This window comes from Leuciscus leuciscus (assembly GCF_965113295.1).
Source record: "Leuciscus leuciscus genome assembly, chromosome: 13".
NCBI classification, from domain to species: Eukaryota; Metazoa; Chordata; class Actinopteri; order Cypriniformes; family Leuciscidae; genus Leuciscus; species Leuciscus leuciscus.
In genome coordinates this window covers 36,475,298-36,547,386 of record NC_138737.1, presented here as the reverse complement: position 1 = coordinate 36,547,386, position 72,089 = coordinate 36,475,298, and the positions used below count along the sequence as shown (strand labels likewise).

The following is a 72,089-nucleotide window of genomic DNA, read 5'->3' as shown; positions in this document are numbered from 1 at the left end:
TTCTAATACTGATTTGCTGCTCAAGAAACATTTCTGATTATCACGGTTGAAAATGGTTGTGCTGCTTAATGAAGTGTGGAAATTGACCTTGCCTGCTATAAAAGTATAACATTTCTTAAATCATAGTGATTCCAAACTTTTGTCATGCAAATCTTAAATACCAGAATGTCATGTTTTAACATTGATCCAACAAAGTTTAAAGGTTTCATTTTCAAGAGTTCAAGTCGGAAGTAGATCATGCATTTGTATCAATGGTCATCATTGTGTATCATCCAGGCACACAGAGCAACACATAAGGTCAAAGAAAGAACATGACAACGAGAAACATCAGTATAGGGTGCAAAATGTTTATTTGGACATGGATATGGTTGTGGAGTTATTTCCCAGAGATTATTGCCAGAGATGACACAGTTGTAAAGCTTCATAAGGTAAGGTATCAGAAGAGCTTAGCAATAAATAAATTAAATGGTAATGGTTCATGTATTTAGGAATATTCTGCTCTTCTGTTGGAAATAAGTGTTGCTGTAATCATTCAGGTGTTCTGGAATTTTTGGTTTTACGGTAAAAGTGGAACGTTATTTTTATTTTATTTATTTTTTTATTGCAGTGACATTCAACAAATGATAACAAAAGACAGTTTAAAGCATTGCAATGTACAGAGGAAAAGCACAACGAAATGAACGAGTTGAAGTTTGCTGTGCTTTATATAGGCCTACACGAAGTGAATGCCAGCAATAATTTAGTCATTAACGAATGCACAAAACGTGCAAACTAATAAAAACATTATGAACTTTATGAAATGATACACAATTGTATTTTAAGTTCGCGCTGAAACTATATTTACCTTTTTTTAAATAATCCATTAAACCTGCTGAGGAGCGTGAACTAGAATGAGCAGTTCCACGCGCATGCTCTTATTCCGTAAAATAATGTTAAAGACCCACTCCGATGAAAATCATGTTTTTCTAGGTGTTAACATGTTCTTGTTGTATTTTTCTGATGTTAGAGGACATATCTTGAGAAAAATAAATTCAAAGTTGTATTTCTGAGTATTTCTGCATTCAAATGGCTGTGAATCAGTAGCAGACGCTAAAATGCCGGCTAAAATAGACTGGAGTTGTGACGTAGTAACTCCACTGGGCGGGGCCACAAGCTCATACTCCCCTCCGCCCCGCCCGCTCAGGTTCTGAGGAGTAGAGAAGACGATGGCGGATCAATACCTATGTGCGGTAGCGGGTTGCAATGCTAAGAGGAGAGATATTGGTATTAGCTTTCATGCTTTACCAAAACATGTTGCTGTGAGAGATGAATGGATTACGTTCCAGGGTTCCAGACTGCGACCATTTTTTGAGAATGTGCGAGTTAAAATTTTATGTGGTCGCATTTGTGCGAGTGCATGGTCATGTACTACTCAGTTAAATTCACGCATGAATTTTCCTGCATTGAACTTGTTTTAGCGCCCGCCAAAGTGAATTTTTGTCCCGCCAAAGTCTTATTTGATCGGTGAGTAATGTAGATGAACTGCTGCGCTTGTTTAAATGAAAGAACGAGCAGAGAGAGAGACCCGGACGCGCGCGCGCACTCTCTGTCTTCGGAGCCAGGCGAAAATGTAAACAAGACCTCACCGTCTCCAAACTAAGCGCTGTCTTGCTCTCTCTCTCCCTCGCACATATTAATCAAAATAAATCGACACGGCGGTAAATGGTCGGAAGACCAAAGTTTCATGTGGAGCATTCTGAGATTTTTTTTTTTTTTTTTCTGAATTGCCGCTGGGTGTGAATTGTGCTAAATAAGTTGCCTTATCTTCTCTGAAAAGCGTTCCGGACATTCAGCTGACATAAAACAACACTTTAATTAAACGAAAAAAACTATCCAGTGATGAAATGTTTTCTGTGTTGACAGAAAGAAAGAAAGACATAAAGAGGCTGTTGCTGCCTATGTATCTCGCTTCAGCCAACGGCTCCGCCCACAACGCAGAGGCGAATTGCTAATGAGCTACTGCCGCTCTGCTGAAGCGAAGTCCCAGAAAACGGCACAGGTTTTGTGATTTTGGCTAAAAACGGCATACTCATCATTTAAAGACCACTGAGAATGTTTAAAAATAGCTCAAAATATGATCGGAGTGGGACGATCTCCCCTGTTGTTCGGCTCAACAAGGCCGCTGTTCTGCCTAAATGTCTCAAACAGTCTTACATAATAGTCACCGACCCATTCATCTGGCCGTTGACGGCAGCAGCTTATCTTTTCAGTGTCCACACGTGCTGGAAAACACATCTCTTATTGCTCGTGCCAGGTCCAGGACAGCTCCTCTGTAATCGCCGTTTGCCCTGTCCGTCCAGTCCCTGTGCATGCGCCTGTGGTCTTCAATCTGTATTCAACCGGTCACCAGCTGCCACTTAGCGGCCCCTAGCTTCATGCCTAGCAGCCTCTTCAGCTCTTGTGTAGTGGGGCTGAATTCTTGGCAGAATTTGATCAGTTCTTCAGCAAATCTGTCCCCCGCGTCTTCAGGGTTTGGCAGAACTGTCATGCACTCTTTCAAGTCGGACCCGTTCCACGGTCTGTGCACGTAAATAGGGCCGTCAGTACCTGCTACTTCCACCATTGGCGCGGTGAAGCTCTCTGGCTCGCTTTTCACCTTTGATTTTGTGTTCATCGGTCTCTTTCGTTTGCCGACCCCCTTGTCTTCGTCCGGAGTGTCGTAAACGGCGTCATCCTCTTCTTCGTCCTCCGTGTCCTCTTCACCTTCCGTGTCTACTGGTCGTGCTCGCTTGATTGGCTTTGTCGGTTTGACGGGCTTTTTTGGGCTTTTTTGCAGTCTTTACTTGCTTCTTTGGTTCTGGCTCTGTTTCGGATTCCGTCTCTGTCTCTGGCTTTGGCTGTCTCGGCGGAGAGCGGTCAAGGTCGTGGTCAAGCTTCAGGGCTGCCAATTTCTGCTCAGGGACGTGTGTCAGTCCTGCATAAGCCGGCGGAGCATTCTGCGCGCTCGGCGCCGGGTTTACATGTGGGAAAACACAAACACAAACATTCCGTTCATTAGCTGGTGTAGGTGTCACATGTCTCTCACATGCATTCATATTTTCCTCACCACATTTCCTCACGCACACGCTGTCAGGTGCCGTGGGCACAGATTTTTCACACACATCACTCTGCTTTTCATTCATAGCCGTTTCTTGCTTTTTCTGCATTCTGCATTCTCTCTTTCTTGCTTCTTCCATCCAACATTCAACCGTTGCATCACAGTTTTTACACACATGTCTAGCGCACGCACAGCAGCCTATTGTTTTGTTGCTGCGCTTCTCAATTGACTCTTTAACCACTCTTAATCTTGTGGTGCTTAATGTTACTTCTTTCGGAAAATCATGATGTCTTATGAGCTTCCCTATGTCTTTCAAGCCCTTTTTCCCATGATTTTTCTTCATTGCACAGTATACCGACCGGTGTGCAGTATTTACTATTAGAAATCCCCATAATGGCTATTATTCCCCTTCCTTCACTATTGCCCGTGGATTTTACTTCAGCGCGCTTACTCTGACTTTCACCGGAAATCAGGAAAGGTTTGGAATTAATTTTTCTGCATACTCTCAATTGACTCCCTGGAAGTGTTCCAGTGATCAATTATTTCAGCTCCTATTATCTCACAATAACGAGTACTCGGCTTCGGTCTGGACAATCTCTTGACCTACCCTAGGTCTCAATTTCCGTTCCCTTTTTAAAAGCCTTCCTTTCCTCGTACCACAGCTCTAGTTTCAGTTCTCAAATACAGCCACTATGGTTCATCCACAAAATTTTCATTTCCAAAATCCCCAAATGAAAAAATAAATTTGCTATCTCTTACCCAAGATTTTCTTTTGGGTTCTTTTCCGAATTCCAGTGGAAGTCCTCCCGGGCCTGAAGCGGCTGGTTCTCCTTCTCTGAACACTTTCGAGGTGAGACTGAAGCCTATTGCATTCAGGGCGTTTTCCCTCCACCGTCCGCTGATCAGGTCCAGAAGGCCTTTCAAGGAATATCGATCCCACTTCTGACACCAACTGTTGTGGCAGTTTAATTCACTAAACAATCATCTTTGGCATAAGAGACAGTCTGGAATCAAATGATCATTAAAAAGTAATTTATTGTCTTGCAAGAGGCCCAATTGCCACACAGAGGTAGACAGTACAGTCTGTGAAACAAGTGCGACCAGGAGGGAGGGGCAGGCCAGTCTTTATACTCTGTTATTGTTATCTTCCAAGGTTCTTTAAACTCCAGAGATGGATAAGACACCACCAGTGATCCTATTATACTGAACTTTAGTTTAGCTTAACTTACAGCCTGCAAGTCCTAAATTGGACAGCCCTTTGACCTTAGGGGTCAGGGCTTCAGCCTTCAAAGCTCTCCCCCTCTTTCTCCTGCTTCGCAGGCGTTTCACATCAATCGTTATATCACATAGTCAGCAACACACATAGTAGTCAATCTAGTGTATGGTAATGAAAATCAAAGTAAGTAATGAAAATCAAAAATCTCCCATTACACAATTTTTCTGTGCTCTTGTTTCATGAACACCCACTGATAGTTAACGTTAGCTGAACTGTTATCATTTCAACCGTTGTCTTCCTATGCTGGCATGTTTTGTCTACTATTTGAGAACTATTACAGCCTTTTGCAGCTCGTGTGGCTCTAATGTCCAGTTTTTGGCTGAAGAAGTTGAACTTGGTAAGTACGCGTTAAGTCTGCCTTGGCACCTAAAGTGTAAGTCTAAACCTTGAGTTAGTGTTATTGGAGCACACTGTTTATTAACTGAATTCTGAGGCAGGTGTTTTTACCAATTAAAGTTGTTGCTCAATAATACCCTCTCTATTATGTATTGAAAGCTTTAGTGTGTCAAATTAAATTTAGTATTATTTATGTCCTTCTTTGTATAGAGATATAAAACATCTTAATGCTATATTTCATTCTTTGTTGGTGGTTAGAGTCACCAGTCCATGTTTGTGGAATTCGTACCCTAAAAAAAAAGGAAAAAAAAAAAGAAAAAGTGAACAGACTGTCCTTGTACAAACGGAAAAACTACTCGCCTTTGGACATTGTCGGGACAGCTATTATTGACTGAGTTGAATGGACCCTGCGTCAAAAAAACAATCTTACAGGGAGAAGGCAAGATGTAATGCTTATAATGGCAGAACTTGATCCATAAGGCATTGAACAACACTCAAGAAGAAGATTTGTGAGAAGGGTTTACCATTCTCTGGGGCCAAATCATGTCTGGCACATTGATGGCTATGACAAATTAAAACCCTGTAACCCTGTTGCTTTTAGTTGCCATCTCGTTTTGAATATTGTTTTGATTCTTCTCCCTTTACGTTTTCTTTCTGCCTTTTGATGACGTTTTGATAGAGTAAAGTGGACAGGTTAGATGTCACGTGAAACAACACCTAGGTAACTCGATGTATAGATACCCCAGGTAAGAAAGTGAATGCCACCCTCTGTATGTTTTGTATTAGTTAGTTAGAGTAATTACAGTAAGTTAGGGTGTTTGACGCTGAAGATTTGATGTATTTTCCTTTATTTATTTTATTAGTTAGATTAGAGGTTTAATTACAAGTTAGAATGAGTTTTGTTTTGTTCTTTTCATTTCTTTGGCTTCACTAATTGCGTCCCCTTTTTCTCTTGGGTTATTTATTTATCTGATATCTTTTTGATCTGTAAATGTTTTGCTTATTTTTCCTTGCTTATATTCACCATTATTATTATTACTATTTTCCATCTTTTTGGATAATTATTTCACTTATGTATAATAAATCATCTTTCTTTCACATCACTTCATTACATGTTGTCTCTTGCCACTCCAATCACACCAAATGTTATCATGACCTCAAAGTTACCTCTTCTGGCCTTAGATCATGAGAGTTCGTAACAGATGTTACTCACGCAAAGTGACTGTGGCGCTAGCAATAACAACCCAGACATTATAGCTGCTTATTACCTACAGTGTGCCACTCAATTTGGAGTCATACCAAAGCTTCTTCGCACAGACGGTGGCACTGAAAATGGAAATATGGCTGCAATCCACTGTTCTGGGATCAGTCACACAGATGATGACCTTGCAGGGGCTTCAGGCCATATGTACAGTGTGACTCCTCAACCACAAACCAACGAATTGAAAGCTGGTGGTCATACTTCAGGAAAACAAAGGTGTAATAGTCCACACAGTCATGATATTTAGGGGGTTTATTTAATATACCTTTTCTTGCAGAACTTTAAATTAGTTTGAATTTAATATTCAAATAAAACACGTTATAAGAAAATAGTCTATTAAATGTATACCCGGCTTCAAAGACAAGGCAAAGAACACTCACACCATTAGGGCAGTTAAAGGCACACTATGCAGTTTCCATTTTTGTGAAACATTGACCCCTAGAGTCGCTGTAGAGTACTTGTGTTTAACATTACTGTCGTAAATAGCACTCACGCAGAGCCGTCTCTGCACTCTTCCGACCGCGCTTTCTTCGTCGACTCTGCCATGATTCACGTCTGAGGGTGCTTTCACACCTGCCTCATTTAGTTCGGTTGAATCACACTAGAGTTCGTTTTCCCCATTGGTGCGGTTCATTTGGGCAGGTGTGAATGCGGCAATCGCACTCGGGTGCGCACCAACAGCGGACCAAACAAGCCTACCGAGACCTCCTCGAAGAGGTGGACTAAACCAGTTGCCGTACTCAGCTGCGCTGTGCATTATGGGATGAGGAGAAATGTTTGTTGACAGATTGCACTTTAAGCATGGCAGCTCGCGGACACACTTGGAGTTGTGAGGAGTTGCGGAGCCTGATAGAAATTTGGTCTGATGACCATATTAGGTCCCAACTGTCAAAAACCCACAAGAACAGCGAAATATTCGCTTTGTTTAGCAAGCAGCTCAGGGAAAGGGGATTTAACAGGTCTGTGGAGCAGTGTCGGGTTAAAGCAAAGAAACTTCGCCAGCAGTGCATACAAGTGCGGGAAGCACTTAATAAAACAGGCAGCTCAGGTAAGGAGAAAGACAAGTTCCCCTGGTACGATGACCTCGACAAAACACTTGGGACAAAACCTGACGTTGATCCGGTCGATGTTGTTGAGCCCTGTCGTGGAAATTTTAAACTGAATATTAAACTAACCATGTTTCTAACATCTAACCTTATTTGAACAGGATGTACTGTACGAAACCAAGGGAAAACTTGTGTCTTTGACTGTGTGCGTATGTATGTATGTAAAAATAACAGTTTGGGAAATGAAACTAGACAGTCTGTTAGAATCTTGTGATTAACTAATGAAGTCATCATTAAAACAAAGTTTGCTTGTGCCAGTGACAGAGGAAAAGGGTTGGGGCTTTTGAATCAATTGAACCAATATTGAAAGTGACATGTTAGTCTTATTTGTTTTCTCGATTCTATAAAAACTGTTGTATATGTGTTTTACGGTGGGATTCTCAATGGAATTTGTCTGAGATCCTCCGGCCTTGCTTCTTGGGAGAGATTCCCTGAGAACTGCTCGAAGACTCTCCTGGCCGTTATTAAAGCATTTAGAGGACATTTGCTGATGTCTGTCTGTTCATTTCTGCTGCGCATCAGGTCAGTTTAGGGAAGCAAGGAAGTTAGGGTAAGAGACTCGGCCAGTTGTCGACTGAAGACGCAAGAGCTGGAGTATAAAAGTTATTAAGTGTCGATTTGTAGACGCTCTGTGTCGATGAGTAGACGCAACAGTTTTATTCTAAATAGTTGGGTTTAGGGGGAAAAATCCACTACAGTCCCATGATAGTTCAACATACATAATACATAATACTGGTTACAGAGAGCACACAAATTTACTTTTCTTAAAATCAAAAACATTAAAATTCATTGACCTGGTTCATTTTCAAACACCACAAATCATGTACAAAGCAATACACAATAAACTTCCTGGAAATATTCAAAAAATTGTTTATTAACAGAGAGGGGGGTTTAATTTAAAACATCAGCGGCACGTACAACAATAAAAGGTTTTTGTGTTTCTGTTTGTGGAGTGAGGTTGTGGAACAGTTTGTGTGTGGAGCTTAAGCGATGTCCAAGCGTGACCCAGTTTAAGAAGCAGTACAAACACATGGTTTTCACAAGGTATAGGGAGGAGGAAGGGATTTAGCAATCGGGTGGGGTTTTTTTGTAAATAATTTATGTATTTGTTTTCTTATTTTATTTATTTTCTATTTTTTGTAGATAGGTATTATGTAAATATGTTTATTAGGGAAAACTGGTTGTTTATTGAATAGTGGAGAAGGGGTAAGTTTTAATAAGCTTATGCTTCATCCTACTCCTTTTCGGACATGTTGGTTTCATATTATTATTATTAATTGTTTGGTTTGTTTCTCTTTTATTTTCAGTCTACTTTTTTTTGTTACTTGTTTTATGTTTATGTTCGAAATAAAGCATTCAAAAAAAAAAAAAAAAAAAAAAAAATCAACATTGCCATCGTCAGATTCCAATGATGCTACTGATGCTAGCACAGTTGACCGGGCTATACCGCATCTGACACAGAGGTTGACTGTGAGTTTATTTAGTTTTTGCACTTGCTAATACCAACCACTTGTTTCAGAAGTTATGGCATAACTTTAGGCATAGATAGTATACTTTGCCTTGCCAATATGACAGCCAGTTAGGATACTTCACATTAACCAAAAGCAGCTAAATAAACCTGTTGCTTGTTTTCATGTTATATTCTCTTCGTTATACTCACTCACACACACACACACTGCATTGTGTATATAGCAACATGCATTGTGATATATTTTTTTCTGCATTAAAATGACATAAGTAACACAGAGAAATTGTGTATTTCAATAAACAGTGGGAGATTCAAGCAGCGTTTCCTGAGATGTCACAAACACCATTGCTGATGCAGGACTGTCTACTACAACATTTTATTTTCGAAATGGAGAAAAAGAATGTTTGTTCAGATGTGTCAACTTTACATTTGTTACCAATTAAACAGGAAATAAAACAGTATTTCAAACTAAAAAGTATTCCCATCCCATCCATTTTAAATCAGACAAAACTGGTTCAGTATGTGGTGGTTCCTATACTAGCTCATAAGAATAAGTGAAAATGAACTCATCAAGGGAGATAACACACCTTAACTATTTAACATAGTGAATACTAAATGCAGAGTATTTGCAGGTGTTGGCCATTCATATAGTAGTGAAGTAGCTACACAATGCATTTCTAATGTCGTGTTGCTGCTGTGCGTGTCCCTGCTCATCATGTACAGATCCTTCTTCCTCTGCAACGGTTTCTCCCTCCAGAAATTCCTCCTTCTGTATCTCACAGAAATGATGCAGCACACAGCAAGCAGACACAATGCGGCTTACAAAAATTATGTGGGTCTCATTTTCTTTAAGAAGGCAACGCCAGCGTCCTTTGAGGCACCCAAAGGCACGCTCAATGGTCATACGGGCTTGGCTCAATCTGTGGTAGAAGTTGAGCTGCTGTGGTGTTACTGCTCCTCCCTCTGGGTAAGCTTTCATGAGCCAAGTTAGTAGAAGGTAAGCCGAATCACCCAAAAGAAAAACAGGCACGTCGACCCCCTCAAACGTTTCAGTCCAATGAGGTAAAAGAGTGCCTGCGCTGCCACGCTCATACAATGATGAGAGGGAGAAAACACGGACATCGTACCTGGTCGTCCAACATTAATGTCCCAAAATCTCATTCTATGGTCCACCACACCTTGCAGAATGATGGAATAGTCTCCCTTCCGATTGTAATAACAAGATGAGTTGTCAGGTGGAGCTCTGATCTTGATATGGGTTTCCATCTATCGCACCTGCCACCTGAGGGAATCTCCATCTGTCATGAAAACCCTGTATTATCTGCCTGAACTCGGCTGCAGAGGCTTCATTACCACATTTATGGCAGTCACAACCTCTTGGGTGATAGTGCAACATGTTGATAACCCAACACCAAACAGTTGTGAGATGGATCTGTACTCCAGGTTTGTGGATAACCTCCTCTATAGGCACAGCCTGTCTGAATTGAGTGGTCTGTCATGTCAGCCAGGGCCGGAGAGTGTCAGTAGTTTGAAACTGCCTCTTCCCATTCTGAAGTTTTTCAGCCAATCATCGTCTGTCCAGGTGGCGTAGATGTGGGGCCACCAACTTTTGGCGCTTTTCCACTGCATGGTACGGCTCGGTTCGGCTCGGTACGGTTCGACTCGGCACGGAACGGTTTGGCTCGCTTCGCTTTTCCACTGCAAGGTACGGCTCGGTTCGGCTCGGTACGGTTCGACTCGGCACGGAACGGTTTGGCTCGCTTCGCTTTTCCACTGCAAGGTACGGCTCGGTTCGGCTCGGTACGGTTCGACTCGGCACGGAACGGTTTGGCTCGCTTCGCTTTTCCACTGCAAGGTACGGCTCGGTTCGGCTCGGTACGGTTCGACTCGGCACGGAACGGTTTGGCTCGCTTCGCTTTTCCACTGCGTGGTACGACTCGGTTCGCTTTAGCTCGGTTGCTTTTCCACTGCAGTTAGTACCGCTTCAAAGTGGGTGGGACTGATCGTTATAGTTGCCGTCTCTACTGCCATGACATCATCATATTAAATGCGAATTTTTCATTCCGGGTTTCCCCATCCGCTCCTCGGCAACCAACGAGAGGAACGTCTGCACCTCGTCCACTGACCACGATTCAGCCAATTTCTTTTTTTAAGTTTATACTATTTTTTTGAAGCAAATACTTTTAAAACAGGCGCTACAGCGTTGGCTGTTGTCTACTGGCTATTTAAATCTAGCGGGTTTAGTGTCTCATGTTGTAAATACAATGACGCTGGTAGTGATGATTCTGTCTGACCAATCAGTGATCTGCAGTGTTTCCACGTCACATTTTAGTATCGGTACGGTACGCTTGGAACCTCAACAGAGGTGGTACCATTTAAAGCGAGCCGAAGCGAGCCGTACCGTACCGTACCGTACCATGCAGTGGAAATGTGTCATAAGTGAGCCGTACTGAACTGAGCCGTACCGTACCATGCAGTGGAAAAGCGCCAAAGCGTGCCGTACCGAACCGAGCCGTCTGATGCAGTGGAAAAGCGCCATTTCATTACGTGGGTGTGTCCAAATGGCCCTGTGTTTAACAGAAAGATGAAATTGGTTATCTAGTCATTATGATAACTTTCAGAAAAATAACTCTTAATTTAAATTATTATTATCATATGTAAACTGCTTTCATTAATATTGTTAGATGAATTAGAGCTATGCTATTTTTGCTATTAGGATTTTACACCTTTAATAAGGTTTCTCACTTAATAAAATTACTTTATGCTATAACATATGCCTGTAATCTGGACAGATATTTTAAACTGTTTAAAAATCTTAAAACGAGCTTATATAAAAATTGAGTGCACCTCAAGGAAAGCTGCCTTTTTCTCATCTGTTTTATCTTCAACTGTTCCATTAATGCCAACTCTCCCAGTGAGGTGATCGTCCACCACCTGGACCTGGACCACCGTGAACAATAGAAACTGCAATCATCCGCCCAACAAGGAAGTATTCATCTTCTCTGGCAGCTGTAGTAAACTGTTATTGTCCAGTTAGTATAAAACAAGACAATTATGAACAGGGCAGATAAAAGGTAGATGTAAGTAAATCATTTACTTGTGTTGTTAAAGGTGAGAAATCTCCTATTTTCTGGACCATCAAAGATTCTCCGTGCCCATAAACAGTCCATTAGGAGGGTTAGAAACTCACGTTTGGGAACACCTGTGTCCACTGCATCTTCAGTTGTGCCTTTGTCATCTGTGAATTTAACAAGCATGTTGTGTAATGGGTCGTATGATGCTTGAATCCACGAATTGCTCCATCCCAAACATTGGCTCTATTTATGTTGAATCTGCTGCAAGACGTTTTTATGATCTTCAATGAGAGATCTGACACAATATCTGCAGCAGTTAATACATCTGTGCTGTAATAAATAAAGAGGTTTTGATTAAGTTAATGATGAAATTAAAAAAATTGTCCATAAATTTGGGAACATGATATTGAGACGGAGTCATTAATAAATGAATTAAGAACCTTTCTTCTTGAACATGTTGTCTGCTCTCATCTGACTCTTCCCAGTCACTTTAGATTATTATTGGTGCATAGAGACGTGTGTAACTGCTGTAAAAAGACAAAGATTAACAGGAATTTACATCTATGGACATACAAAAGTAATTAGGCTACTTGAAAAAGCAATCATGTGTGTGTTCTTGGATATTTGTTCAGTTTTTTCCTGCTTCCTAGATTTGTCAGAAATATAACAATTATTAAAATAACATTAGAACTGACCATTATAAAGACAGACTACATTTTTTTCATTTGTTGTAACAAAGTAACTTAGCAAGGTATGAACATTATGAACTTACTTGGTCCAAAAAAGGCAGAGAGAGATCAGGGGGTCTGAAAAACAACAACTATGTATTAATTTGAGCAACTCCACTCCTAACCTCCAAATAATGTCTTGTTAACTAATACCTGTTTGATGTGACGCGAGTTCGCCTCATTCACGCGTCCAGTTCGCGTCAAACCTTTGCTTTTTACGCGGGTCAATTTCGCTCTGGACGCGCGAATGGATTCAAAATGTTCAAACGTCCAACTAGACGAGGTAGACGCGAATTTGACGCGCTATTCGCGTTTGGTGTGAACGCACAGTAACAGGGAAACTTGCTACTGAACACTGACTGTTTCTGCTGCTCCCTGATGAAAGATACCTGTTGATGCCTGTTCAGAAAAAAAAAAAAAAAAAAGAAAAACAAACAAACACAAGTCACGTGTTAAAATGAGTTACATTTAAACGTTATATTTATGTAAGCTTTACTCTCATAATGTGGACTGTGAGACTTTACGTGCACTTCATTGTCTTCGCTAGAAGAATCCCTGGTACAGTCTTCAAACAACAATGAAAGTAATGAAAATTCACTTTGATTTAAACCCATTCATGTAAATAGTCTTTTATACATATGTCTTTGTAAGATTTTCATTAAATTAAATATGCTCACCACTGGCTAAAAAGTCTTGAAATGTGCTTATAAACAGTGTTATTCAATGATAAGCCTTCCCGAGTGCCTCTTTGTACAGCTGTAGTTTGAAAGGGCTTTTTGTTCCTGGAATGTTTTTCACCTCTGAAGCATCTGGGTCCTAGCCAAGCGGCAACCTCCCCGTCTCTCTCTTGAAACCAACACGGAAGTGAGTTAAACTGCAATTCATTGACTGTCCGCTTGGGCTGGCTGCAGAAGTGAGTCAAATCTGTATCTCCCCCATGTTAAAATGACCAACTTTACAGCAGAAAAAAACATGTTTACAGCCTGGATCTCTATGTGGCTTTGGTCTATACAGCTAATTTTGCCCTTCATAACAACTGTGAGGGGGGTGAATTTTTTTATAACTCATCCGTTTAGTTGATTAATATTTAAAGTTCTGCATAATTAAGGGTGTGGCCACTTGAGTGACAGGCGGATTGCCGCTGATGTCAATGCTAGCCGTTTGTCTGTTGTTACTAGCCGTCACTTCACCTGAGCAAATTTTAGCTGCTGAACTTGCCATCTCTGCAGTGTTTTGTGCTTTTTTTCGGGATTATTTCATACAATTTAATACACCCATTACTTCGCCCACGGCTTAGGATTCCGTCGTTGTCGTCGAGTATCGTTCGAGAGAACAACCAGCGCTGTATTTCAGTTGTTTTCCTCTGTGAACATGCACTAATGGATGTCTGACAATTTCGTTGCTTTTTGAGTTTTCAGATTTAAAAACGTCAATAAAGGCTCGTTCGTTCTGCTCTCACGGAACAGATAGATTATAATATGCTTAAGTACCGTCAGATGAAATCCTGCAGGTGTCGGCGCTTTCTCCGTCCATGCAATAAATGCACATCCATGAATGAGCGCGGATTTTCTAGCGCATTTACTTGAACTTCATAGGCAATATATCTATGGTTTAAACCATTTGAGAGGTGGCCAAAATCAGAATTTAAAATGGACTGAATAAGCTCTCTACGAACTTGAGCGATGCCGCGCTGACGGACCATAGACTATAAAAAGAGAGTGACTGACATGTAACGTTAAGCACATAAATCACTGTCACACACACACTCTCAGAGTAATATTAAGTTACTGCATAATACATTTTCAACTAGCAGAATAGTACAGAATCATAGCAAGGCTCCTCAGCTCCACTCACGCCCCGCCTCTTTGCCTATTTTCTGTTATCCGGGAGTGACGCAAGACCAAGATGGCGACGGCCGGCTCCGCCTACTTTAGGCTTCAAAAATGCTCTTCAGAAACCTATGGGTGACGTCACGGACACTACGTCCATATTTTTTTACAGTCTATGGTCCTAGCCTAGAAATCTGGACGCACCCTAGCGGCAGCAAAATTATTTTGCTGCCAGGGTGGGTCTAGCAACTCTCAATAGACCTTTTTGCTGCAAAAACCTAAATTGGGTCAGGCCAATCACGTCGTGTATAGAGTAGGCGGGGGCGGGCTTAACATATGACGACAGAGTTGTGACGGTTCCTGCCACTTGAATACAAAGAATGACGGCTTCTGCGGATGGAGAACAGCGGTCTTTCGAATCGGCTTTGGCCGCAACTCTGGAGGACTTGGAGTTAAGTTTTTCTTTGAGAAAAGAACAAAGAACGCCACTTAAGTCATTCTTAAAAAAAGGAAGATGTGTTCGTAGTTTTGTCGGCCAGATTTAAAAGTTGAATCTATCAACTAACGTTAGCTCCGCTGTTGGGAAAACGCTCTGGTTGGTTGAAGCGCTGTCCTATTGTGTGCAGAGGGAATTTGAAAGACAGCCGTTTATCCCACCCATCAGATTGACCGTGTCTATGGTGAGTTGCCAGACTAAACATCTTGATGTACGTCTGGCTTGCCAGGCTATCTGGGTCCAGCAATACATAGCAATACCAGAGCCCGTCTACGGAGAGCCTGGCCACTCCCTTTTAAGTCCTATTGTACCGAATTTTGGTTGTAGTTCCACCAGAGTTCCACTGGGAGCGATCGCCCATGAGTGCGAAATGAATGGGAGTCTATGGGGCAAGACGGCTAAATTTGTCTCTTTCACCCGATTGCCATTGAGAAATCTCAGATTTGATTGTAGGATTTGCAAGTTCAACATGGGTTATAGGTCGAAAGTTGAATGAACAAGTACTTGGTCTGTGTACTTTTTGATCATTTCATTTCCTGTTTGGAATGGAATAACGAGAAATGAAAACCAGCTCGTTTATTCGTTTTTTAGTTTAGCTTAAAAAACGAAAAATGAGATTTTGGCTCGATTTTTCATTTATGGTTTAAAAGTCGGTTTATGGGTTCGATTTGCACACGTGGGCGGCGCTGAAACGGCCCTTTCATCTGATTGGTCAAACCGCTCCGCCTTCAGTAAGCTATGAGCTTTTCTTTCTGTCAGGCAGAATAAGAGTCAGTACGAGTGCGGCACTGACAAATGCACTTTAATAAAATAATGTCTGAAACCACCACTCACTGTTAACTACACACAATATTTGAAGCAGAAATATGTTGCTGGTCACGTAATTCGTGCTGCTGCGACTTGCAAGCAACCCCATTAATGTGAACTACAGTATATGACAGATTATATTAGCATATTGCCCATTGATAAATACAGTGCAAATAGTTCCGTCTCTTTGGATAAAAGGGAAGTGGAAATAAAAATCAATAATAGGCTGAACTGTACCATGATAATATGTCCGTAACATTTACCACTCTAGTCTTTTATTTACATCAAAAGGCAGGTAGGCGTGTGTGACATATAGCCTATGGGCTATAAATAATTTTGAAAATTGAATAGAAATAAAGTTTATATTTTTGAATATAAGCATGTGTAGCCTACTCAGTTTACATTAAAAGAAAGAGACAGAAAAGAGAGAAGCCAGAATCAGTGAATGTAAATTAATACTGACAAAATTACCAGGTTTGGGATTAATTATTATTATAATGAGAAATTGACTCCGCCTAGAACTTTAATGCTTCACCAGCCTCAGCTCAGACCCTCAGACTGGTCTGCTTATATCTTTTCTAACTGGTCAGACTTACTTTCCCAAAAAAATCCATCGACTTGAGTTATCGGTGTAATGAAGGCCGTAATACTTAATGCTGTCCACTAGAGGGGGCGACAGGATAATACGTGTTTTCTACTCTCTTTCCCTGTTTGCATCAGTTTAAATGACAAATAAATGCATGAATTTCATTCATAATAGGCCATATCTGTGTATCCACTCTCTAGTTTATTTTAAGATATTGTTATTCACACTGGTTTTTGCATTTAATGTTTGTCCATCTGGAACTTTTATTTGTCATGAGCTCTGTAGCCTACTAGAAAAAATATATGATTCAACAACACAAACTCTGTTTTTACTCGGCAAATTTGTTTTTCTTTCAAGTAAGCTATAGCCTACAAGTTATCCTGCTTTTTGCCATGGCTTTGCCATACTGGCCAGAATAAACAACATTTTCCCCACACGAGAAGTTTAAAAACCCTGCATTTAGTTTTTGTGAAGACGAGCGCATATCTTACAAAGGTTCCAGTTCTGTTTAGATGGAAAAATGGCTGCAATCCACTGTTCTGGGATCAGTCACACAGATGATGACCTTGCAGGGGCTTCAGGCCATATGTACAGTGTGACTCCTCAACCACAAACCAACGAATTGAAAGCTGGTGGTCATACTTCAGGAAAACAAAGGTGTAATAGTCCACACAGTCATGATATTTAGGGGGTTTATTTAATATACCTTTTCTTGCAGAATTTTTATTTAGTTTGAATCTAATATTCAATTAAAACACGTTATAAGAAAATAGCCCATTAATTTTATACCCGGCTTCACAGACAAGGCTAGTCCTAGACTAAATTGCATGTTTGAGCTGTTTTAAATGAGAACGTATCTTAAAATATGTCAGTGCAATTGTTTTGTCACAAGATGCACACCAGTAATGTTTTTTTCTGGGACATGTTTATAAATATATATTCGGAGATCGACTACTTTTGACTGACAAAATTCCAGCCACCGGAAAACTGATAAAGTGAGTCGTACAAAACCTTTCTTTTTAGTAAACTGTGTACACAAACCATGCTGGAGTTCATGTGTAGAGCCTCTGGTGATACTTCAGCACAGTTTGGTGTTGTGTCGAGCCGCATTAGTGTTTTAAAAATAGCGATTTTGATGCCATCATAGAAGTGCCCCATTCACTCCCATTCAAAAGGCATTTTGACCTAAAACGAAAATACAGTCAATCTTAAAAGTGGCGTTTCCATCCTATTTATGCTTTTACACGAAAGTTTGACTCGGGTAGATTAACAAAAAGAGCCTAGGTTCAATTTTGGCGAGAGTTACCCTTTAATGAATGCAAAGAACACTCACAATCTACGCTCTTCCACACAGGTCGGTATATGACTATATTAAATATTTAACTTATTTACATTTTTGTAATGGAATTGTTAAAAGGACAGTTAACAACTTCAAACTCTCCCATCATTCACTCACCCTAATGTTGTTCCAAAGACATATGGCTTACTTACATATAACAACATTTTTTGATATTATACACAATGTTAGTCTCACTCTCCGTTTACTTTCATTCAGTGTTCTTCTGTAAAATTAAAGTGAAAGGAGATTGTGGATAACATTCTATTCCACAGAAGAAAGTCATTCAACTTTGGACTGACGAGGTTTAGTAGACAGTTTTATTTTGGGGCAAAGATAGAATTTATAATTAAATACAAATTAACCTTTATTGCTGTACCTTTAGTTATCACACCAAACTTTTTCCTCTTTTACTTAAAGGTTTAATGGGAGAGAATGCGGATTTCGTGTCTCAGAGGAAGACTTGAACCAGTTTTTCATTGAAGCTACTCTTAGTACATGTGGAGATGAACAGCTTCAGGCAAACTCTGAAGAACTACATGCTCAAAGCAATCTGACTACACCTCACACCTGGAGACTGGTGTGGAGAACTATATAACTTTATAAAACATGGCCCGCATTTAAACTCTGGTTAGTTCAGAATTATTTTTTTTCCAAATTAAAGAAAATGATAAAGGGATAGTTCACCCAAAAATGAAAACGGTCATCATTTACTCACCCTCATGTTCCAAACCTGTATGAGTTTCTTTCTTGTGTTGAACACAGATGATGATATTTTGAAGAATGTTGGTAACACATTTGCTTCGTTTTAAAAGTCAAGACAGTCATCTTTATTTATATAGCGCCTTATTTATGACCAATCTGTATATACTGTATAAATAACAATATGGGTCAAAGACGATATTGTCACAGTGTCTGGTTTGTGTTTCCCCGGGTGTCCACTAGAGGTCTCTCTCCCTTACTGTCACCATTCATTCTGGAACTGCATTTCCCACGATCCTTTGTCTGTTCTCATCACTCATCATTGCACGCAGCTGTTTCTCATTAGTTTCTGTGTATAAATAGCCTGTCTGTTTTAGTCCTTGTCATGGAGTCGTCATATATTGTCACTACACTTCTGGTCTGCGTACGACCTGTTTCTTGTTTTGTTTATTGTGTATTTTGGATTGCTATCATGGATTTTGAACCTTGCCTGGATGACCACGAGATGGATTACACTTCAATAAACAACTATTTTCATACTGCATTTGGATCTACCTACTTTCCTGTGTGTCCCCGTGACAGATATGTCACCATTTTGTGTCTGAATCTGAAGACTAAAATTTCATTATTTAATATTATGTATCTGTATTATTATTATTTATTAATATTCATAATCAGTTGTATTATCTTATGAAGTGTAAAATGCACGAGTTAGACTATAGATTGCATGGACACAAGTGTTTAAGGAACATATTTTAGACACAAGGAGGGTAGCTGGGAGGATTATGTATTCTGCTTAAAGGTACGAGTAAAATGCAATGTTCACTTAGCAGAGAGTTCCAGTGATGATGATACTTCAGATGTGTACACTTGGTTTGCTCTTTGCAAGAAAATGAATGTTTCGACTGATGCAAATGTAGCATTTGTATACCACTAATATACACTGAGAAATAGTTTCTTAATGTGGAAAGGGGATTGTATCATGTGTAAGCATTAGCATATACGTTCTATCTTTAAACAATGTTTTTTCCACCTTACAAGGAAGTCGAAAGTCGTTCAGTTGTGTATTTAAGCCATAGACTAAAAAAATATGGACGTAGTGTCCGTGACGTCACCCGTAGGTTTCTGAAGAGCATTTTTGAAGCCTAAAGTGGGCGGATTCGGCCGTCGCCATCTTGGCCTCGCGTCACTCCTTGATAACAGAAAATGGGCAAAGAGGCGGGGCGTGAGTAGCCTGGCTACCAGAGTTAGCTCAGGGAGGTAATGCTATATGCTACTGACAGTACCAAGTCTGCGACTGCACAGAGCCTCGCGCTAAAGTGACAGTTGATGATGTAAAGCCAATTAAAAGTTCCTGTTTTTGCCCTTCGAAATATTATAATAGTTAAAAGACATGGCTACAAGTGAGACTGTGTATCGTGATTCTGTACTATTCTGCTAGTTGAAAATGTATTATGCAGTAACTTAATATGAGAGAGTGTGTGTGACAGTGATTTATGTGCATAACAGTTACATGTCAGTACACTTTTTTATAGTCTATGGTCCGTCAGCGCGGCATCGCTCGTCAAGTTCGTAGAGAGCTTATTCAGTCCATTTTAAATTCTGATTTGGCCGCCTCTCAAATGAGTTAAACCATAGATATATTACCTATGAAGTTCAAGTACGTTAAATGCGCTAGAAATCTGCGCTCATTCAAGGATGTGCATTTATTACATGGACGGAGAAAGCAACGACACCTGCAGGATTTCATCTGACGGTACATAAGCATATTATAATCTATCTGTTCCGTGAGAGCAGAACAAACGAGCCTTTATATCTATAGACGTTTTTAAATCTGAAAACTCAAAAAATGTACGAAATTGTCAGACATCCATTAGTGCATGTTCACAGAGGAAAACAACTGAAATACAGCGCTGATTGTTCTCTCGAACGATACTCGACGACAACGACGGAATCCAAAGCCGTGGGCGAAGTAATGGGTGTATTAAATTGTATGAAATAATCCCTAGAAAAGCACAAACACTGCAGAGATGGCAAGTTCAGCAGCTAAAATTTGCTGAGGTGAAGTGACGCAGGCACGCAGCTAACAGCAGACAAACGGCTAGCATTGACATCAGCGGGAATCCACCTGTCACTCAAAAGTGGACACACCCTTAATTATTCAGAACTTTAAATATTAATCAACTAAACGGATGAGTTAAAAAAAAAATTCACCCCCCTCACAGTTGTCATGAAGGGCAAAATTAGCTGTATAGACCAAAGCCACATAGAGATCCAGGCTGTAAACATGTTTTTTTTCTGCTGTAAAGTTGGTAATTTTAACATGGGGGAGATACAGATTTGACTCACTTCTGCAGCCAGCCTCAAGCGGCCAGTCAATGAATTGCAGTTTAACTCACTTCCGTGTTGGTTTCAAGAGAGAGACGGGGAGGTTGCCGCTTGATTTAAGCTCAATCTTACTGTACTACGGCAGAGAAACACGGAAACGCATAGACCTGGCATGAATATAACATTTTCTCAGAGTTGCTCTCCTGACATATAGACCTTGAGGCTGGGTAATAAGCTGAAGATGGCACATATTCTGTGGAGTAGGGCTGCAACAAACGATTATTTTGATAATCGATTAATCGGACGATTATTTTTACGATTAATTGGTTTATGTACTTATATTTTAGTTTTGCCCATTTTTTCCCAAGTAAATTATTAACAAAGGGTCTTTATCATTCAACATAGACTTTTTAGAGATTTTAACCATTTTGCATTGTCATATCCTCATCAAAAACATACCTGGAGTTGGAGTTGTGTTTTATTATGTGTTAGTAATCCTTTGTCGAACTCTTCTGCAATCAAAACACTGACCCATACGTACTCTAGCAAATTTCACAAGGAGATTTCAAATAATGTTTTCACCATGGCAGTCCTTTGGGCTCCTAAAGTAGTTTAACATCCCGAACAAAGCTTAAGGAATCTTGCAGAACATATTTTCACGAAGAATAAGAATAAAACAGAATACAGTTGCAGTAAATTGCATTTTATAAATTTTTTCCTGTAAACACACAGCTTATACCTGGGAAACAGCTTTATAGCTTATGCTGTGAAATCAATCAGAAAGTTCAAAGTAGCTCAACTTTATGGTAATGAGCTATGACGTGGTTCAGCGGCAAGCAGCGGCAAACGCCAGCAACCAATCGGAATATAGACGTCCTTCGCGCTCGCTGATTCCGGAGAAACATACGATGTAAACTTTCGTTCCTACCAAAACATTAGTTCCGAGAAAAAATAATTAATTGCAGAGTTTAACCATCATAGAGTGAAAGTGTATCATTTGCATGTGTTTTTAAGTCCTGTCAGTTTAACAGGGCGCGCTTGACAGGGCATAAGAACGAGCAGAGAGAGAGAGCCCCGGCCGCGCGCGCGCACTCACCCACCCCAGCGCTGTCTTGCTCTCTCTCTCCCTCGCGCATATTAATCAAAATCGATGGTTTCGAAAAAAAAACCTCTCCAGTGATGAAATGTTTTCTTTGTTGACAAATCTTGTGCGATATCCTAAACTGCCGAATGCTGCTTCGTTCGTTTAGTTTTATCTTCCGTTTTTTTCTTTTTCTTTCCCGAGCTTACTCCACTGCTGCCTCCGCCATCTCGCTGAATGCTGCAGAGACGCTGTGCGGGAAGCACGTGACATAAAACAAGGCCAGCTATTGGCTATTCGCTACTTCTCCTGCTGTACTGGCTGAGTAAAACCTCCGGTGGCTCATTACTGCCACACTTTGGTCACCGCAGATTTAAAATATGCACGAAATGAGCCGCTTACGGCAAATAAAAGTTATTTAGCAACTAATCGATGACTAAATTAGTTGACAACTATTTTAATAATCGATTTTAATCGATTAAATCGATTAGTTGTTTCAGCTCTACTGTGGAGACATCAGAAGATGAAGGTAAATCTTGCTGCTCAAGTTTTCAGCAGCAGCGTTGCAGATGCCCTTGAATTCTGCAACAAGGAACTTCGCTTGCCTCAGTTTCATGGTTCAGAGGAAACCGTCGAATTTCTGAGAACAATCGACTTAGCTTTTGATGTTCTCAACAGCAGGAACCCTCTGGCAAAGGGTTACAAAGCTCCTTCCAAAGTTGTAATAAACTTCACATGCTGAGTCTGTTGGAGAGAGCTGAAAATGTCCTTCTGCAGCTCAGAGATAGCTCTGGGAGACATCTTCATGCAGGTCCTAGGAAAACGGGTCCCATTGGATTTGTTGCCAGCTCCAGAAGCATTTCCAACATTTTTAAAGAGCTGGTTGAAGCACAGGATGCACCTTGTAAGTATCTCCTCACTTACAAACTCAGTCAGGATCATCTTGAGCTGTTCTTTTCTGCAGTTAGGGCACGCGGAGGCTACAACAACAACAACAACCCTACTGCCCGACAGTTCAAAGCTGCGTACAAAACGCCTCCTAGTGAGACATCAAGTGAAAAATGGAACCGGGAACCGTCTCATTAAAGATGGAACCAACATGTTGGCAGTGACAGTCGGTCCAGCTTCTCGTCAATTTGATGTCACACCAGCACTCCCTCTGGATTCTGACCACGACTACAGCATCTCACCTTATGTCGATTCAATATCCGAGTTCAAGGACGCCGCTATCCATTACATTGCTGAATATGTGGTGAAAAAGATGAAGGAGAAATTCTTGTGCATGCCCTGTTCTGTTGCACTGAGTTCTGATTCCAGCATGCATGCTTTCATTGCCCTGAAGAACAGGGGAGGCTTACAGAATCCACCAACAAGCATTGTGGAGGTGTGTAAAGCCTCTGAAAGGTGCTTTCAAAGACTACTGAATACTAGTGGAGGAAAGCTTCCTCAAGAAAAAAGGAGTGACAGCTGCCATTATAATTCAGGTTCTGAGTGATTGTGCTGACAAGAATATTTTTTCAGAGTTGCACGACCACATGTTTGAGACCAGTGTTGAGGACAATCATGTTCACACCTTGGTTAAGATGGCAGCCTCCATGAACTGCAAGATACGCCTTCATCATTTGGCAAGGCGAGAAACTGAAAAAGTATCAGGGGCTCTTGTGAGAAGGAGGATGAACAAATTAATACTTTTCCATCCCCAATAGTATGGTGTTTTTAGTGCACATCTTCCTGTTCAAATAATGTTTACAGCACTTTCTGTGTGTATCGCTCACACTCAGAGCCGGCTCTCCCTATAAGCGAACTAAGCGGCTGCTTAGGGCCCCGCCGCCACTAGCGGGCCCCCTAACTACAGATGGTACTCGCCGGTGCCGCGGTTTAACAGTCAACCGACCGTGTAAAATCGTTGTCTTGGAAATTTGACCGCAAAAATTAAACGAGTCTATCCATCGGGTGCAGAAAAAAGGAAAAAGAAAAAAAAAGGAATCCTATTATAGTAGAGCTGCTACTCTAACGAAATCCACATTTTATGCAGTTTTTACTGTAGAATTATTTTGAATGAATTTTTGAACTTGACATTACACAATGCACAAAGAGCCGCCTATTGCATTTTCTGCACAATTCGCGGTGCTATTTCACGGCAGTCTCGGAGGGTGCGTTACACATTTTAAGCAGTTTTTACTGTAGAATTCTTTTTGTATGAACTACATGTAACGTGTAACAATGTTCAATTTTTTTTTTTTTACTGTAAGTCGTTCCCGCCGCAGTGAATCAGCAGGACATCCGGGGCTGCTCTTCCTCTAAGGGACCGGTAGAAGAAAGGAAGGAGTCCGTGCCATCGAAGTCCACCCCAGCCAAACCAGTGAACCTTGGCCCCTATGGTCTCTCTGGCCCTCTCTTCCCCACGACGAATGTAACTGCTGCCCATGATCCAAATCACTGGACCTGTTAATAGCATACAGCAATCACAATCAAAACATTGTTTTGTCAGTACACATATTTGAACACACACAAGTAACTTGTGTCGGCCATTGATTTCTTTCTATCCAAACAAAACAGAAAAAAATTATATGCAGATTAGGGGTGACCCCGAATAGTCGAAGATTCGATGCTTCGATTGGAGGAGCCTGATTCGACTACCGATCTCACGCTCGAATCTTCGCTGAGGTGTTATGAAACGAGGATCATGCCACTTTGGCTGTATGAGGGGCGCTCAATGTCTGATTTCACTAAGAACTACCGGTTTTCTGTCAATACGTTAATATTCAGCCTATTATGATAATGCTGTATATAAAAATGTTAAAAAAAAAATGTTTTTTAACGTGCGTAAATAAATCCAAACACCCCGTGACAGATTTAAGTTTCACTTTCAATCCGTGACCGACAGAGGAGCGTCTTGGCGGCAAGGATTTAAATCTTTAACAATGTCTGGGATAAGAAAATCTAAAGTGTGGATCATGTACACCATCAGAAAGGATATTCTCCAAGGCTGGATTTAGCATCAGGAAAACCAGTCTTTCACTCTGTCTGTGTCCGTTGGAGTCTTTTGTGCGCGCGGATAAAATACATTCTAAAACACTTAACGTGAAAAACGTTTAACGACTCAATCTCCTAAAATAGTCAAATAAAAAATATAGGAGGAACGCATTGCGTTCATATTCTGGGTTCATCTGCACATAAAGTGTGTAGGCTACTGTGTACATTAAGCCATGTTAAAGTGCCTTTTAAGCGTTTTAAAAGCTTTTTTCACGTTAAAGGTACAATATGCAAGAATTTTTGCCGCTAGAGGGCGCTACATTCCAAACAACAACAACGGCGTAGCTTGATGACGATGTGAAGGAGCGTGGAATGATGGGAACTGTCGTTTTAAACTCCACCGTGGATGTAAATCAGTCAGACGGGAATCGAAAAATCATGTTCATGGATGATGAGGCTAAGTTCTATTTTTATAAATGTTGCGTTTAATGACATGCTTTTTGTGGCGAGGGGGGCGTGGTTCAGCGCGGTCTGTGATGGGAGAGAGAAGAGACGAGCAAGTAGGTCAAGTGCAAATGCACCTGTGTCTTATTGCAGTGATCGGCGTGGAGAGACCGCTTATAAGCCGCGCTGGAACGAGAGAGAGAGACTGGAGAGAAAATTGGACGCAGAGGAAGAAAACCGGTGGATCCGAGCTCTCATTTTTTAACTGTTTTGTGCCGTCGCGGTTGCCACGGTGAATGCGCGTTGTGCGTGGCTTTTGTTTGTTTTGCTTTATTTTAATAAAGTACGAGTCCCAGTCACGACGACGCGTCTTCTTCCTTCCTGACTCTTAAACCTCATCACACTTTTATTTCATTAAAATGAATTAACCGCAAGAAAAGTAAGGTTTAATACTTCATAGATGTTACTGTATTTGTTGAATTCATTGTTGTGATAACGCTGCGCAGTTTTACATGTTCTAAACAATTGTTGTAAAAGTACATTCGAACATGCCCACATCATTTGCCAAAATACTGATTAATCTTTATGTATAACACATGCTATGTTTATTTACATGGCCATAAACACCAGACGTGATAAACAATGTCAATAAACTAAACACAAATCTAAAGCAATAATACTTTCCTTACATAAACATAACTATTACCGAATGCTACATTTGGAAAATATAAAATTAAGCATGCTTTGTCGACAGAACCAGCTGCAATCGGTAAAGAATAATTGTGTCCCATAACGACTGCAAGAAACAAGCTAAAGTTTGTAGCTTGATAGACGCTACAACTACAACTTCCGCATTTGTCCAGGACTCCACGCAGTACGAGCGGAAACCGAGGGTGACGCGGATATGACGCAATTGACTGGCGACTCCCAGCTCCCCCCTGCTCTAACGCCCCGTTTCCTTGGTTAAAATCGCAATTTTCTCACGATTTAAAAATAGTTGGAAACATTTGGGATATTGTAAGTAATCAACTTAACAAAATATATAACACTGGCCTTGAGATTTTGGGATATTTTAATGCAAAATTCTTACATATTGTACCTTTAAGCATTTTAGAATGTCCCGTGGAAAACCAACTTGTTAACGTTGGCCGGCAGAAGTGCGATCATGGTTTTCCTTAATTTTACTATTTTAGGAGATTGAGTCGTTAAACGTTTTTCACGTTAAGTGTTTTAGAATGTATTTTATCCGCGCGCACAAAAGACTCCAACAGACACAGAGTGAAAGACTGGATTTGTTCTCTCGATCAGGTATCGGGTACAAGTGATTTCAAAACTTTTCAGCCGGTTCTAATTAGATTTTTGGATGCTGTGAAAATTTTTAGCTAAAAAGACTGCGACTCCAGTTTAGCATTTATTGTTGTTTCTGCAGTTAAAGGAACACTCCGACTTTTTGAGACTTTAGCTTATTCACATTATCCCCCAGAGTTAGATAAGTCCATACATACCTTTTTCATTTCTGTGCGTTCTGTAAGTGTTATTTGACGCACCCACCGCTAGCCTAGCTTAGCACAAAGACTGGATGTAAATGGATAGTGTTAGCATAGTAATCCCAATAAGTGACAAAATAATTCAAACATTTTCCTATTTACATGTTGTGATCTGTATAGTCACAGCGTGTACAAAAAACAAGGCTATATGAGACAGAGACCATTTTTAATCGTATAAATACTGGGAACTATATTCTCACTCGGCGTAGGAGCACAGCTAGCGTTACTTGGGCGGAGTGGCTACTTGGGCGGAGTGATCAGCGCAGCACACGAGACGCCCTGTTCTGTTGATGGTTCCGTAAACAAAACAAACGTGACTAACTCGCTAGACGTGACTCATGATCATGGCTGACTTTGAGGAATTGTCAGACTCAGAGGAATTTTACTGTGTATCAAACCAAGATCCCGAACCATATAGGTTTGAGCCAGAATACACAGACGAGGAGTTACAAACTTTGGAAGCTGTAAGACAAGATGTCGAACAGATTGATGTCGAAGGGAGAATCAGAACGAACACGGACTGGTGGTGTAAATGTGGAACATGCCAACCTATGCCCACAGAAACCGAGTGTCTTTGTTGTAATGAATGGGACCGGGTATTGCCATCAATGTCAAGGGCTGATGACAATCAAAATATTTGCGTCACTTCCACGGAAGATTTCTCTGCCCTAATACACCCGGCAGTTGTCGTTTTTTTTTCCCAATGTGACAAGATCAACTGGAAGAAACGCCCCATGCCGAGTGAACCTAATGGTCAGCTGTCCACCAAGTAAGTGATTTTGTTATAATGATCATTCAAAGTTCAATGAAATTGTAGTATTGCCATTGCATACAGTGTGTCTCGTGTGGGCGTCTCGTGTGCTGCGCTGATCACTCCGCCCAAGTAGCCACTCCGCCCAAGTAACGCTAGATGTGCTCCTACGCCGAGTGAGAATATAGTTCCCAGTATTTATACGATTAAAAATGGTCTGTCTCATATAGCCTTGTTTTTTGTACACGCTGTGACTATACAGATCACAACATGTAAATAGGAAAATGTTTGAATTATTTTGTCACTTATTGGGATTACTATGCTAACACTATCCATTTACATCCAGTCTTTGTGCTAAGCTAGGCTAGCGGTGGGTGCGTCAAATAACACTTACAGAACGCACAGAAATGAAAAAGGTATGTATGGACTTATCTAACTCTGGGGGATAATGTGAATAAGCTAAAGTCTCAAAAAGTCGGAGTGTTCCTTTAAAAAGACAAAGTTGAAAATTCTGCCTACTATCGTTATTTTAATAATTTCTTTATTTTAATTGTATTTATTGATCTGTCAGGGTTATCTAATCTAACTATTTGTGGCTTGTGTTTTGAATATTATGTTCCCCTGCACTTTAGGCATTTTGCACACATTTGCTCCTCATATTGTGACTTGATTCTGATTTGATTCTGATTTATTTCGTTTTGTATTTTTATTTATTAGAAAGGTATATTCTGTTCATATTTAATTAATTGTTTATTTTTTCGGTGCATCGATGTTGTGCTGTACTTAGAGCCTGCTTGCACAGGTAATTTAGCCGATTAAATATTTTTTTTTGCATGTGAAATGCAAATCCTGTCTGCAGTGTGGCCTTTCTGGAGTTATGTTATTTCTTAGTTTTATTGATCCAAAATGTTTTTATACATTTTCTTCTATATCTTTGTGTGATTTTCTGTACATCGCGGCTTTGAAATGTTAAAGCCCCGCCCCCACACACATGATTCGACTATTAGTCGACTATAGGCAAGACTTGACAATTCTGATTCGACTATGAAAATCCATAGTCGGGGACACCCCTAATGCAGATATACAATAAAACACAAATTAATTGCTCTTATCTGTTCATTGAAATAATAATATGACAGTATAGGTATTACACAAGGGTAATTTATTATTTTATTCTCTCTTACGGTCATTGTGTTGCTTTCAATATTTGACTTTAATCTAAATTACACTATAGCTACATGGCTTACCTTTGTTGTTAGGCATGGTGTAGTGCCACTTCAGTCCAGCTATTAGTATTTGAACCTATGAGGAAAGAAAAATGAAAAGGGCAACCATTAGTTATAGATGTTATGGGTGACATTTGTTATTGTCCATCTATTATCTATGTTATTTAACAGGCCAAAGCAGACGCTTTTGTCCAAAGCGATTTTCTGAATAACTTTTTTATATGACTGATTCGTCCATTTCTCTTGTGATGTAGATAACAGTTAACGCCATTTTGTGGTTATATTCGGCGACCATTAACGTTATACAACATCATGTGCATCAATTAACCAGAGGTGGGTAGAGTATCCAAAAACTGTACTCAAGTAAAAGTACAAGTACTTATAGAAATATTTACTCAAAAGTAAAAGTAATAATATCTATCTATCTATCTATCTATCTCTATATCTATATATGAAGACTTCAGATGCAAAAGCCTCTGAGTGCCATCTGAAACTTTCTTCTAAAACAAGCATTTTTATCGAGCTTGTATATTTAAGTTCAGTAATTTCACTTTAATGACAATTACTAGGTACTTTTCATTGCCATTTAAGTGAAATAACTGAACATAAACATACAAGCTTGATAAAAATGCTCTTTTAGTAGAAAATTTCAGATGGTACTTAGAGGCTTTTGCATCTGACGTCGTCATATATATAAAATTATATATTTTTTTATTTAAATGACTATTATTATCATAAGTAGATAGGCTATCTTTGCAACAAAAAACAGAAGAGACAAGCATTATTTCTGCCATCTGTAGCCCGAAAATCATTGCCTGTCCTTTGGTTTGTATAATAGTAACTTATACAACTACATTTGGATTATTAGACATGTAGAAATAAAGTGAATCTGCAGAGTGTTGCATTCAAAGGCATGTAATTGACACAGAGAAGAAAGAGTTAAAACTCTCCACATGTGCTCGCGCTCATGACTGCTACTGAACATCTGAACACAAAAAAACATCGACGGATCTTATTCTGTCTGTTCTCCAAAATATAATCAAATGTATATTTCTGCAAGCATGTTTAAACTGGTTAACTGTGTCTACGGCAGGCAAAGGCATTCGTTTTCAAGTCGAGTTCGCACGCCACTGCGCAACAATACACACAAACTACCGCGGGACGGCGGGTGTTCATAAACTATGAACAATGGTAGCTTATTTAATGTATAAGTTAATGTATATGTCCAAAAAACGGGTAATGTCATACTTTCTAGTAATAATCTGTTTGGTTGTAAAATGTATGAAATCGAATATATCGTCCTGTGGAATCATTCATTCACAGACAGCATACGTTCAACTAATAAAGATCTTCATCGCTGGCAAAAATATGATGCATTTGAAGATATTTAGAAATAATAATTAGAATAATTATTAATATTGACAGTTGCTATTAAATGGTTTACCTCATCCTTTAGAAAAGGTGCAGTCGGCAGGCCATCTCTCTCTGAACTCCTCAACTACTGTAAATACATAATGAGCAAACATCTCATTTGATATGAAAAAACATAGTTGATTATAAAAATGATAAATACCAGACATGTTCACAAGTCCCTAAAGGCCAAGTCCAAGTCTTTGTACCTAAGCAATATTTAAACAATATTTATTTCAGGAAACCTAGTTATTGTAATTATCAGTGTTTTGAACTTTCAAAACGGATTTCTACTTCAAAAATTTATAATACAGCACATCAATTATTACTTAAATCATTTATTAATGAATGAATTTATAATAAATGTATTCACAATATATAAAATACATAACATTATGTCATTTGGAATGCAGGGAGAGTCACCACGAAAAAAAAAAAAAAAAAAACTAAACCTGGTGTGTATTTTGAGCTATTTGAGTTGCCGTAGTTTGCTGTAGTTCTAGGCAGTGATGGGTAATGTAGTCTTCCAGAGAGCGCCGGCGGTAACAAACCCTTTGTATAAACAAGCGATACAGTGAACAACACAAAGAACAATATTCCCGTCAGTGTGTCGTTAATACACACCAGTGACTCTTTAGAAACGCTGGATTGAATAGGCAGGACACCGCTAGTTAACAACAGCATTGACAAAAGCACCCAAAAGTGTGCGAAATCGGCAGCACTGGTGAATTAGATCAGGCCATCAGTTTGGGAAGAGCACAATATACATCATATATGACAAATAACATACAGTCGATTATAAAAATGATTAACACATACCAGTGATTCTTTAGAAACGCTGAATTGAAGGCAGGACTCCGCTACCGACTTCAAAATTCCGGCCAGTTAATACAGGGTGTCTACAGATATAAACAAGTTAAATTTAAGACTTTTTAAGACCTTTTTAATGCCACTTTGAATTAAATTTAAGACCAAATTTAAGTGATGGAAATACACATTATATTGCATGCGTATATGTAATATTTAACCTAAGTAATTGAAATAATTTAATATTAACTACTTGTTTATTGAACTAAAATCAATGTAACATTTGCAATCGTGAGAATATTCAGCAAAATAGCTCCCGTCATGTTATGTTACTTAACTATATCACATGTTATAAAAAAAATTAAAAAAAATCAACATTTAGAATTTTTACCTCAGTATGTTTCTTCTGTGAGCTTTTTTATGTGTGCCGTTATGCTCATTTGTTTTGATTTCTTACTATAAAATCTATCACAGAGACAAGCAGAGCGAGCCTCAACAGCGTTACCAGAAAAAGCCTACATTAGCATTATCAATAGCTGTTTAAGTAATAAAATCTGAATCATTCTCGCGATTCGATGCTTCACTGGTTATTTGACGGACATTAGGTCCGTCAGACTGGAGAAATTTTAGCGGTAATGTGACCAGAAATATTTAAGACCTATCGAATATGAATTTAAGACATTTTAATACTTTAAGGCCTTTTATTAGGAACATTTTATTTAAGACTTTTTAAGGACCCGCGGCCACCCTGAATAACCAAAATACAATAAAATATATCCAATAAAATATATATTTTAAAGTTAAATAACCAAAATACTATGTTTGATAATTATACTTATAATTTTGTTTCTATTACATGCAGTTCTAACTTGAGCTCTTAGCTCTCCGGTTAGAATATTGGCTTCTTACTGACCCTTTAAAGGGATACTCCACCGAAAAATGAAAATTCTGTCATCATATATTCACCCTCATGTTGTTTCAAACCTGTATGAATTTCTTTCTTTTGCTGAACAGAAAGGAAGATATCTAGAAGAATATCAGTACCCAGACAGTTTTAGATACCATTGACTTCCATAGTATATCTTTTTCTTACTATGGAAGTCAATGGTATCTAAAACTGTCTGGTTACTCACATTCTTCTAGATATCTTCCTTTCTGTTCAGCAAAAGAAAGAAATTCATACAGGTTTGAAACAACATGAGGGTGAGTATATGATGACAGAATTTTCATTTTTCGGTGGAGTATCCCTTTAAGAAACACAGAACTCACTCTTGCACTCACACTTACAATCTCTCTCTCTCTCTCACACACACACACACACACACACACACACACACACACACACACAGAGATATGTGGTTTATGAGGACTCTCCATAGGCGTAATGGTTTTTCTAATGTACAAACTGTATAATCTATCCCCCTACACTAACCCTACCCCTAAACCTACCAATCACAGATTTAGTATGTTTTTTAAGCCGTTTGGTTTAGAAGGACACATATGTCCTCATAAACCATGTTTACGTTGTAATACCCATGTCATTATACACATTTGTGTCCTCATAAACCATATACAACACACACACACACACACACAATAACAATATGCTCTGACAGGAGGAGGACAGAGTAAAGGTACACAGGACCTACAATTTCCACACTTTTATTAGCCCCGGGTCTAGCCGGACAGCCTGTGTGTGTGTGTGAGTGTGTGTGTGTGTGTGTGTGTGTGTGTGTGTGTGTGTGTGTGTGTGGTCATTGAAAATGTGTTCAGATATATATTCTTCACAGAAAATGAGCCAAGACCAATGAGTCTGAGTTTGAAAAAATAATGAATCGTGTAATTTTTCTCTTGATAAAAAATGAAACCGGGTCCTACAGACCCGAACACCATACAAGGGTTAAAACGACACTAACGAGACGCTTAACAACACAGCGTACAAAACAAACATTTTATATAGATATCATATTCTAATTAAATGAATACTTACAATCACAGAAATAATGTCCTTGGCGATGATCAATTTGCTGCCGCCGCAGCTGCTGCTCGTGTCCGAAAGCTGAATCATACGTGTAACAGCTGTTCTAAATAAGCTACATCTGATTGGTTAATAATAATCCTATTTCAGTATCTTGCCGCACTATTGGCTCGACTGATATAGTAGGCAACCGCGTTTGCCTGCATATTTACGGGTCGTGCAATATAATTTCGGGGGAACATGTGCAATAAATGGGAGTGGCAACACTTTTCATATCGTTGAGAATAAAACAACCGTCCCAACTTTACAAATCCAGGTTCTCCCTCCATGGGGATCATCCATTTCGAAAAGTAAAGCAGATACGGAACCTCGGCCCACGCGAGATGCAATGCGATTGGTTGCTGGACCAGCCAATGGAATTAATATGTGTAATATTAATATTTAAAATTGCCTAGTCATTAGATTTGTGAATTCTTTTTCTGAAAAACAAAATTATATCATTAATCTTTTAATTATTGTGGCGAAGTTTTATATCCATAAGACAAAAATTACTCAAAAGAAACCCTCCTATATTACCTTTTATAACACTGATCTCACAATATACTTAGAATATCTTTTAAACATGAGATCATAAAACAAAAAGCTTATAAAAACAATACAAATTTTAAAGCTTTTCAAATACATATAACTGCCCTGATATTATAAACTTTAATTTCTGTATTTATTATTTATTTTATTATTATCATGTACATTTATACTTTAGTTGTTGTTGTTATTCTTTGGTTTATACATTTTGAATTGTATTTACAGTGCCTTGTATTCATTTTGTTTTTTGTTGCATTGTAGGCTACTTGAAATGTTTGTAATTTAACTAAATAAATAAAAAGCACAATATGTTATGTATACCATACGTAATAAGATATATTTCTAAAATCAATACTTTCAATATTATAATATTATATATTATATGACGTTACTGTCACAAAAATAGCTTTAATGGTTCTGTTTTTTTGTTTTTTTTAAGCAAGTCTGGAGGCTAATGAAATGAAACAGATGAGAATCATTTTCCCATCTAAATACAGTTGATTTTATTGTAATGTGATGAATCAGAAAAATAAACAAATATAACATTCGCTTAGGCTGTTTTTTAAATGGACCATAACAAAGTGAAACCAACGTAACAATTTGAAGTGACCAGACCACTGACATTGATAATAAATATTATTAAAAAAATATATAAGATGGCACCACAAGACGACGTTCACTTGCAGAGCAAATTTAGCACGTTTATAGTTAACTCAACTGGGTAGCAATTGTGAACAATTTTAATAGAGAATTCAAAAATAATTTGGATTTCTTCACCACTACTACTAACCGGTTGGATGGTGTATTTGTGATACTGAAATCTGATTGGCCTTGATATATATGCGGAAAAGGGCCAATTTAATTATTAATTTATATGATGTCCGATTTATTCTCTCTTGTGCCTTTTTGCGCACATTTTCCACGGGTTTTAATAATAAAACTGGTCTGAAAGAATGAAAATCATATTAAAGAAAACGTCAACATTAAGGTTGCAATAATTTAATAAATCAGAGTCGATGTGCGCGTGCATTCTGACTGCATATATATTTACACTCGAACCGGTCGCTGTCTGGGCGTGCGTGCATGTTATGATTCAAATGTTAGTTGCTATGGCGACGCGTTTTATGAATTCTGCGATCTGCATGTATCTCTCTGCTCAACGATCGACCGCTGTCTGTTGGTTGAGAGACGAGGCGAATTAACAGACTGACTTTTGCGGAGAATTTTCTGGCCGAAACTTGCTACTTTTAAGCTTTTCTGGATTGCTGAGAAGAGACTTATATTCTTGAAGGACATCGGAGGATATATCCTTTTTGAAAAAGGATATATAATTTAATTATATTATATAATTCATATAATTTCTGATAATACTTTTGTTTGCTATTTTTTTTCAGGGGAGTAACGTTATTTCTGAGGAGATTTCTATTGTATTGTATTGTCTTGTATTTTGTTTGTACCGATTTTATTGCAGTTTGGAGGAGGTTGGCGATGGCTCGTAATTTCATGATGGGCGAAAGAGGAAGTGAGTGCTTTAATTTTTAATTTATTTGTTATGGTGTGTTGTAACGCTACAATGACTGACTGATCACATTTGATCCCATTTATTTGATTCATTGCATGTGAAATAAACTTGAATTGAATTTGAGTAACTTAACTGAAGTAAAAATCTGTAATTGACCGCACAGACATTGATTATTGATTATTATGATTAAACTAACGTTATGTGATATGTGAAATATTCCATCCTAAGAGCACTGGAGATTCAGGAGAGCTGCTTTCGGTCAGACGGCTGGTCAGGAGGTTTGGAGGCCCGATTCTGATGACCGTGATCAGGATCCGCTGCCCAGAGATGGACAAAGTAAGTTACACAATTTCCTTACTTGAGTGAAAGTAAGTTACAGATACTTCTGGTCAAATATTACTCAGTTACAAGTAAAAGTTGAAAAGACTGATTTTTACTTGAGTAAAAGTACAGAAGTACTTGTTTTTAAAAGTACTTAAGTATCAAAAGTAAAAAGTAAATGTCAATGCATTGTTTTATTATTGTTTGTAATACTTACAGTACCTTATGCCTCTGAATCTATGCCTGCCTACCTACCCACCCTCATATCAATATATCATTTATTTCTAGAACACAGGTCCTGTAGTGGGATTGAATGTGAGATTGAATAAGTGCTCTCAATAACGTCCACAATAGTTTCGGGCTGTTCCCTCAAATAGTGCCCTATTTAAAGATTTTTGGCTTTTAGGATGAATATGTCAGCCACTGTTATAAGCTAGTGTGCTCCAAAACAATGACAAAATGAGCATTTAAAAGACCAAACCCAACATTGAAAATGAAAGTCAGATTGATGTCAGAATCCAACTACTTTCTACTCAAGGACCTTGACAGAAATGTAACGTTAGTGGAGTAAAAAGTATGATACTTGTCTTTCAAATGTAGTGAAGTTAAAGTAAAATGTTTCCAGAAAAAATAGTACTCAAGTAAAGTACAGATACTCAAAAAGTGTACTTCAGTACAGTACTCAAATAAATGTACTTTGTTACTGTCCACCTCTGCCGCTGCCAGACCCGACCCAGAGCCAGGATCGTCCTGGATATTTACCATCTCTGTCTTCTGAGTTTTCTGTTTCTGTGTCCACAGGTCAGGCTCACGGGACGAGGGCGAAGCAGAACCCAGATGTTGGACGTCCGTCCACTTCATCTAACCACTCTCGCAGAGGTCAGAATAGGCTTTTAATAAAGATGTAATGGCTTAGTTTCTATTTCTATTTTCAATGGCTGATTTGTCAACTAAACCAACTAAAGTAACGATAACACTTTATTTTGATGGTCCCTTTTGAACATTCTGTCGACTATACGTAACTTTGCAACTACATGTCGACTAACTCTCATTAGAGCATCAGTAGACTCTCTCCTTAATATCTGCAAACTCTTTATTGTAATGCTCCACCAACAGACACTTGTACTGACAACAAGTAACTTTTCAACTACATGTCAACTTATTCTAACCCTACCAGTCTACTAATACTCTACTAATACAGGGTCCCCGCGGATCCTTAAAAAGTCTTAAAAGGTCTTAAATTCCATTTTTTTTTTTTTAAGGCCATAAAAAGTCTTAAAAAGTCTTATTTTTACTTATGAAAGGTCTTAAATTTTAAAAATGACACTTTGACTTAGACTTATCAAAATGCTTTCGAAATTAAAACTATCTAATTAGCGTAGGCCTACGTATTATTATTTTTATTTCTATCTTTGTCATCTTTGTGGATTTGCTTGTTCACGTGACAATTCGCGTCACTTAAGGCAGTATATTAGCCTATCTGTCTCCTGCACGCGAGAGGAGAGAAGAAAACGAGTAAATGTCAGTTCGATTGTAAGTTAATTCTTTATGTGCTTAGGAGTGTGCAATATTGTCTATGAACTATGATGATATTTTAATCATTGTTTTAACTATGTACGAGGCACTGCGAGTGCGAGCTGACATCGCGTTTGTCTCTCAGGCTTGCTTTCACTGCGTGATGTGTAAGTGCAGTTATAGATGTCCCCAAATTAGTTTTTGTCTTATATTTATATCATATTATGTTGTTATATTAGAATATCACATGATCAAGAGTGCCGTTTTCCTTTGCACAATTGCAAATGTGCTATTTATTTTATACAACAGTTAAATTAACAATAAAGTTAACATTGTGAGTTACTTTTTGGACACAATATTGTCAATTTTCACTTTATATCGCCGACGAGAATTTCATAATGAAGCCGTAGTCCAACAGACAGATTTGTTTTTTACTGAAATCCGCGTTTTGAACGAATCATTTTAACGATTCAATGAACAATCACTTGTTTTCCGAATGAATCAGCCATTTGAACCATAGACTTCATATAGATAGACGCCCTATCGACCGCTACTGCCTACTGGCGCGGGCGAGCCGTGGGGCCGCCATCTTAGACCGGTCACTCGCTCCACTCAGTGTAATCTGTATGGCAGGTGCAATGAGCTGTCAGCGCATTTAATTAATCATATCTCACTGAATACCGAACTGATTTTCACGCGGGTTTGTTTGCTGCAAAGGTCATTCATGTCTATTATACAGGACACATGGTTCGGCGTATTTTAATATTCATAGTAGGCTTAACAGTAATATAATATTCTGATATAAGATATAAAGTGACCAGACGTCCAAAATCAAAATATGTGATGTAGGATATAAGCTATTTTATAAATCACACACTATAAATATGATAAAGAAGCAGAAACAGATAGTTGCAGTAAAGTAAGATATTTTAATAAGTTGAAGAAACGTGTGTGTTTTACATTTACATTGCTTCCTGATATCACGTGCGCAAACACAAATAACCTATATTTATATATATATATAAAACAGTTATGTCCGGTCGAACAATGTATGAATTAACTTAAGATTGGATTGCGGTAAAAGTAAGTTTCGTGCCTCTTACAAGTGCTTTCGAACTTCTTGCTGATCTGAATGGTATGTGGAAAACACTTGAGTTGAGGGAGGGAGAAAACACGCAACTGAATGCCTTTTCAAGCGTCTCAATACTTGAAAAACCACAGGAAACTACTTTTAAACACGAAATTACTTGATTTACAGAGGGTCTATTCGCACGTTTATAAACGTTAACGTTACCTGAGGTAATTTTCCTGGACCTTTTTACAGAAGGTAAAAGTCGCCGTAATCTTTACTGACATTGTCCGAAATGATTACTGAGATGCACATTCGGACGGGACTAAAATAACTGAGAAGCTCTTGTAATTATTACTTTACCCCACCTCTCCATGTCAGGTGAACACCGGCTGGTGCAGTAAACATTGCCTAGCTAACGTTAGCTGGCTACGATATCAGTACAGTAATATCAAAGATCCTTGCTCCTTCTCAATTATCTGGTAATATTCTATTCACAAAATACAACCAATAGTACGGTAATGTTAAAAGTAATCCCCCGGGCCCTATTTGCGATGGTCCGTCGATTAGAACAGGAAAATACTCCACAGTGCTCTAGCATCTTCACTGCTGCCACACAACGAAACTAGGAACACGACCGGTTTAAGATGGCGGCCGCATTTCTCAGTGCCCAGCGGCCAATAGGGCATCTAGTCTCTATATAATATCTATGGTTTGAACAAATCGGTTGAATAAATGACTCCAACAACTCGCTTATTAAGACAGTGAATTGCCGCCACCTACTGGTGGTTTTAGTTTCATATTTAAAGTATTCTTTAATTAAAACATTAAAAAACTGTACAGTAAATCATTAAATAATTTTAAAATATCATCTAATTATTATCGACAAAACGTTGAAAATATCGAGACATATTTTTGTCAATATTGCGCACCCCTAATGTACGGTATTCATTTTGATTTCTTCAGGTCTTAAAAAGGTCTTAAAAAGCCTTAAATTTGACTTTAAAAATTGTGCAGGTACCCTGTAATACTCTAATGAGAGTTAGTAGACATGTAGGTGCAATTTTACTTGTAGACAACTGAATGTCTGTTGGGAGGAGCATTTGAATAGTAAAATGTAAGTTATATCATTATGTCATTGCTTAATTTGATGTCAGAGATGGGTCTAATAGTTGTTTTCATTAGTTTTTTCTTCATTTCAGAGAAAGCTCCAGAACGTCTTTGGCTCAGGATCTGGAAGGCTACGAAGGGTGTTTTCAGCTGCTGTTCCGGTAGTGCTGTGACTGAACCATCGTCACCTTCTCCAGATCACTCCGGCGTCAAGCCAAATAATGGTAAATCATTATTTCTCCAACATTATTTTAAACAGTATTATCTTGTTTTCCACTCAAAATAAGGCTTGTTTTTACAGAATATTAAAATTATTTCCCCCATTATAATATTATTTTCTCGACCAGCGCTGACATTTTTTAAATAAAACAATGGATCTAGCAACAGACACTCTACTGAATATAAGTAACTTTTCAACTACATGTCAACTTATTCTAACCCTAACGGTCTACTAATACTCTAATGAGAGTTAGTAGACATGTGCAGTGTTACTTATAGACCAATTATAGGTTTGTAAACATCCGGGATGCGTGCGCATATCGTGGTTGCAGAAAGACCCGTTTAACAGCTGATCCTTACACGGATACGGATAAGAATAATACTAATAGCTCGATTTAAAACATTTTATATTTAATTTTCGTAATGTTCTCCGCATATTTTTTTGATCACTTTTGGTCCCGACATGCGCAGTAGAACCTGCGTGACGCCGTGTGACGTAGGGTGATAATTCCCCTATAGACTCATAGAATGTCTTAAAGGGACCAAAATAAAGTGAAAACAATTTTTTCCAACATTCATCTGACATTTTCGGAACATTCCGAGAACATTCAAAAGTAACGTTCCCATAATGAAAAATTATAAAATAGAATGTTCCTTTAACCAAGATAAAACATTTTTGAAACGTAAAAAAAAACTGGACGTTTTGAACGTTCAGGGAACATTTAGAAATAATGTTTTCTTAATTGAATGGGAATGTTAGCAAAACGTTCTCAATAAGGCATGAGCTCGATGGCTGTCTGACACACACCAGAAACACACGCACAGAAAGCCGCTTCACAGACAGCATACGATCCAGAAAAGAATTCAATTTCACCACTTATTTCTCTTGAATTGTCAAAAACATGCAAAATTGTCAAAATGGCTGTCGTGCCGAGCATTACAGAGTCGGTTATGTCATAAATAAGACATTGCTATGCATAATAAATGTCAGTGTTTAATAAAATATAAATATATATATATATTTAGATATGGCCCATATGATCTTTACCATTACAAGAACTGAGCCACATGTGCCAGAGTTGGCCAAATGAAGCCTGGAAATGTATGTTTTCTTTTTAATTAAAGATCAGATAAAATAAGAAAAATAACTTTAGCGTTGAATCGGAATCACCTCGTAATCGTGATAATAGTGGAATAAAATTACTATTAATATTGTGAAATAATATGTTGGGACATTTATGCAGGCATTAAGCAGAAGTCAGGTGGATAGCGTGAACAATTCCCATTACTTTAGATCTGTAACTTTACAGATAAGATTTGAATAGTAAAATATAAGTTATATCATTATGTCATTGCTTAATTTGACGTCAGAGATGGGTTTAATAGTTGTTTTCATTTGTTTTTTCTTCATTTCAGAAAAAGCTCCAGAACGTATGAAGGAACCTGGTCGTTTCCATAAGCTCTGGAAGGGTGTTTTCAGCAGCTCTTCCAGTGATGCTGTGACTGTTGTGGAGCCTTTTATGCCTGAACCATCATCACCCACTCCAGATCACTCCGGCGTCAAGCCAAATCATGGTAAATCATTATTATCTCCAACATTATTTTCAACAGTATTATCTTGGTTTCCACTCAAAATAAGGCTTGTTTTTAGAGAATATTAATATTATTTCCCCCCATTATAATATTATTTTCTCGACCAGCACTGGATCTAGCAAGCTAATAATTGTCTTTTACATTTTTTTTCATTATTTTTAAACTTTATTAAAGGAGACATTTCAATTGATACAAAAAGCTTTTAAGAATATAGAATAGACTTCTCGTCTCGTTTTCGTCAGGTGATAACGGTTCGTTGACGACAATATTTCGTCATAATTTTCGTTGACGAAAGCAACACTATGTACTGTAAATGTGTCTTATGGTGTGACATAAAAAAAACGAAGAAAAATAATACTCCTAATACAAATAGCATGAGAGATATTTATTTTCATTGTTAGACACTTATTTTCATATAGTGTTTATGTAGTGTAGGAACGGATTATGTCATGGCTGTGCCCTGGGCATGGATGTGTTTGGGTTCCTGTCATAGTTTTAACAAATATGCCTTGTATAATTTGTAAAAACACTTTTTTAATTATAACATGATAACATTTTTATTGTAATTATAACAAAATATAAAATATCTTCCACTTAAAACAATAATACATGTTAAATAAAAAAAACTAATTATAACGAATAGGCCGTAACGTTTTCCAGCTCTGGGAGAGACTGCGACATCAAACATATACTATCATACTGTATAGTACAAGGTTTAAAACATTTAAATAGACACATCAAGTAGTGTGAATGTGTGTGATTCAGTATCTTATAGTTGAGATTAGGCTCTTGACAAGTGATTTCTGAGAGACGCACAGAGAGACGGCAGCGCGGCTGGTTGGTTTCATTCATAGCCTATAGTTCACACTCATTTGTGTTTCATATAGTGGTTTAAAAAGTTTAAATAGACTCTTCAAGTAGTGTGAATGTGTGTGATTCAGTAGCTTGTAGTTGAGATTAGGCTCTTGTCAAAAGAAAAGTAGAAAATGTGCAGTATGTAGTATTTTCAAGTATTTTATTTGATCGGCTGTTATTGATAAAGCTCTGATTTCTGAGACTCATAAGGCAGCGCGATTGATTTGTGATCATGCTGTGCTCATTTCAGTCATAGAGTTCACACTCGTTCACATCACACACTCATTATTGAGTAGTTTATTAGAGGTTTATACAGAGCTCTCAAGTTGTATCAAGAGTTTGGAGTGAGATCTGTTAGGGGACGAGCCACCCACATATTTGCAGCAGCGGCCCCTCGGCCCCACCAAATTCGCTTCAATTTTTGCTAGCAGTTCAATTTTACCTATTGTTTATAATTGACCAGCATAAATGGAAATTATAACAATTGGTAAATCTGATAATTGCAATATACTCCACTGTTCTTTAAGATATTTTGAGATAAAAACACATCTTCTTTTATGCCAGGTCCCTCCAAGATGAAGCAAACGCCGGACAGAAATCCTGTGGATCATGAGATGATGATGTGCCTGCCAGGCCAGGTCTGTGAAGATCTGTGTGTGCCAGGTCCATCCAAGATTAAGAAAACACAGCATGCAGATCCTGTGGATCCTGAGCTGCCGCCTGTGCCAGATGCCTCCAGTTGTGATCTGGATGACAGTGAGTCATTATTACCTTTGTTTCATGAAATTTCTGCCATCTGTTATTTTCTACTTTTCTACTAGGCTATAATTCTCATACTCTGACATCACGTAAAGTAACTTTGATTTGCAGAAGATCAGAAATCAAAAGACTGAAGTCTTTTAAGATTCTTTAAATGGATATTTTATTTTTATTTGATGTATTTCTGTGCTATAGTTTATTTTTAAATGTAGTTATATTTGCATATTTGTATATTTACAGTAGGCATAATTCATGGCCATTTCAGCCTGATGTTTCTGGTGTTAGTCTTCATTTTTCCTTCTCTACTCCTGTTGGCTCCTCAAATATGCATTTAAATGTTTTGTTTGTTTGTTTTGTTAAACACCATTTTAAAAACCCATATATTTATGTAGTGAAGTCTGATGGTTGAGAATTCTTTCTGTTTTTCTTTTTGTTACATTTTTACTGAACTGTACTGTAAATGTGTCTTATGGTGTGACATAACAAAAATTATGAAAAAAAAATCTCATAATAATATACAAATAGCATGAGAAAGATTTATCTTCATTGTTTGACACTTATTGTCCAAAATGTTTTCTTATACTGAAGTATTAGGAGTTCCTTCCACTGGAACTAAGCGGCCAAGCCCAACCCCTGTAAAACACATTTTTAAAATGTATATAAATATATATTTGTATGCTCCTCGAATGTGTATTTCACCAGTCATTCTCGTCATCCTCAGGTTCATTCCTCTCTGAGGTCCATGTTGAGAGGAGATGTAGAGATTCGTTGAGTCTGAGCAGCCGAGACTCGAACAGCGTCGATGGATTGGAGAGCCCAAACCAACAGGGTTTGTCCAGGTCCAACAACCTCAATCCGCACCCGACCCAGACACAGATCCAGGATCTTCCCGGATCATTAACATCTCTGTCTTCTGAGTTTTCTGTGTCCACGGGTCAGGCTCACGGGACGAGGGCGAAGCAGAACCCAGATTGTGGACGTCCGTCCACTTCATCTGAACACTCTCTCAGAGGTCAGAATAGGCTTTTAATAAAGAAGTAATGGCTTAGTTTCTATTTCTATTTTCAATGGCTGATTTGTCATTGAAAATAGAAAGTTGAACCAACTAAAGTAACGGTAATACTTTATTTTGATGGTCCCTTTTGAACATTCTGTCGACTATAAGTAACTTTGCAACTACATGTCAACTAACTCTCATTAGAGCATTAGTAGACTCTCTTATTGTGATGCTCCTCCAACAGACACTCTACTGACTACAAGTAACTTTACAACTACATGTCAACTTATTCTAACCCTAACCCTACCAGTCTACTAATACTCTACTAATACTCTAATGAGAGTTAGTAGGCTTGTAGGTGCAGTGTTACTTATAGTCAACCGAATATCTTAAAGGGACCAAAATAAAGTGAAACCAAAGTAACAATTTGATGTGACCACTGACTGATTATTAATATTATAAAAAATATATAAAACATAAACAGTTTTTGATGTCTGAAATGTTCCATCCTCAGGATTCTGGAGAGCTGTTTCCACAGATTCTTCTCTGGGCTTCACGTCATCCTCAGGTTTGTCCAGGTCCAACAACCTCGAAGGGTTTCTGTGTCCTCCGCTGCCGGGTCAAGTTCCTGTCGAGCCAACAGAGTCTTCAGATGGTATATTTCGTATAAATATATATTTCTAAAATGTATAAATATATAAATATATATATATATTTGTATGGTCCTCGAATGTGTTGGAATATTGGTCAAAATGGCTGTCGTGCCGAGCATTACAGAGTCGGTTATGTTATAAATAAGACATTGCTATGCATTTAATAAAAGTCAATGCTTAATATAATATAAATATATTTTAAGATATGGCCCATATGATCTTTGCCATTCCCAGAACTGAGACACATGTGCCAGAGTTGGTCAAATGAAGCCTGGGAATGTATGTTTTCTTTTTAATAAAAGATCAGATAAAATAAGAAAAATAACTTTATCGTTGACACGGAATCACCAGGCTCTGCCCTCGTAATCGAGATAATTGTGAAATAAAATGACTATAATTATTAATATTGTGAATTGAAATAAGATGTTGGGACATTTATGCAGGCATTAAGCAGAAGTCAGGGGGATAGTGGGAAAAATCGCATTACTTTAGATTTGTAACATTACAGATAAGAATTTAACAGTAAAATGTAAGTTATGTCATTATATCATTGCTTAATTTGACATGTGTGTGTCTAATAGTTGTTTTCAATTGTTTTTTCTTTTCAATTCTTTTCAAATCATTATTTCTTATTCTTCTATTATTTTAAACAGTATTATCTTGTTTTCCACTCAAAGTAAGGCTTGTTTTTAGAGAATATTACAATTATTTCCCCCATTATAATATTATTTTCTCGACCAGCACTGATATTTAAAAAAAACAAAACAAACAATGGATCTAGCAAGCTAATAATTGTCTCATATTTTTCTGTTTGTTTTTCAGAGTCCTTTGAGTCTCTCTATAACGTGGGAGAGATGATTGGATCCGGAGGATTTGGCATGGTGTACCTGGGAACACGCAGATTTGATGGCAAAAAGGTCAATCTTACTTAATTGTACAAACATTTTGCTCTTGCAAAACACATTTAAAACAATGTACAGATGGTTTAATACTTAGTGCAAGGTCAGGTGCTTGAATACTGTTAATGTTATTGAAACTGGGTTTTTGTTTTGCAGGTTGCCATCAAGCGGATACGCAAGATAGACAACGATCGTTATCTTAATATTGTAAGTTGGCCAAAATCTGAATGTGTATTGAGTTGTTTAAGTGCAGATTACTGTAGTTAATACACCTGAAAGTTCACTTTCTACATGAACTAGTTCAAAGTTCAGTTCACAATTTTAAAATGAACTAGTTCATAGTTCATACGCAAAATTTTACTCTGAGTTCACAGTTCCAAAAATGAACTAGTTCGTAGTTCTTTTTTTCCATGTTGCTGCGAGATATAATTTTTCAAAATGATTGCCACAGCCCATATAGAACCACAGACAATTATTTTATCAGTTTTAACACAGAAGCTATGCGTCAGATTTTTCCCATCCTCACCGACCTTGTCATAAAACTTGTTTAAATGATCATACGACGCCTCCTTGCTGCTTTTCGTTTTGATTTGTAACGTAAGTGATGAGTCGTTCATGAACGATCCATTCATTGCGTTTGTCACGTGACAAATGAACGAAAGACTCGGAAGGTAAAGTAATTATTTATGTTCCCTGTAAACGATTTTTTACTGCATTATAATGATTTCTTAATTCAGAATATGATCAAGATTGCGTAGGTGGATGTGTTCTGGGAATTTGCCAGTTAATAGTATAACATTTAAAGCCCATTAAATGAATGAAATGACTCGAAAAAAGATTTGTTCATTTTGATGAACGAGATCGAACAAGAGAGTCAGTAGACACTGGTGGCTGGTGTTGCCAGATTGGGTGTTTTTTCCACTACATATTAAAGGGTTAGTTCACCCAAAAATAAAAATTCTGTCAGTAATCACTCACCCTCATGTTGTTCCAACCCCGTAAGACTTTCGTTCATCTTCGTAACACAAATTAAGATATTTGTGATTAAATCTGAGAGCTGGCTCACTCATCCATAGGCTTCAATGGGATCGAAACTTGCCAGCCCAGAAAAGTTAAAAGCATTAGGTGTAAATGTGATCAACAAATAAGCCTAGAGGCACCAAAATAACTTTTGAACACATCTAAAAAGATCAAAGAAAAGTACATTTCAAAATGATAGGTTTTCTTCAGATTTTTACCCAGCTAACCTTCCATCTGCTACTTCTCTCTAGCCTGGGAATCCCAAACCTCTCGTTACAGAAGTGGCGCTGCTGATGATGATGAGGCAAGAACCCATAAGCCCCTTCGTCATACAGCTATACGAGTGGTTTGAAGATCCTAGAGGTTTCACTCTGGTTATGGAGTATCCCAAACCCTACGAGAACTTGCTGGACCTCATCACTCGTTTTCATCATTTGTCTGAAGCAACAGCATGGGACATCATGAGACAGGCTGTGCTGGCAGTGCAACACTGCATCCATCGTGGCGTTTTCCATAATGACATTCATGCGCAGAATTTCCTGTTGAAGAAAGCCCCGCTACAGGTCAAGCTGATAGACTTTGGCTGCGGTCAGCTGTTTAGTAGCGATGGCTACGACAGCAAAATATACATTGGTGAGCATTCTGGGAGTGTGGAAACCTGAATGTAGTGACTTACTAATTATTTGATGCTTTAAAAAAAAAAGCTCAACAATGTGCAAATGTCTTTCTTCCAGGAGTTCAGGATTACTGCCCACCTGAAGTCTTGACAGAGCCTCGATTCCACGCCGTCCCAGCAAATGTCTGGTCTCTAGGAGTGTTGCTGTACAAGATGGTGAACGGATGTTCTCCTTTTCACAATAGAACGGAAATCACACGAGCCAAAGTTACATTTAAGAACCCCAAATTATCCAAAGGTGAGTGAATAATATTGATAACATTGATAAACACACACATAAAGCAAAGGCTTTGTACAGAAACAGTTAAAGGTGAAGTATGTAAGATGTTTTATATATAGCTCAACGTATAGCGAGAGTTTGGCGCGAGAGCCGTGGGAAAATAAATGCCGCTTTAGTGACAGAAGTGAAAGCCAAAATTCACTGCATTTATTCCTTCAAAGATTAAACAGCTCATGAACACGTCAAAGTGAACAGAGCATTGTGATGCGGAAAGGCACATTTTCATAAAGACAAGCGCAACACAGCTGAAATTATCCCTAATATGTTGGACCTGAAACATGCCTTCACATGAACCAGTAAGAGCTGCGTTTGTGATGTTTGAGTCGGGGAAGACGCGATGCACGGAAGAAGGGGCCTTTGCAAGAAAATATGTAATATTTATATATATATAATATATATATATGTAATATATATATTTTTGAAAATATGCTTTATTTTGTCATTTATTCCACTCGCTGCCACTAGTGTCGCAGAAACGACATACTTCACTTTTAAACTAACGATAAGGAACATTTTACAGTATATTAATCATGTTTTAGATGCTGTTTTCAAAAATGCCAGGTCACATGGTCATGACTAACCAGCTCTCTCCTTATTGTACAGAATGCAGGGATCTGATTAGCCAGTGTCTAGCGCGGGATCCGACTAAACGCCCGACGTTAGAGCAGATGTTACAACATGAATGGATTAGTAATGGTCTACAGTAGATTGGAGAAGTTCAGGAGATTCACTCCATCAGTTTCAGGTGTGAGGAAGTGTAACAGGCAGAGAAGGATTATTATATGTTGTCTTAAATTCTGGATTATTTGTAGTGAGATTTTCAAATGTGTGTTCATTGTAATGTTCTTGTTATAGTCAAGTCACCTTCATTTATATAGCGCTTGATACTATACAGATTGTTTTAAAGCGGCTTCACTGTAGTAAACAGGAGAATAACAGAATCAGTGAACCAAGCAGAATTCAATTCTGTTCTAGCTCTAAGAAATCATTCATGAGTTGACTTGTTCATATCATCTTTGTATTGGATAGGAAATCACAACTCACAGGCGGCTGCTCTGCGCGGGTGTGTCCGACTACCACGTACCCGGCCGTCAGCGGACTAGTTCACCGGTTAGCAACCTACAATGCTCTGACAAGAGGTTTGTGTTTAAAAACTCTGGCCAACCAGCTTCTCATCAGCCATTGTCTTTCTCCATCCAAACTATTATTTTTCACCGGTGGGTAACTGATGTTAAAGCAAATGACTCTGATGAAAATTAAAATAAGTCTAAATACGTTTTAAGTGCATCAAGACTTTTAATAACTATTCTCCTGTTTATTGGAAATGTTGAGCTAAATCCCGGGCCTGACTCAAATACTTTTTTGACAACTTTAGGCATATTGCATTTGTGGGGACTATATGCATAATTTGCAAACTATACCAGATTTCTTACCGCTGTACCGCAACCACAGCGTATGTTTTTACCGATAACTCGCAAATATTTTCCCCATTCTAGATTTCCAACCCCGATTATCTTTACTCCCCCATTTTTTCCGATCTTACCCTCTGAAGTATCTTCTTCTAGTCCTTTAGTCAAAACAGTTATAGTACAAAGAAGAAGACCTCATCCAAGAAAAAGTCCAACTAATTTAAGTCAACTCGGTAGCACCAGAGGCTTTAAGATTTGCCATTTAAACACCCGAAGCCTTGTTCCCAAACTAGACGAATTTAAAATCTTGCTTGCGCAGTCGAAAGCACATGTAATGGCAATCTCTGAATCATGGTTAACTCCTAATATTCCAGATTCTTTTATGAATTGTATCGTAAAGATCGCATTAGCAAGACCGGCGGCGGAGTGGCCTTCTATGTGAGTCGGAAATATGCACACTTAATATCAAAGTTTGAAACCGAAACTGAAACATTAAAACTGATCGTACATTTTACACCTCAACATGCAATTACCATTATTGTCACCTACAAACCCCCTAATGTCAGTGAAAGTTCTTATCTATCTCAGCTTTCTGACATAATTAAATCTGTTACATCAAAGGAGCTTGTCATTCTGGGCGATATCAACCTTGACTGGAATGATAGCTCATCAAAATCTTTAAAAGCTATTGTAGTGAAACTCGGATGAAACTCGGACAGCTCCATTTTCACATTTAGCTCCTAAACTCTGGAATGGCCTTCCTGATATTGTTCGAGGCTCAGACTCGCTGTCCCAGTTTAAAACTAGATTAAAGACACATCTCTTTAGCCAAGCATTCACATAATACTTACCTTTTATTCTACAGTTGAAGAGACGACGCGACACCTGGGAAGAGACGACGAGACGACGCCTGGGAAGAGACGACGCGACACCTGGGAAGAGACGACGAGACGACGCCTGGGAAGAGACGACTCGACGCCTGGGAAGAGACGACTCGACGCCTGGGAAGAGACGACTCGACACCTGGGAAGAGACGACTCGACGCCTGGGAAGAGACGACGAGACGACGCCTGGGAAGAGACGACGAGACGACGCCTGGGAAGAGAAGACGCGACGCCTGGGAAGAGACGACACGACGCCGGCGATATGTTGTGCCCTAAATTAATACATGATTAAACAACTGTAGTTTTGTATTTTTGTATCAGACTTTCTATCTTTCCTACTAACTGGAAAACAGCACAAATTACTCCAACTTTAAATCTGATGATCACACCCTTGTTTCTGTCATGAATTTGAGGATGAACCCAAGCGCAGACATGATGCTTGACACACAGTTTATTTATGGACAAAAAACAGGGAAAACAAAACCCACAAGGGGGCAAAACATGGACAGGACAAGGAGTGACTAAACTAAACTAAGACTTGACAGATAACTAGACGATAAACCAACAGCAAATACAGAATCAGAACTTTCTCTAGACAATACTCTTGCCAGGATACTCACAAGGTAAGATAGGCAAGGCAAGGCAAGTTTATTTATATAGCACATTTCATACACAATGGCAATTCAAAGTGCTTTACATAGAAGAAATTAAAATAATAAAAAGAAATAAGAATAATTAAAACAGTTTAGAAAAATAAAATAAAATACAGTACTTATAAAAATAAAAAAAGAATATTATTATAGATCTTTCCTTCAAAAGGATTCCCTTAAGACTTAAATCTTTCAACCTTTTTTTAACCTTCAATCTTCTTACGACTTCCATCTATCAACTTTCCTTTAACTTTCTTTTCTCCCTCATTTACTCACACGTTCACATTCTTTCTCAGATGAAAACTTTAATATCGTCATTTAAATACTGTTCTACTTTCAAACCCACATTAATACACGTCACTTTCACATTATCACTTTCTTTTACACCTTCTGAGTGGGCATTTACAGTTACGGGCTAAATGCCCTACTGACCATAATTAAAACCCTCTCTGTCACCTTGCCTATAGTTTGATCATTGAGCTTACTTTTGAAAGCAAAACAAACAGTCGGATGAACAGCGGCACAGTGCTCATTCAGTAAATGCACAGCTAAACAGAAGTGTTTTGAGTCTGGATTTGAATGTGACTACTGTAGGAGCACATCTGATCTCTTCTGGAAGCTGGTTCCAGCATAATAGCTAAAAGCAGACTCGCCATGCTTAGAGTGAACCCTTGGTATTTCTAGCTGATATGATCCTAATGATCTGAGTGATCTGTTGGGTTTATATTCAGTGAGCATATCTGCAATGTATTGAGGTCCTAGGCCATTGAATGATTTATATACCAGTAATAATACTTTAAAATCAATCCTAAATCTAACTGGGAGCCAGTGTAAAGACCTGAGGACTGGTGTGATATGTTCATATTTCCTGGTTCTGCTCAGAATCCTGGCGGCAGCGTTCTGTATGAGCTGCAACTGTCTTATGGTCTTTTGGGGAAGGCCAGTCCATTACAATAATCCACCCTGCTGGTGATGAAAGCATGCACAAGTTTCTCTAAGTTTTGTCTGGAAACAAAGCATCTAATTCTTGCAATATTTTTGAGATGATAGTATGCTGATTTAGTTATTGCTTTGACATGACTACTGAAACTAAGGTCTGACTCTAGTGTCACACCAAGATTCCTGACTTGATTTTTAGTTGTTTGACCCCTAGAGTGAAGGTATGCGTTCACCTTGAGAACTTCATCTTTGTTTCCAAACGTAATGACTTCAGTTTTGTCTTTGTTTAACTGAAGAAAGTTTTGGCACATCCAACTGTTGACCTCATCAATGCATCGGCACAGGGAGTCAATGGGGCTGTAATCGTTAGGCGAAAGGGCTAAGTACAGCTGTGTGTCGTCTGCATAGCTGTGGTAAGCAATTTGGTTCTTTCTCATTATTTGGCTCATTGGGAGCATATACAGGTTGAACAGGAGTGGCGCAAGAATTGAGCCTTGAGGGACTCCGCATGTCATGGATGTCCACTAGACTTATGGTCTCCTATACTCACATAATAACCTCTCCCATCTAAGTATGACCTGAACCATTTTAGGACTATCCCAGAAAGCCCCACACAGTTTTCCAGCCTGTCAAGAAGTATGTTATGATCGACAGTGTCAAATGCAGCACTGAGGTCGAGTAGTACCAGCACTGATCATTTGCCTGAATCAGTATTTAAGCGAATATCGTTTATTATCTTTATGAGCGCTGTCTCTGTGCTGTGGTGCGGTCGGAAACCAGATTGAAAATTGTCAAAGTATCCATTCGAGCTTAAGAATTTGTTCAGCTGGTTGAAGACAACTTTTTCAATGATCTTGCCTATGAAAGGAAGATTCGAGATCAGTTGCTTAATATGGTCTTATCCAGATTGCTCAAGATAATGAACCAACACAGGACAGCAAAAACAAGGGGATTAAATAGGGAGACTAATGATAACATAACAGGTGACACAGGTAAAGCAATAATGACAAAACGAGGATAACAAGGGGGCGGGGTTAAGTAACGAGACAACACAAGCACATGGCCCAAACAAAAGGCCATGTGCTTGCACACAAAACACGGGTCTGTCATGATCCTGCCTCAAGACTAGAGAAAATCAAGGACACGAGGGCAGAATCATGACAGTTTCAAATTACAGACCTATTGCAATACTTCCAGCAATGTCTAAGTTGCTGGAAAAAGTCTTGCATAACCAGCTAAGGTTTTACCTTGAAACTAATAACTGGCTCAGTGACTGTCAACACGGTTTTCGTGATAAGAGATCAACCATGTCGGCGTTATTACTTTTCACTGAAAAATTACGTGACGCTCTTAACAAAGGTCACATTACTGGAGCTATTTTTATTGATTTCCGTAAAGCCTTCGACACAGTGAACCACCAGATCTTGCTAAACAAACTTCACTCATTTGAACTGTCTCCATCTGTGATAGAAATGCTCTCTTCTTATTTGACCTTTAGTTTGTGACATGGGTGTTCCACAAGGCAGCATTCTTGGACCCTTATACTTTTTCTTTTATACATCAATGATTTCCCTCGAGTGTGTCAACACTCAAAATGCTTACTGTACGCTGATGATACTGTGATTTTTCTCTCTGATGCAAATCCTAATGTCATAAATTCCAAACTATCATCTGATCTTCACCTCTTACATGATTGGTTGAAAGAGAACCATCTGACCATCAATGTAAAGAAAACTGAATGTATGTATTTTCATTCACCCAGAAAAACTATACAAGTTAGACTATAGATTGCATGGACACACGTGTTTAAGGAACATATTTTAGACACAAGGAGGGTAGCTGGGACTGGGAGGATTATGTATTCTGCTTAAAGGTACGAGTAAAATGCAATGTTCACTTAGCAGAGAGTTCCAGTGATGATGATACTTCAGATGTGTACACTTGGTTTGCTCTTTACAAGAAAATGAATGTTTCGACTGATGCAAATGTAGCATTTGTATACCACTAATATACACTGAGAAATAGTTTCTTAATGTGGAAAGGGGATTGTACCATGTGTAAGCATTAGCATATACGTTCTATCTTTAAACAATGTTTTTTCCACCTTAAGGAAGTGGAAAGTCGTTCAGTTGTGTATTTAAGCTCAATCTTACTGTACTACGGCAGAGAAACACGGAAACGCATAGACCTGGCATGAATATAACATCTTCTCAGAGTTTCTCTCCTGACATACAACAACAACAACAACAACAACCTTTATTTATAAAGCACATTTAACACAATAAAAATGGATCCAAAGTGCTGTACGTAGTGCATAGCAGGACTACACTATAAAAAACAACAATTACAAATTTCCAAAAGCTAAGGAATAAAAATGTGTTTTCAGAGTAGATTTAAAAATGTCCAGTGAAGAAGCAGACCTCACATGATAAGGGAGAGCATTCCAAAGCTTGGGCCCAACCACAGAAAAGGCCCGATCACCCTTTAATTTGTAGCGACTTCGTGACACATTTAAAAGCAAGTGATTTGAAGATCTAAGTGCCCTAGCAGGACAGTATGGCACAATAAGATCACAAATATACCTTGGTGCACAGCCAGACAACGCCTTATAAACAAACATAAGGATCTTAAAATCAACTCGAAACTTAATGGGAAGCCAGTGAAGGGATGCCAAAACAGGAGAAATATGATCCCTCTTTCTAGACCCAGTCAACAGTCTTGCAGCTGCATTTTGAACAAGTTGTAATCGAGATAGTGAAGATTGAGGAAGACCACAATAAAGAGAGTTGCAATAGTCTAATCGTGATGTTACAAATGCATGAATTGCAACTTCTAAATCTTTGCTTGAAAGAAGGTTCTTCAACTTTGCAATAGATCTTAAATGGAAAAAGCTTCCTCTAATAACCGCACTAATTTGTTTATCAAAGAATAGTGAAGAGTCAAAGATCACTCCAAGGTTTTTGATTTGTTTGCATACATTTGTTGAGAGAGGACCTAACTGGGCTTTCAGAGCAGGAGAGGAATCTGCCGGACAACCCAGAATTAAAACCTCTGTTTTATCCTCATTTAGCTGCAAAAAATTATTTGTCATCCACCTCTTGATATCATCTACACATTCCAATAACACATCAAATGGAGCAGTGGTGTCAAGCCTTACTGGAAGGTAAAGCTGAGAATCATCTGCATAACAGTGATATGAAATGTTGTACTTCTGAAAAATGAGGGCCAAGGGGAGCATATAAAGTGAAAACAATAACGGTCCCAAAATAGATCCCTGGGGCACACCAAACAAAACAGGCGCAGATGGCGAGGAACAATTTCCTAAATTTACAGAAAAAGTCCTCTTTTCGAGGTAGGAAGCAAACCATTTTAGTACAGTGCCCTTGACACCTACCATATATTCTAGCCTTTCAAGAAGAATGTTGTGGTCAATGGTATCAAATGCAGCGCTCAGGTCTAGCAAAACCAGCACAACACAAGAGCCTGAATCTAGAGCAAGCAAGATATCATTTGTAACCCTCAACAGAGCTGACTCAGTGCTATGTAACGATCTAAAGCCAGACTGGAACATGTCCAAAATATTAAAAGAATTCAAATAAAACTGGAGCTGTGAGAAAACCACTTTCTCTAAAAGTTTAGAGATAAAAGGCAGTTTAGAAATCGGTCGATAGTTACTGCACATTTCTGGATCAAGTTGAGGTTCTCTTTCATCATCTCATTTCGAGATCCACCTATGGGAAGGGCATCCGTACCTGACCTCTGCAGAAGCATCCAATTGCACCAAGTCTGGCTAGACAGACAGAAGCGCGCAGCCAATGCCAGGTAAGGCCACACCCCCTTACCTAAGGCATATAGCTGTCAGGCGCGCTGCTATTCCTCAGTTGACATTCGCTTCTCGCGATCTCTGCACTGACACAGTTCGGTTGGATTAACGTTACGCTGCTCACTTTCGAGTCTTCAGGAGGACATATCGCCAGATCAGCCTCCGCCAGACGTGAGTGACAGTCGTTTCTTCAGCCTATCCGCTGTGTTTTTTGCATCCGGAGCCGCCCGCGCTCTCGCTGTCCTTCACCTGCTCCTCCTTACATGGCTGCCCGCCACGGATTTTTCCGAGTTCTTCACCGCTAGCCCACCCATGGCTATGTGACCGTCTAAACAGCCGCTTCTCCGGGGAACAGCCTATCACGACGAGCCTGCCCGGCCGCGTGTGGTGCTCTAATCGCCGCTAAGGACCCTCTCGTTCTGCGCTGTTTGCTTGAGCTTAACACGCTCAAGAAGCTTTGGAGAACCCGGAGAATTGCGGTCATTGTAATTGCTGCACATGTAGCTTTTTACTAAGCCGGCTTTTAGTTGCACGACCCAGCGCGCCGTGCTCGGCCTTTCTGACTCGGATGGGGGACACGGTGATGATGACGCACTACCGGGGGACTCCCGGAGCGCCACCTCTCTAAATATTTGAGCTGACATCAGCCCAATCCGCATTCCCTGAAGAGGACATCTTCGCGGGAAAACCTCACTCTCGTTGACGAACCGGCCGGTTCCGGCGACGGGGATGACGCGGTCCTTTTAGCGTTCCCTAGGCTAGCGCTCACGCGGCTTTGCCTCAGTCCATCCTCCTGGAAGTTTGTGAGCGAGCGGCCATTCGTCTCAACATTGTGTGGCCAGCTCCACCGAGCGCCACCGACCAGGATAGGAATATTTATGACGGGTAAGCGCTGAGACCACCGCCCAGTCTGAGGAAACAACTCTTAAAACTGGAGCGTCCCGCTAGACTGTTAACACGGTCTCACGGGCCTTGATGTGTTACGATTACGTGTTGAGGCTTTCAATTTATGCCCCGAACGCAAGCGGCCTGCCTGTTGTTCGACCGTTGGGAGTATCGAGCCCGCGTTCACGGGCCACGAGGACGTTGTGTGTGTGTACCCCCCCAAGCGGGGCTGTCGTGAGGAAAAGTACGTAGCAGTGTTACCACACTGCACGCACTTGGTTCCCCTCACCCAGTTATTAAAGGCTTCGGCCCCAGTGTTTCCCAACACAAAACACACACATTACTAAACAACACATTTAACAAACGAATCAAATGAATTCGTGCAGATTTATATATCTGCCAACATAGAGAGCCAATCTCTCTGATCCCATGCATGTCGCCCTGAGTCCGTCCACAAGAGGGCTCCATTGCCTCACAAATCAACTAGCTGGGCTCACACAGCTCAGTTGCGGCTGCCCAGCCATGTGTTTTTAGTGGACGTTGTGTGTGGAAGGCTTCGGCCCCTGTGTTCCCCAACACAAAACACACACATAACTAAATAACACTTTAAAACAAACGAATTAAATAAATCCGTTACAGAGAGAGTATCTCTCTCCGTGGATATTATTTTTCTGCCTGCAGTGTGTTTTTAGTGGACGTTGTGTGTGGAAGGCTTAGGCCCCTGTGTTCCCCAACACAAACACACACATAACTAAATAACACTTTAAAACATACAAATTAAATAAATCCGTTACAGAGAGAATATCTCTCTCCGCGGATATTATTTTTCTGCCTGCACTTAAGACTGCCCAGTTCATGTGTTCAGGAGATATGTGTGTTTTCCGCCCACTTTCAGGCCTTGTGAGGGAAAGTTTAGCACAGTGGACACCACACTATGTTCCCCTCACTCTGTCAATAAAGGCTCCGGCCCCAGTGTTTGCCCAACACAAAACACACAAAGTTACGAATCAAATGAATTTGTTTTGGAGAGAAGACCTCTCTCCGCAGAGAAAACTTCTCACTGCAGAGGGAGGAAATCCCTCCGAACCCCTGCATGTCGCCTCTAGTGTGCCCACTAGATGGCGCCTTTGCATCACGAATGAACCAGCTGGGCCCATACACCCCCGCTCCGGCCCGAGCGGGGGCGCTCTCTAGTCACGAAGCGGCTTGGCAAGCCATTTCAGCGCCCGAGTGGGTTTTGCGTACCGTAACCTAGGGTTACAGGCTGCAGTTTGCAATAAAACCTCCACTTTTCAACGGCGTTCTCTCTTCTTACACAGAAGAAAATGCCTCACACATTCTGAAAGAGGAAATTTCCTCCCTCCTTAACAAGGGAGCGATTCAGATGGATCTTATAAACCATGGTTTTTATTCCTGGTATTTTTATGTTTCCAAAAGGCGTGGTGCCCCCCGCCCTATATGGACCTTCGAATGTTGAACAAACATTTGAGGAAATACAATTTCAGAATGTGACACAAGGCTCTCTCACCCGTGCCATAAAGCAGAACGACTGGTTCACATCAGTCGATCTGAAAGATGCTTTCTTTCACATAAGTATCTACCCTCCACACAGGAAATATCTTCGTCTCGCCTACCAAGGCATTTGTTACGAATTCACAGTTCTTCCGTTCGGGCGAAATTTGAGTCCCCGAACTTTCTGTCTGTGTGTGGAGGCGGGCGTGGCGCCCCTGAGACTATCAGGGCTGAGAATTCTGAATTACATATACGATTGGTTCATCATAGCCAAATCGAAGGAGAAGGTGTCGCTGGACACCGGCCGGGTGCTCGCGCACATCACATCCCTCGGGTTCAAGGTGAATGCGAGCAAAAACAATCTGACTCCCAGTCAGAATGTCTTTTTCCTGGGCTTAGAATTGAACTCAGTCTCCTTGCGAGTGTGTCTCTCTCAAGAGCGCGTTCGCTCTCTGATGAACTGTCTGTCTCAGTTCAGAGAAGGGGCGAGAGTACAGTATCGCACATGCCTCAGGCTGCAGGGTCTCATGGCTTCATCTATCCAAGTTGTGCCGTTGGGTCTCCTGAGAATGAGAGCGTTCACGAAATGGGTTTTGTCACTACATTTCAGCCCGATTCGCGATCTCTGCCGCTCGGTAACAGTGACGCGCGCCTGCTCGGCGGCCCTGCGCCATTGGGAGAGCGAGAACTTTACGCTCGGGGAACCCCCTTGGGACGGTTACGATGCGGAAAGTTGTGACGACAGATGCGTCCTTAATAGGCAGGGGAACCACCCAGGAAGGCAGAATGGTGAACGGTCTGTGGCTGAGCAGACTACGTTCAGCGCACATTAACTATTTAGAGCTTTTACCATTTGGAAAGCTCTGAATCATTTTCTGCCTCGCCTGCAGGGACATCCCGTTCTAGTACGGTGCGATAATACCACGGCAGTGGCTTATATCAACCGTCAGGGCGGCATGCGCTCGTCGAAACTCCACGCTCTAGCTTACAGGCTGTTGGTGTGGAGCAGACGGGTTTTTCTGTCATTACACGTGACTCATGTTCGGGCATTCTGAACAGAGGCGCGGATCTGCTATCGAGGGGAAACCCAATCTAAGGGGATTGGCGTCTTCACCCGCAGATAGTGGAGATGTTATGGATGAGATTTAGACAGGCAGCCGTAGATCTTTTCGCCTCGCGCGAAAACCACCATTGTCCTATGTTCTTCTCGACTAAGGGACGTGGACGCGCCCCTCAGGGCAGACGCACTGGCCCACCCATGGCCCAAAGTGCTGCTGTATGCTTTTCCTCCCCTGTGCCTGATATTTTCACACTGGCCAGGGTGAGAGAGCACGGCCTGTCTCTCATTCTGATAGCACCCAGGTGGCTCAAATCCCCGTGGCTGGCAGAGATAATCCCTCTGTTGTACGCCGAGCCATGGCGCCTTCCCCCTCGCACGGACATACTGTCCCAAGCCAACGGGGAGATTTACCACCCCCACCCGGACAGGGTGACTCTCTGGGCCTGGCCTGTGAGAGGACGAACCTAAATGCACTGGGGCTCCCGCCGCGTGTAATCGCCACTACTCAGAATGCCAGGGCCGTTTCCACACGATCCCTATATGGCTGGAAGTGGCAAGTGTTCGAAGGGTGGTGTGATGGGCGTGGTCTCACATCTTATCAGTGCTCGGTGCCTGATATTTTGTGTTTCCTGCAAGACCTCATGGAAAGAGGCAGGTCTTTTTCCACCATTAAGGTCTACCTGGCTGCGTTTTCAGCCTGTCATGTGGGTTTTGAGGGCTCCACCGTCAGGCAGCACCCTCTAACCCGCAGTTTTATGAAGGGTGCACGCCGCTCTTTGCCGGTCATCAGGAGATCTGTTCCAGGGTAGGACCTCTCCATGGTGCTGGAAGCGCGGCCTCTTTATCCTTTTGAGCCTCTGGGAAGTATTTCCCTTAAGCTGCTGTCCCTCAAGACAGCTTTGCTCTCGGCCTTGGCATCTGCTAAACGGGTCAGTGAGCTACATGCACTCTCGGTTCAACCCTCGTGCGCCAAATTCTCCCTAAGTGGAGATAAGGTTTCCCTTAAGCCTAACCCGGCCTTCATGCCGAAATGCTTCCCTGTGTTCACTTCGGAGGTTTTGGAGCTATCCGCTTTTCACCCTCCACCCTTTGCCTCCTCGGAGGATCAGGGGCTGAATGCTCTGTGTCCCGGTCGCGCTCTGCAAGCATGTATGACCAGGACCAGTGCTTTCCGCAAGAGCGACCAGCTCTTTGTTTCAAGGGCTCCCCCGCACAAGGGGAGTCCCATTTCAAAGCAATGCCTCTCACATTGGCTTGTGGACGCTATACTATGGCTTATGAAGCAAAGGGAGTGCAGCCCCCAGGGGGCATCAGAGCTCATTCTACAAGGGGCTTAGCCGCCTCTTGGGCTTTGTTCAGGGGAGTGCCACTGCAAGACATCTGCTCCGCGGCCAGCTGGGCCTCTCCTCATACCTTTGAGCGTTACTACCGGTTGGATGTCACCAGAACCTCGGTGGCACACTCGGTCCTAGGGGTAGGGTCCTCTTAGCCCTTTCCCACAGCCCCGTTGGGTTAACCAACGAAGAGTGAATGGGCCGGCTGGCCATGTTCATTCCTGTCACCAAGCATTCGCATTCCTTCTTGGGTTTAGCTATGTGCATTGGTGGTGCGGGGGCCATTATCATGTATGGGTCTCATGCATGTTTCATGCCCTGCTTGTCCACAGCAGTTTAGCGTGGCATCACCCTTGCAGGGTCATGTTTGTGGGACGTGTCAGGCACCGCCTCTCTGAGGTGACCGTCCTTCTCTGGCTTTCAGAACCTCACTGTGAGTGTATTGGGCAATCGGGGAGCTGTCCATGTCTCTCCCATAGGTGGATCTCGAAATGAGATGATGAAAGAGAACAATAGGTTACTGTCGTAACCCCGGTTCTCTGAAACATCGAGTGGAGAGATCCACCAGCTTCGCCCCGCTTGCCGCACGAGAAGCGAATATACTTACTGAGGAATAGCAGCGCGCCTGACAGCTATATGCCTTAGGTAAGGGGGTGTGGCCTTACCTGGCATTGGCTGCGCGCTTCTGTCTGTCTAGCCAGACTTGGTGCAATTGGATGCTTCTGCAGAGGTCAGGTACGGATGCCCTTCCCATAGGTGGATCTCTCCACTCGATGTTTCAGAGAACCGGGGTTACGACAGTAACCTATTGTTTTTTCAACATAGGTTGCACAATTGCATGTTTAAAACTAGCTGGAACGACACCTTTGGCTAGAGAGCTGTTTATGATAGCGGTTACCATATGACTAATGGTAGAGAAAACATCCTTAAAAAGACGAGCCGGGATAATATCTAACTTAGAACCAGAACACTTCATAGTAGAGATAATATCAGCTAGCTGAGTTGGAGAGACAGGTTTAAAGTTTGACAGACAACTCATAGGACAGGGCAGTTGCAAATGACATGGTTCAGATGGAACAATGGAGCTTCTAATATCATCAATTTTTTGAGTGACATGTTTTAAAAAATCTTCACAAAGCTCAATAGAGGCCTCAGATAAAATATTCGTGGTCGGGTTTAGAATAGAGTCAATCGTATCAAACAGGACTTTTGGTCGCTTAGCGTTGTCAGAAATTAATTGAGAAAAGAAATTTGATTTTGCCTGTTTTACTGCTGTTTGATAGTTGAACAGACTTGATTTTAAAATGTCAAATGAAACCTGTAGCCTATCTTTTTTCCACTTTCGCTCCGCTTTTCGACAGGTGTCGGGTGTCATCATTTAACCACGGCTGGCCAGCAACCTTAATCTTTTTACGCTTAAGCGGAGCAACAGCGTCCATAGATATAGAGGATGCTTTATAAAATATCTCAGTCAAGCATTCAGTATCTGTTTCATTCAGAAAATTATTATTAAAATGTGAAGAAAAATGTTCCGAAAACAAATTTGCAGTATTTGAATGAATAGCTCGAGAGAGAAATGAAGGCTGAGGGCAAATAGAAGACGGGAGAAAGCACTCAGATTCAAACAAAATAGGATAATGGTCAGACACACATGCATCAATAACCTCCAGTTTTGAAATCAAAAAGCCACGAGACAGTACCAAATCTAGTGTGTGACCCAGATTGTGAGTTGGACCACATACAGATTGTACAAAGTTCAAAGACTCTAAAATAGTCACAAATTCTTTGACCAACGTTTTAGAAGGGCAGCAGAGATGAATGTTAAAATCCCCAAGAATCAATAGTCTATCAGCCCGAGTCACCAGATCAGAGAGAAAATCAGAAAATTGTTGAATAAAATCCTTATTGTATTTAGGGGGTCTAAATACAATAAGTATTTAGACCCCCTAAATACAATATAAGAATAAAGAATAAATTCTTTATTCTTTATTCTTTATTCTTATATCGATCATGTGATAGACTGGAGTAATGATCCTGAAAATTCAGCTTTGCATCACAGAAATAAATGATCATTTAAACCAATTATTTTAAATTGTAAAAAATATATCACAATATTACTTTTTTTTCTGTATTTTTGATCAAATAAATGCAGGCTTGATGAGCAGAGGAAACTTCTTTCAAAAACATTAAAAATACTAATACTTATACTTGCCCTGTAATACATGTATTCTTTGTTTTAGATGTTATTAACTTAAATTCTTATGAATAATAAAAATGTTGTAATGTCTATTTGTTATTTATGGCCTGTACGCCTCATTATTGATCTGAGCTTCTACATCTTGAATTCGAATAACATTCGATAAAACATAATTGCTGGATTATTTTGACTATAATAAATAAGCAGATGAAACATAGTAGGCCTATACACTGTTTATCACAGATTACTTTGGACCAAAGTTACCATATTATAATTAATTATTATATAGTTCTATTCATTCATTTTATTTAAATTAGCACTGGTTAAAATGTATAAAGCATGAACAAGATATGAAACAATATTTATTAATAATACACAGTTTAAATATCACAAATATCAAATTGTATTTTCATTTGCGTCCTATGCTGGCTAATTACGACGTTTAACCTGTTATCATAATGAAATTCATGCATTTATTTGTCATTTAAACTGATGCAAACAGGGAAAGAGAGTAGAAAACACTTATTATCCTGTCGCCCCCTCTAGTGGACAGCATTAAGTATTACGGCCTTCATTGCTCAGATAACTCAAGTCGATGGATTTTTTGGGAAAGTCTGACCAGTTAGAAGCAAGTTAGACCAGTCTGAGGGTCTGAGCTGAGTTTGGTGAAGCATCAAAGTTCTAGGCGGAGTCAATTTCTCATAATAATAATAACAATTAATCCCAAACCTGGTAATTTTGTCAGTATTTAATTTACGTTCACTGATTCTGGCTTCTCTCTTTTCTGTCTCTTTCTTTTCATGTGAACTGAGTAGGCTACACATGCTTAAATTCAAAAAATATAAACTTTATTTCTATTCAAAATTATTTATAGCCCATAGGCTATATGTCACACACGCCTACCTGCCTTTTGATGTAAATAAAAGACTAGAGTGGTAAATGTTACGGACATATTATCATGGTACAGTTCAGCCTATTATTGATTTTTATTTCCACTTCCCTTTTATCCAAAGAGACGGAACTATTTGCACTGTATTTATCAATGGGAAATATGCTAATATAATCTGTCATATACTGTGGCTCACATTAATGGGGTTGCTTGCAAGTCGCAGCAGCACGAATTACGTGACCAGCAACATATTTCTAAATCAAATAGTGTGTGTAGTTAACAGTGAGTGGTGGTTTCAGACATTATTTCATTAAAGGGCATTTGTCAGTGCCGCACTCGTAGCCTACTGACTCTTATTCTGCCTGACAGAAAGAAAAGCTCACAGCTTACTGAAGGCGGAGCGGTTTGACCAATCAGATGAAAGGGGCGTTTCAGCGCCGCCCACGTGTGCAAATGAAATATCGAACCCATAAACCGACTTGTAAACCATAAACGAAAAATGAAAAATCTAGCCAAAATCTAGCCAAAAAAAAACGAATAAACGAGCTGGTTTTCATTTCTCCTTATTCCATTCTAAACAGGAAATGAAATGATCAAAAAGTGCACGGACCCTATGACTAGATGTCGCCTTGGCTACGGCAGTTTGGAATATTCTGGGCTCATCTGATTTTTTTGTACATAGCATAACCTACTTTTGTTATGATTTTAGTATCATAATGATTAATAAATGCACGCACAATTATCATGAACTTGATTTGAACAAATGCCTATCAACTTGTGTGTGCAAAATTCAGAATTAAATGAATGTGCAGCAATTTGTACAAATAGAGAGTCTGTAGGCCTATACTGTTGTAGCCATTAAATAAGCGCATTTATTTTCATATTTGTTCAAATGTTATAATGTTATTTTTTTCCCCATGTATGTTGATTTATGAAAAGTGAACAGCACGAGTAAAAGTGAATTTCGTTTTGTATAAATTGTATCTTAATTTTAATACATTTTTCATCAGCCTGTATTTAATAAATAAGATAAATAAGATTTAATAAATAATAATAAAAAAATGATAATCTTGCATTGCACGTTAACTGGAGCGCATCTCATCCTAACTTAACGAAACTCATTGTATGCCTCACACACAGACATGAGAAATACATCAAATACACAAAGCTTGAAATGTCTTTAAACGAAATAATTCAAAACGAAAAGAAAAAGGCTACTCTCTGATTATGTAATCCATTATGTGCATTTCTCTCTATAGGCGCGTTCACTATACGGCGATCGTCAACTTCATCTTTGCAGCCGAGTCGACACTGTCAGAAAACACTAGATTATTAATAAAAATCAATGCACGCGTCACCGGATTTACAAATGCACATCTTGCTTGTTGCACCCACACATAGGCTATTATGTCGAAATAACGAGATATTATGTTGAAATAACATTATTAATAATAATACATATTTTAGAATATTTGATTGAATGCTGAATGTTGCGCTTGTTCAGTTAATAAAATTAAAACTTTAATTGTGATCATTAAAATAATTGAATATGAAATATTTAGTGGCCAAGTTTTGCTAATTTATTTATTTATTTATATATGTAAGGCATTTGTTCCAATCAACTGCCTTAGCCAAGGCCACTGGTCTAGTGTATATATCTATGACTTGATCAGTCAAATGAAATACAATAAACGTATAAATAAATATTACAAATTAAAAACCGATCGGAAATGTGGTCCAATTTTCTAATACTATTATTTGATGACAACAATACATTTGTAAAACAAAATCCAGCCATTTGTGTTTTTTTGTTTATTTTTTTTAAAGCAAAAAACCAAGCTGCACCCTTTTTTAAATGTCATCTTTCATTCCGAAAGAGAATAATTTGCAGATTGTAAATATTAAAAATGATTGAATGATTTGATTGTGTCATTATGATGAAGAAACAAGGCAAAAAGTGTCAAAAAAGCATTTGTAGAAGGCATCCGATGACCCGGCCAGATCAGCAAGTGCATCAAGGCAACCACGATTAGCCGGTGCACCAGCCAGCAAAGTGATTCAATGGTGCATAGGTGTAGCTCGCAGCCTCACCGCCCTACCCTCCACATCTTAAAGAATGTACAGGCGATTATTTATATAGGGCAGATAAGACCTGTGTTTCTCTTCGACGGTAACTGTAAATTGAATTGAAGCTGCGATTTTTGAAGTTGGATATACTCGCGCGGGCAAATACAGATGTGTTAAACACGATAAGAACACAAATTGTACCTTTATTCGTTAATACAGTCGGTATTTCCCACAATGATTCTGCTTTGCTATTGGCCCACGTCACGATCAGTAAGCGCTGCTATTGGCGGTCACGATTATTAAGTATGAAAATGAAAATTCTGTCAGTAATTCCTCACCCTCATGTTGTTCCAACCCCTTCGTTCATCTTCGGAACACAAATTAAGATATTTTTGATTAAATGACTAAATTGGACTATATTAACGATGTATTTAATGAACAAGTTTCAAACCCTTAGAAGCCTGAAGAAGTCTCGTTCCGAACACATCGCGATATTTGGCATCAGTTCACTTCACGTGTGTCAGATGTTGGTAAGTAGTAAATATGCTGTCCGAATAATGTGTGATATATATAATGTATTTTCTGTTTGTCGATATTAATCAGATTAGCTCACGTTCAGTCACGGCATTATATCTGTCATCTCCACTGAGGCTTTGCGTTTTATTGCTTTCTAATTCAAAACAGGGTGATTAAGTTACACTGCCTGTCACATGACGTGAGCATAGGCCTAAAGACCTTAAATCAGTTAATCATATTCATATCAGATTAAAAGTAGTACAATTAGTTCCAAAGTTGTATTTGTAGTAGAAGCACAGTACAAACAACACTTACCATGCTTTTACCACATTAACATTAGTTTTACTGTGGTAAGTGTAGTAAAAAGACAGTAATCACAAAACTTACCATGCTTTTACCACACTATTGGTAGTTTTAATGTGATACTTATTGTAAATGCACATTAACCACAACGCTTACCATGCTTTTACCACAGGAATGATGTAAAACAACATAATGATATTTTATTTTCTCTTTTTTCAGCTGAAAAGACCAAAAGGACCTTTCGGACTATTATTGTTTGAGGACAAGTAAACGGAGGAGACAGACAGCTGCAAAGGCAAATATTCGCAATGGTATATACATGTGTTGGTTCGAACCCTAAATCAAACATTTTATCAAGCATTTGTTGTTTCTTAAACCTTTTCTCGCAAAACCCATAGCCCAATCAGTACGAAGATAGTCTGAAAGTCTTAATAATTCACAAGATTTAACAAGTTGTCAAATTCGTACGATACTCGTACATATTTGTATACTCGTACACACACTGTCAGAAAGTTGATATTAATTGCATTGTATTGATTACAATTAGTGATGCACCGATGTGAAAATTGAGGCCGATACCGATAACCGATATTAATATTGCTGTTATGGCCGATACCGATATTTGCCGATGTCGATATCTCTGTATAGAAAACAAATTTGAATGATTATCAAATAAAGAGCTATTTTCCAAAACACTTTTTTTTTTACTTTAGAAATGACTGACATTGGGCACCTTTACCTGTGTGCAAAATATGTCACATACGACACACATGCATTATACTGCATTGCATATACAGTAATGTGTGCTGGTCAACTTGTCTAAAATTAAGAAACCCTTAGAAAACAGTAAAAAAAACCACACAAAAAACAGGAACATTGTGTAAAATTAAGATAGGCTACTTTATTTATTATTCCAATATCCAAATATCGAGGGCTTGGAACCAGAGGGGCGTAAGTGGCATTTGACAAACTTTACAGGAGAGCCAAAACAAAATTTTGACCACACTTCAATCAACTGTATTTATTAACCTTCAACCACAACATTGCAACCACATACATACTTATATGAGTAAGTTCTTAAGTGAACATATTATGGAATATTAACACGATGAACATATTCTAAAACCTTGCAAAATCTTGAAAATATGGCAAAAACATCAAATACGCCTTTTTGGCACCAAACATTTCCAATTCTTCTAAAGAAAAATAGGGCGTATCTGCTGATCAATGCAGAAATGATTGGTCAAAACATTGGTTAAAAACACTCTAACTTCATAACTTTTCATTTTATTTAAAATACTGTATACATAGTCATTTCATCATTTCAAACTGTTTAACATTTCATTTCTAACCGTTTAATTTCAATTCTCATTTATGAGTTCACATTCATGTCAAACAGTTTAACATTTAATTTCAAACAGTTTAATTTCTCTTGTTTATTACACATTTCACTTTTTAGTTCACTTTAGTTGAACTAAAAAGTTCACTCACTGCCCACTGTCAGAGTGTTATAGAACTCTGCATAACAGTGAGGAATACTCCCATTGGTGCACAGGGTGAGTAGGTCTTTTTTCTTTAAGGCACTGATCACTGGAGGATTTTCATACAATGAGCTGGGGTGTGTGGTTCTGGTGCCTCTGGTGCCTCTTGTTGCCTGTTGTGCCACCGTCAGTTTTCGGAAGGTTGGGGCGGTGAAATCATACTTGAAGAAGATTGTTTTTGGTTCATCTTTCGTGTAGCGGAACCATTTAATCTTCTGCCAATGAACTGATTGTCCCTCCTCATCTTTTGTTCTGTTTTTGAGTATGTGGTTGGAGAGGGACTTGAAGTCCAGAAAGTCCTTGTGTTCAAGTTCATGTACACTGTATGGGTCGTTCCTTCTTGCCATTCTCACAAGTGTGTAGTAGCCATCAGTAAATAGAAGTATGGGAGTAAATAGAAATGGGAGTAAATAGAAACTTTTCTTCTTGCAGTTTCCACAGCATGCACACTATCACACTCCATGTCTAGTAGCCATCCATGATGGCTACTACACACTTGTGAGAATGGAAAGAAAGAACGACCCATAGTGTACATGAACTTGGACACAAGGACTTTCTGTACTTCAAGTCCCTCTCCAACCACATACTCAAAAACAGAACAAAAGATGAGGAGGGACAATCAGTTCATTGGCAGAAGATTAAATGGTTCCGCTACACGAAAGATGAACCAAAAACAATCTTCTTCAAGTATGATTTCACCGCCCCAACCTTCCGAAAACTGACGGTGGCACAACAGGCAACAAGAGGCACCAGAGGCACCAGAACCACACACCCCAGCTCATTGTATGAAAATCCTCCAGTGATCAGTGCCTTAAAGAAAAAAGACCTACTCACCCTGTGCACCAATGGGAGTATTCCTCACTGTTATGCAGAGTTCTATAACACTCTGACAGTGGGCAGTGAGTGAACTTTTTAGTTCAACTAATGCCTAGTTCACACTACATGATTTTAAGCCCGATTTAAGCCCGATTTGCAAGTTAACGACAGGTCAGGCTGTAATCGCGTGCAAATCTGCGGGTGATCCGCGCTCGCCAATCTTTGAGTGTGAAATACTTAACGACGCATCAAAACCCCTCGCTGACACATCGCCGACGCCAGAAAAATATGTAGCATGCCAAATATCTGGAATTGTCGGCCGACTCGATAGCCTGTGGTGTCACGTGTCGCGACGAGCAACAGCCAATGATCATCTTGTTATGATATTACAAAAGCCCTTTGTATTTGTAACCATCGTTGCCAAACCACAACAGGCAGCTGAAAGAAATATTCAAATATTTTTTTCTTTTTTTTCTTTCGGGGTTCTAAACAGATCATTGCACAAACAATATAGGCCTATATATATATATATATATATGGGGTGTGCGTGTGCCGGTTTCAGAATTGGTGTGACGGTTATGACGTGAGTCAAATGACATAACTCATCGGTTATTATATTGCCTATTTCCTTTTTATTTTATAAATAGGCGTACATGCAATTGGTTGATGAAACATTTATTAAAATTAAGATACAATTTGTACAAAACGAAATTCGTTTTAAATAAATTATTTCTACAAAGCAAAGTGGTAAAAATCATGTCTCACGATTTACAAAACAAAACTTCATTAAGTGGTAAAAACCCAATATAGCATCTTATGATCCTATCTTTTATTACAATTGTTTTTGAGCTAAAATGTAATACACATCATATATACACACCGTAAATGTTTCTTTTATCAAACATGTTTGGGGCCAGTCAAGGGGTAATTAAACTGCACGATCAGTTATCGGTAATGATATTGTTTATTATTGCAAATGTTTATTGCTAATGTTTATTATTGGAAATGTTTTTCATTTGTTTAATAAATCTCATAATGATGGCACATCACTATATCATAGTCATAGCTTTTATTTCTATCTCAAATGATTGAAAGAATCAATTACAGTTGGAAACGTATAGACCAATAATAACACAGACTGTCAACAATTGTTTTTAATTAGTATTTAAACATTCTCTATAATAGAAAAGATAGAAATTTAAAAATATTTTAATAACACGTTTTTTTGCGGTTATAGAGTTCTAATGACGGTGCTCAACTATATATATATATATATATATATATATATATACCAACAATTTTGTCCCGCCGTCCATTTGCCATTGGAATGCGCCAAGACTTGTTGTCAGCTCCTGTAGTGTGTAAGCCCCTGTTGCAGAAGATTTACGTAGTGTCACATAGTCTGAACACCACAACGACTTCAAGACTCCAGAGCAAGTCATGTAGTCTGAACAGCACAGCGATCTGCCGACGTTTAAAGTTGTGTAGTGTGAACTAGGCATAAAGTGAACTAAAAAGTGAAATGTGTAATAAACAAGAGAAATTAAACTGTGTGAACTTAAATGTTAAACTGTTTGACATGAATGTGAACTCATAAATGAGAATTGAAATTAAACGGTTAGAAATGAAATGTTAAACAGTTTGAAATGATGAAATGACTATGTATACAGTATTTTAAATAAAATGAAAAGTTATGAAGTTAGAGTGTTTTTAACCAATGTTTTGACCAATCATTTCTGCATTGATCAGCAGATACGCCCTATTTTTCTTTAGAGGAATTGGAAATGTTTGGTGCCAAAAAGGCGTATTTGATGTTTTTGCCATATTTTCAAGATTTTGCAAGGTTTTAGAATATGTTCATCGTGTTAATATTCCATAATATGTTCACTTAAGAACTTACTCATATAAGTATGTATGTGGTTGCAATGTTGTGGTTGAAGGTTAATAAATACAGTTGATTGAAGCGTGGTCAAAATTTTGTTTTGGCTCTCCTGTAAAGTTTGTCAAATGCCACTTGCGCCCTTCTGGCTCCAAACAATGTGTAGGCCATACATGTATTTTTTAGAGCCAGAAGGGCGTAAGTGGACATACGCCCCTCTGGCTCCAAACAATGCTCAAACTTTTGTGTTAGGTCTTTGTTGTTTTGTCGCTTTATTCAATACAAGTTGATTTCTGATGCGTCTTTTTGGCACAACTAGATAGAGCTCATCAAGACCTTTAATTTGATATATAGAACTCATTTTCGCCCAAAATGCCACTTACGCCCCTCTGGTTCCAAGCCCTCGATATGATACTAAAAAAAATACCACAGGGAAAAGGGCTTCTATTTGTGACGTGCTGTCTTTGCGTTTGAACATTGCACATTTTAAACAGGACACTCATTAACTGAATAAATGTTAGCCAATACAAACATATTTATAGAAAACAGTTGACAATGAATAGACAGGAGTCCAATAATAGCATAACGAATCATTCTTAAAATAATAACAAGTAGCCTAGGCTATAAGACCAATCCGACATGGGCTGTGTTAACAATAAAACGTCCGTCATTTAACGAATTTTAAAAACACGGATGGATAATACAAAATACTTTCTGATATTTTGACAGAAAAAAAACAAGCAAGAACAAAATTTAAACTTAGCCCGTCAATTTTTCATTTTACAATTATCTTCTCTCTCTGTGTGTGCGTGCGTCCGTGTTTGTGAGAGAGAGAGCTCGAGCAGCACTGATACAACGGTAGCCTACTTTTTAATCCATAAGTAACGAACGCGCTAGTTTTCATACAAAATAAATATGTAACATAATTAGGTAGGCTACTTTAGTTATTATTAATACAATAACGTAACACATGAAGGCTATACGTTTCTCAACACTGAGAATGAATCAATAAACGCCTGTTTCTCCACTCGCGCTTATCAGTAATCCACAAATCACACGTGCTGTCACTTTTGAGAAAAATCTAATTCGAACGGGTATCAAATATCAAGCAATATATTCAAATATCTACGAGTCAAAGAACGATCAGTCAAAAATGTGTCATGAAGAGGAAAAAAACATAAGTCGCACTGGACTGCGTTAACAATGTTACGGACGGGACAGTTGACGTGAGCGCTCTGAAAGCGCCACTAAGACTGCTTTAAAACTTTCACAGAGACCTCAAACAGAAAGCACAAAAAGCCTGTCTTTAAATTTAATTTCGTTTTGTATTAATTGTATATTAATTTTGATAAATGTTTCATCAACCAATTGCCTGGATTGAATTAAATAAGAAGTAAATATAGTCGAAAATATTTAATCAGGACACGGAGGCGAGGGCGCATGAACCTGGAGCGCGTCTCATCAATGAACCGAAATCTACCTGCCTCACAGACCGGAGACATATATAGAAAGCTTGAAATGTCTATTTTTAAACAGAACAATTCAGAACGAAAGAAAACAGACTGTTCTCTGCTTATGTCATCTGTATGAAATGTGTATTTATCTCAGGCACATTCACTACTGCTAAGATCGAGTCAGCATCGTCAACTTCATCTTCAACTTCACACGTCAAATGTCGGCCTGTTCACATCGGCCATATTTTGACATCGGAACGATACCGATGTGTAAAAAAATGACCATATCGGCCGATATATCGTGCACCACTAATTACAATTATTACAAATTGGTCCCCGTCTGTTTATGTTCCAGTGATACATGACGTCTCTCCACACCTCATAACCTACCTCTGTTTGCAGGGGTGGAAAAGCTTATCTTACTTGTCACATGACATCAGATACTCGATTATTTTGTCATAATCAGATCAGTTACACTGCTGATAACTGTCCCGTTTGCATGTAAATCATTTTCACATGATTATTGCTTGCTATTAAAGACGTACTTTTATTCATAGAAATGCCCCCACATATCAGTGAACTTATAATATAAAAATGCTTTTAAAATTTAATTATTCAACACTCTTTACAGAAAAATATATCCTACAGTCATACATAAACTGACTATTTGCAAGTAATGTATTAAAATTACCTTCCTTTCCGTCTTGCAGGATTACTTGGTCCTTTTTTTTTTTTTAAAGCTCTACAATATCAAACTCAACAGCTCTTTTAAGAGCCAACCCTCACAAGAGCTACTAGTGAGTGGCAGCGAATCTTGCCGGGATCAGCCCTTCCCAGGTAAAGTTTCTAGAATATTGAAATCGGTATTTACTCATCAAATGCTCTCTCCTGAATCGCCGCCGCTAGAGTTCTTACGAGATCAAGAAAATATGATCATATAACAGCGATTTTATCATCACTGCATTGGTTACCTATAAAGTTCCGTATTAATTATAAGGTATTGCTACTGACTTATAAAGCTCTAAACGGCTTAGCTCCAGTCTATTTAACGGATCTTCTATCGCCCCTATAATCCATCGCGCTCTTTAAGATCACTAAATTCAAGGCTTTTGGTCATACCTAGGATATCCAGAACCACCAAAGGAGGGAGAGCATTTTCACATTTGGCTCCAAAACTCTGGAATAGTCTTCCTGATACTGTTCGTTGCTCAGACTCGCTCTCCCAGTTT

At 39.2% G+C, this 72,089-nt stretch overlaps 1 long non-coding RNA gene across 1 annotated transcript; it reads right to left on the bottom strand.

The window, feature by feature from the left end:
- Positions 1 to 23,718: 23,718 nt before the first annotated feature.
- LOC309512508 lies at positions 23,719 to 30,809 on the bottom strand. The gene is made up of 5 exons (XR_014211064.1): positions 30,664 to 30,809; positions 30,297 to 30,396; positions 29,879 to 29,932; positions 28,456 to 28,510; positions 23,719 to 23,935 (listed from the first exon to the last, which is right to left on the bottom strand). It is a non-coding gene; the product is annotated as an uncharacterized lncRNA (long non-coding RNA).
- Between the last annotated feature and the right edge of the window lie 41,280 nt (positions 30,810 to 72,089).